The sequence below is a fragment of the Triticum aestivum genome, chromosome 4D, assembly GCF_018294505.1.
Source record: "Triticum aestivum cultivar Chinese Spring chromosome 4D, IWGSC CS RefSeq v2.1, whole genome shotgun sequence".
NCBI lineage: Eukaryota > Viridiplantae > Streptophyta > Magnoliopsida > Poales > Poaceae > Triticum > Triticum aestivum.
In genome coordinates, this window is record NC_057805.1 from 5,765,279 (window position 1) to 5,835,848 (window position 70,570).

At 45.8% G+C, this 70,570-nt stretch overlaps 5 protein-coding genes across 9 annotated transcripts; 2 read left to right on the forward strand and 3 right to left on the reverse strand.

Annotated features, from left to right (window-relative positions):
• Positions 1–7,010: 7,010 nt before the first annotated feature.
• On the reverse strand, positions 7,011–9,333 carry LOC123095606 (protein PHR1-LIKE 3). 5 transcript variants are annotated; one of them, XM_044517132.1, is made up of 8 exons: positions 8,887–9,333; positions 8,283–8,427; positions 7,963–8,048; positions 7,779–7,864; positions 7,587–7,647; positions 7,469–7,501; positions 7,343–7,378; positions 7,011–7,233 (listed from the first exon to the last, which is right to left on the reverse strand). In XM_044517132.1, exons 3-8 carry the CDS (start codon positions 8,017–8,019, stop codon positions 7,195–7,197), a joined length of 312 nt encoding a protein of 103 aa, XP_044373067.1. In that variant the 5' UTR covers positions 8,020–8,048; positions 8,283–8,427; positions 8,887–9,333; the 3' UTR covers positions 7,011–7,194. The 5 variants fall into 5 exon arrangements, with proteins under 5 accessions (XP_044373067.1, XP_044373065.1, XP_044373066.1 ...); XM_044517130.1 differs by having other exon boundaries at positions 8,258–8,427; XM_044517131.1 differs by having other exon boundaries at positions 8,258–8,427; positions 8,842–9,333.
• A 230-nt stretch (positions 9,334–9,563) lies between these two features.
• On the reverse strand, positions 9,564–13,958 carry LOC123095605 (chlorophyll(ide) b reductase NOL, chloroplastic). The gene is made up of 13 exons (XM_044517127.1): positions 13,551–13,958; positions 13,230–13,298; positions 12,834–12,895; positions 12,626–12,712; positions 12,252–12,319; positions 12,099–12,147; positions 11,925–12,010; positions 11,527–11,584; positions 10,946–10,996; positions 10,651–10,701; positions 10,509–10,550; positions 9,909–10,019; positions 9,564–9,807 (listed from the first exon to the last, which is right to left on the reverse strand). Exons 1-13 carry the CDS (start codon positions 13,804–13,806, stop codon positions 9,760–9,762), a joined length of 1,038 nt encoding a protein of 345 aa, XP_044373062.1. The 5' UTR covers positions 13,807–13,958; the 3' UTR covers positions 9,564–9,759.
• Positions 13,959–16,443: 2,485 nt separating this feature from the next.
• LOC123100073 (26S proteasome non-ATPase regulatory subunit 8 homolog A) lies at positions 16,444–19,683 on the forward strand. The gene is made up of 8 exons (XM_044522061.1): positions 16,444–16,475; positions 16,573–16,621; positions 17,629–17,694; positions 17,868–17,946; positions 18,809–18,911; positions 19,031–19,038; positions 19,225–19,325; positions 19,418–19,683. The coding sequence occupies exons 1-8, from the start codon at positions 16,444–16,446 to the stop codon at positions 19,556–19,558; spliced, it is 579 nt and encodes a 192-aa protein (XP_044377996.1). The 3' UTR covers positions 19,559–19,683.
• A 495-nt stretch (positions 19,684–20,178) lies between these two features.
• LOC123095607 (membrin-11) lies at positions 20,179–23,436 on the reverse strand. The gene is made up of 4 exons (XM_044517133.1): positions 22,892–23,436; positions 21,062–21,182; positions 20,818–20,967; positions 20,179–20,679 (listed from the first exon to the last, which is right to left on the reverse strand). Exons 1-4 carry the CDS (start codon positions 23,182–23,184, stop codon positions 20,518–20,520), a joined length of 726 nt encoding a protein of 241 aa, XP_044373068.1. The 5' UTR covers positions 23,185–23,436; the 3' UTR covers positions 20,179–20,517.
• A 1,667-nt stretch (positions 23,437–25,103) lies between these two features.
• On the forward strand, positions 25,104–30,172 carry LOC123095609 (co-chaperone protein p23-2). Its single transcript, XM_044517134.1, has 6 exons — positions 25,104–25,277; positions 27,703–27,883; positions 28,495–28,651; positions 29,114–29,151; positions 29,255–29,291; positions 29,725–30,172. The coding sequence occupies exons 1-6, from the start codon at positions 25,273–25,275 to the stop codon at positions 29,757–29,759; spliced, it is 453 nt and encodes a 150-aa protein (XP_044373069.1). The 5' UTR covers positions 25,104–25,272; the 3' UTR covers positions 29,760–30,172.
• Positions 30,173–70,570: the final 40,398 nt, after the last annotated feature.

The following is a 70,570-nucleotide window of genomic DNA, read 5'->3' on the forward strand; positions in this document are numbered from 1 at the left end:
GCTACGGGAGCAAACTCCAGCACACAGAGGCCGCTCAGCCTCCCGTCACGACCTAGGGTCGGACGAGTTCGTCGTCGGCGAACGGAGAAGTAGATCAGGTTGGGTAGAATTTGAATTGGGCAGTGGAAGGAGAAGAAGACATCGAGAGGAGGAAGAGATGATCCAGTGGCTCTGAATTGATCTATTTCATTTTTCATGCCTATCCACCCGTTGCCTGGCTTGCTTATAACCACAAGTCCAGCACACACCTTACACGACCTGTCGTGGAATTGTCACGGCAGATGTCCTAACGTAAGGACTTAGTCGTGGAGCCATCGCAACTAGGTTAGCTTGAAGGGGTTAAACGGGACAAAGGACACAGAGAATTTATACTGGTTCGGCCCCTTGCGGTGAAGGTAAAGGCCTAATCCAGTTTGGGGTTATATTGCTTGGGCGTCGATTACCAGGGAGCGAATACGCTTGACCTAGCTTTCGATCTCTTCTTTCTTTCTTGCCCTAAACCGCCGCCGGGTCACCCCTTTATATACATAGGCTGATGCCCGGCGGCCTATAGAGTCTCGGCCGGCTCATACACAACGTGTCCGGCTCGGTGACAGAATCTATACTTTCCTTAACATACAAGTTAACATATGGCGGTTTACGCCAGTGGGCCTCAAGTTGCCTTTGGGTCTTGGGCCTTCAGTAAGCCTGCTTCGTGAACCGCCATCTTCAACATCTTCATGGGCCTTGTCATTATGAACCGCCAGTGGTATGACCCGGCCCCTCCTGGGCGGGTCATACCCAATAGTTATATCCCCAACATTAGGCCCCAGGTTGATGTGAGCTTGTTCATATCAATCTTCAACACTTAGAAAAAAAATCGTTCCTCATTTGCTCTTGCAAGATCTTGTAACCCGCCATGACGTCATCTCCTAGTATCGTGGTAACCCGCCGTGACGTCACCTGTCATTAATATCACACATGGCCCAAACCTTAATATACATTCTCTTTTAATGAGCCTCCGAAAATCGAGGCGTCCGTGCTGTCACATATTCATTTTTAGCCTCCTCGATTCCCGCACATGTCATTTATCCTTCCAACCTTATAAATAGGGCCAAGGGTCCCTTTCACTTTTCCCCCTTGCCTTCTTGTCTCCATCTTCTACCTCACGACGCCTCTGCGCCTGAGATCCGCCGCCGTCGTCGACCTTCACCACTGCCTCGACTACGGCCGTTGCATCAACCTGAACTGACCAGAGTCCGTCCGCGCGCTTCCGCTGTTCAGCAGCTCTGGTGAGTTTTCCCCTTTCCTTCCACGGTAGATCCCATTAGGGTTTCCACAAGTTCGTCGCAGTCATCTCCGCCCTTCCTCGTTCTTTACTGTATTTGAGATTCCAATCAAACTTTATACTCGTCCTGCGCGGTGGTAGTTGTAGTACTCATTTTTTATATTAAAACATCTCCTCTGCGTGGTCCTGACATAACCGGGACTAAAGACCCGTTTTCTACTAGTGACTTTTGGCAAATAGCATATTGGCATGAATAACTTTAAAGTCATTCATCATTAATAAACGGTAGTGCATAAGTCGAATATGAAGTGGAATGAGGTAGAATAAGCGTGCACTCTACAAGCTTATCATGGTGGCCACATAATTAAAACTTTTTTCTACACTATCTTCCTTGCAGATGAAGTCTCCGGCATGATCGAGTGATCGTACTCCCTTCAAAGACATGTCGAACTCTATGAACCAAAGTAATATTTAATGATCTAATGATGTGTAATTGCACAATCTGATGCACAAGAAATAACTAAGTTATTATTCTGTTGTTCAGGTTTCGTTGATATTACTAATAAAGGGGAACCTATGGATGCGAAAGAGCGCAAGCGGCAACGTGCTAGGGAACGATACGCGCAGATGGATGCAGAGAAAAGAGATGAAATACTTAAGAAGCGTCGTGATGCCTATCAACAAAAGAAAGCTCGACTATTGGTTCATTCCCAAGAGACACGATCAGGTCCACATACATTGTGAAACATCTTTGTTTACTCTATATCAGTACGTTATTACAGTTTTTGATCTTTTAATTTGAATCTGATGAATGCTATTTTTTGCAAGCTTACTTCAAATATTTCATGTGAAGTGGATAGTTGTATGCTAAATGAAAAGAAATGTGTGTGCTCTTCTTAAGTTCAATTCGGGTACAGATGTACACTACTTCATCTCATAACATCGAGTTAGATAATCCTCAACTAATTTTTGTAATCCAATTAGACGGACTAGTCTACGATTTGTACATGTATTATTGTCCGTGGCAACGCACGGGCATTTTACTAGTTTTACATAAAACAAGAGCAAGTGTTGTAGTGCATTAGCATATAAGTGAATCTTTAGTTAATACACATATGATTTGAATGTACCTGCAACTGCTCCGCAGAAAAAGTGGTATCCACCATCGGCGAGAGGCAACACGGATAGCAGGTTGTTGTCATCACACCTTCACATAGATCAAGTGCATTTCCAGGTATGTGAAGAAAACTGTACCTCCATGTCATCCATAAGCAAATAGTTCACCATCTAAATCATAGGTAAGATAGCCTCAGTTAGGAACAAGTGATGAATATTTTTCCAACGTTTCAGTTCAAGAAGAAAAAAAGTATACCTCCATTTCAGTCACATTCATTGCTGCATCACTGCCCACCACCGCCTCCGTCTAGTCCTGCACATTAGAGCAAGTTACAGAACTTGTGAACAAGCATAATAATCAATCAGTGGGTCAGTTCTAAAATAAATAAATTTGAGAACACAAAGGCATGCAGATCCAATAATCTTATTGCATCAAAGAACCATACACATTATCTCCTGCCCTGCTTGGTGATGCAGTTTAATATCTGATATGTGAGATATGTGCCCCCACCAATGCTAAATTTAGTTTTCACAGGGGCCCAGCGCACCTCAACCAAGTTGAAACCAACATAGGTATAACAGAGATGCAGGCCAAAGTTAACCATGATGCTGAAACAGGAAAAAGTTTCAACTTTCAAGTGCAATAACAGGGGATCACTGCACAGCTACACAGAGGGAAACCACTTTTTTAGCACGCTGTATATGGACCGGTCCGTACACCTTCAGTGAACAAGATGGTAGCTAGGTCTTCCGAGAACAATGCTAGCTACGTTGCAATGCACCTTAGAGCATCTCCAACAGAAGATGCAAATTTGGAGATGTAAAACAGAAGGTGTAAAAATTTACATATCCAAAAAGTGTTTTTTGCATCTTCAAAAAAGGGGCCAACTCCAACAGATGATGCAAAACGGAGATGTAAAAGTGCAACTTCAACAGGTGATGCAAAATGGAGATGTAAAAACCAGTGGACGACGGCCGAATCGGGGCGGCGGCAGTGCGGACGGCGGCGGCGCGACGCGATTCGGGGCGGCAGCAGAGGAGCGGCGGAGGGGTGACGAGGGTGGTGAATCGGTGCGGCGGCGGCTGAGTTTAGTGGGGATTGTTTGGATTTTCAGCAGAACAATATCGACAACCAGACCCTCAAACCCTCCCCAACCGTCAAGGCGCACGCGTCAGCCATCGAGTACGTACTCCCTCCGTTTATTTTTACTTTGCTTATAAGATTTGTCTGGAGTCAAACTTCATAAATTTTTGACCAACTTTATATTAAAAAATATCAACATCTATATATAATATTAGATTTATATAGTACAAAAAATAATTTCATCATGCATCTAATAAGATTAATTTGGTATTGTGCATGTGGAATTTCTTCCAATAAACATGGTCTAAAAAAGAAACGGAAGGAGTACATGCGTACGTAGGGAACGGAGAAGGCCGTGCGTCCAACTCTGATTTGGTTCTACTTTCTTTCAACCCTAAACTCTGAAAACCGACTCGTTTGTCTTTGTGGAGACAAAGACTTTCATTTCACATTCAAAAGAACAGAAAAGAAAAAATGAAGGCCCTTCGCAGGCACGCATGTCGATCGTGCAAAGGATTTTTTTTGTTTAGGGACGAATCTAGATTTAACGCATGCCAGCGAACCTTACCCGTGCATGCAGGTTGGTCTTGTTGGAGTAGAAGACGTGCGTGCGACTGTGTGAGGCCGAGCGAGCCAACGACGAGACGGAGATAGCTAGAGGCGCACGCACGCGTCGGGTTGTGGATCGCAAAAACGTGTACGTGGCCAAAACGGATCGGAGAAGGGCGGTCGAGGAACAGGCATTCCGCTACCTCTACAGTGCCGGCGCCAATCTCCGCCTCGCCGTCATGCTCGTCCAGCACGATCTCTACCATGCGGAGCCGGAGGCACTAGACCCTGAATCCGACAGGACGCAGGCCGCCCTCAAGTGGGCGGCCACCTCAGCAGGTCACCATTCGCCCAACACCTTGGCTCAGGTCATGGCAATCCGGCTCAAAAATGGCGACCTCGACCTCTTCAAGAAGAAGCTCTTCTCAGCCCATGGCACCCCTCTCGCGGTTGAGGATGTCCGAGCAATCCATCGCGTGTTGCACATGATGATGACCCCCATGTGTGTTGCCAACATCAGCCACACCAAAGACGGGATGGTTGTCCATGTCCGTCAGAAGCTCGACGACAGAGGCGATGGCGCCATCTGGTCCGAGACTAAGCACCTGGTCGTCTCTGGTGCAGCAGCTGGCGCCAGGATCACCTCCACCGCCTTCCGCTGGGACGGGACCGCAGTTTCGTCTCTGCAGCTTGGACTGCCTGACAAGTTGCAAGATCGCCTGAGGATAGCAGATGGCCAGAAACACATTCTCAAGACCACGTGCGGTGACGACGCCTGCGATTACCTGCTCTCTCTCAAGATGTACCTGCATGGCACGATTCACAACCTCTATGTCCAGGCGCTCAAGTTGCTGCCCGCACCCTCGGGCTCGCTCATGCGCAACATCCTCATGGCCGGCCACTCCTATGGCCCATGTGACCCTCTCTCCAACATCATCCTGAACTCAATCTGGTATGACACTTGTGGCTCCGTTCTCTCAGTTTCTGACCGCACGACGTTGAATGAGTACAATGACGTCGTGGACCCCCTATCTGTGCTCCGCCTAGTTGTTCGTTCCTTCGAGGGGCTTGCAAAGCTTGCCTTGTTCGCCGACCCCCAATCCTCAATTGCTTGTGCTCTAGAGAAACTCTGCAGTGCAAAATGCGACCTTGTTGACATGTTATCATCTACAAATAAGAGGTCTGAAAAGAACTCCTTCCACGAGGCGGCCATGGCTGCTAGACACCCGCTGCCCCTTCAGCTCGGTGAATTGCACCAGATGCTGCTGCTCGAGCCCGATGGCCGAAGGAAGCTGCTCTCACATATAACCAAGGCGCAAACTAGTGGTGCTGTGTTGTGCGTCGATGACATCAAAGCTCTTATGTCGGCCTTATGGTTCGAGTTTAGAAAAACATCCAGGTCTCAAACTAGTGGCACCGTGCAAGCTCCTGCTCCTGAACTTTGTGTAGAGGCCACCTTGAGGGTGGTATCAAGTGAGAGATCACAGTATGAGGAGCGGAGGAGCTGGTTCCGTTCAAAGATTGAACAGTTGCTCAAGAATTACACTGACCAACATTTTTGGGTAGGCATTGAACTTCCTCTGTTTTCAATCATTAGTTGCTACTTGCGTATGTATATTGGCTTTACCTTGATTTGACCAACAAACACTCTTACTTCTTAATTTCTTGCTTGCTGTAGGGACCAAAGTATGAGCTTGATTTTATATTTGGTGTGGATGAAAGCGACCATGGCCGATACCCCCGCACTGATACGTGCCACCACGTGAACTTCATGGCAGCTTCTGATGAGAATGTTTCGAGGACCCTATTTTACGCCGAGTTCTGGTCCTGGCCCTTACGTAAGCCAAAGTCAGATCCAGAATTCTGCTGCCCTCTGCCCTATGCATATGCGGGTAAGTCCTCTACTTTTCTGCCGCGGCTAGCACGGCTGATTAGCAAGTGATAGCGGCATTTGATTACTAGCTTCTCACGATGCTTGCTTGAATGCACTATTCATCATACATCTGAACTGGCTTATTATCATCTTACTTACTGATCCGGGTTTTATTCTGTCAATAGGACGTTGCTACTATGACATGATTTGCGCAAGGAAGATGGTGTATCCAGATGACGCCAAGTACATCGATGATGATATCACCCATAAGGGAACCCGCAGCGTGGATGGCATGCTAGAGATGGACCTCGTGCACTTCAGCTCCGAGTTGGACGTGGAGCTCGCGCGGAATTTGAACATGTCAGATTCACAGGAAGCGCCGTACGAGCCCAGTTCCAGTTCAGATTCATGGGCGGAGTATGAGTGCAGTCCAGATTCAGATTCAGAGGATGAGTCTGTGTCTTTGGATCATACGAGTGTGTGATGCTATCAGCTGTCAAGTGAAAAAAAAATATATATATATATATATATATATATATATATATATATTTATTTATTTATTTATTTGCTGCTTCCTGCTGTGTGCATGTGTTATCATATCCTTGTTTGGCGTTGTGTTGCTGGATGGGATTGTGTTGGGCTGGGGGCTTTTTAGAGTGGGCAACCAGCTGCAGCGCCGCGTCCACCGCTGGGATCAGGTGGCCATGGTGCATCAGCGGGACGATGAACACGAAGTGCGCCGTCGTGGTGGCCTTGGCGGTGACATCGTCGGAGCTTAGTCCTAGAGCGCGACATCCTACTCCTAGAGCGCGACGGCGAGGCAACGACGGTGTGCCGTCGTGCTAAAAGATGGTCGGGTCTGGGGTTGGGTTGCCACAGATGCAGATACCTGCAGGCGGCAGCCATACTATGATCCTAACCTTCCTGGCATGGTATGGCAAGTGTGTTCCCTCTACTGTTATATGGCCCTGAAATGTACTATTATAAGACTGACCAGGTCTTGCCTTTGGATGATAGTATATGCTTGTCCACTGTCCAGGCCAGGCTATCAGCGATGGTATCAAGGCCAGATCAGAGCGATTGTCAGATGAAAACCGAGAAAACCACAACAGGCATGGCTAAACATACGGCTGCCGACTGTCCGACCGCGAAGCACTTCTTATCAGTTTATTAATATTTGATATGTGGGACATGTGCACACAACAACATTAAATTTATTTATTTTTCACAGGGGCCGGCGCACCCCATCTTACAAGGAACAAAGATGGTAACTAGGTTTTCCGAGAACAATGCTCGACAATACATTCATGCCCGGATCGCATTCATCAGTTCCTTCTCCATCATCTGTATCAAAATTTATTTTTCGGTTTAATTTACATAAAACAAGAGCGAGTGTAGTAGTGCATTAGCACATAAATAAATCTTAGGTAATATGCCTATGCTTTCAATGTACCTGCAACTCATCCGCAGAAAATGCGGTATCCACCATCTGCGAGAGGCAACACAAATAGCAAAGTAGGTTGTTATCACACCTTCACATAGATCAAGTGCATTCCCAGGCATGTGAAGAAAACTGTACCTCCGTGTCATCCATAAGCAAATAGGTCGCCATCTAAATCACAGGTAAGATAGACTCAATTAGGAACAGGTGATGCAGGATTTCCAAAACTTCAGTTGAATAAAAAGAGAATTTATACCTCCATTCCAGTCAGATTCATTGCTGCATCACTGTCCACCACCGTCTCGGCCTCAGATGTCCTGCACATCAGAACAAGTTACAGAACTTATGAACAAGCACAGTAATCAGTCAGTCAGTCAGTTATAGAAAACAAAATAGAGAACACAAAGGGATGCAGATCCAACAATCTCACTACATCAAAGAACCATACACATTATCTCCTGCCTTGCTTGGTGATGCAGTGCCTAGGACATCCCGAGGAGGTTCGGCTCCTAAATTGCACTTCTCCCTGTATCTCTGGCACGGAAGAGCAAAGCCAAGTGTTGAGATCCTGCACGGCGGAACGAAAACCCTCAAAATTAACTGATGAAGAGCTGCAAGAGGGCGGGAGGTACTTGGAGGTGGCTTTTTATGTTCCAGATTGTCAGGCCTGTGACTCCCATAGCTTCCATTCTCTGCTTCACCGCAGTTGGCTTCGCCTCTAAGGAATTGGGACAGTTGAACAGCACAGCATCAGTTTCATCGAGAAATTTCTGATCCAAGGAACAGAAAATGAATCGTTTGGCATCGTATGCCTCTAAGGAGTTGCAGGAGTTGAATAGCACAGCATCAGTTTCATCGAGAAATTTCCGATCCAAGGAAAAGAAAGAATTGTTTGACATTGTCTGCTCAAAGTTCAAGAAACCAAACCATAGGGGCCTCCTTGATACTCTACCGCTTCCACGAAGATCATATGGAGATCATTGGTCCAGTGAAGTAAACTCCTTGTCGGCTGCATTGCCCTGAGAAGGCAGCAGGTCGGTATGCCCGACATGTAAGAAGAGTCACTGTTTTGTGTCGGCTTGCCGTTGGACATCATTCTGCAAATCAAGTTCACCACGTGTCAGTAAAGATCAAGGAAATCAGAAAAGCTTAAATTGTGCAACTCTCTTTAGAACGAAGGCAGTGGAAACTGGCAAAAGGACAATACAGTATGGCTGTGTGCATCAGGATGATGCAGAAGCCGGGGTTATCCCCTTTCCGAAAAAAGAAGGATGCGTGCATCATGATGATGCAGTATGGCTGTGTGTTGAGATTCTGTAACTAAAAGAGACAGAATCAATCGCCATTTGTATATTTCGTTAACGTGGGCATGTGCCCATATAGATACAGAAAATGTTTCCAAATACAAAGTGGAGATCAAGCAGAACATCAATTCTCTGGCATTCTATATTAGAAAAAAGAATGCACTAAAATACCATAAGAGAAACTAAAACAAATTGTGATGCTCATACCAGTATGTGCGAGGAAGCAAAAGGAACCGGGAATGTATGTCATACCTTTAGCGAGAAGAGTGAGTGATAGTGTCCTTCTCTATAAAGCCAGTCACCCTTTTATACAGTTCTTGTAAGAGACTAACATAACTCGTCACAATTCACAGTTGCTTTGTATGGATGGAAAGGTTGGCAGAGAAGTAAAGCTTTCTCAAAAGGGTTGGTAAGGAAGCAACAAGGATGATTATCTAATATGAGCAGACTCTGCCAAATCCACGAATGGTGCACATCACATTAACTTATCAGGAATGTGATAGAGAAGTAAATAACCAGAATGATAATTTAGGTGCAGTAGTAAGTGTTGAGGTTGACTTATCAGGCAATCTGGATGTGTGAGATGTGATCAAAGTCCTATCCTATTACGCCAAACACCAAGCAGCAAGGTAGCAGCATGCCAGCATGAGTGCATGACCATGTCCTGTCGTTGCAATGCCATCCTGCATGCCTTCCAATGAAAAAAATGTTGTACAAACATAATAAATTGATCATAGGTGCTTAATTGCACGACGAACTCGCCCCAACAGATAAGTTAGGCAAGACTACACAAGTTATAGGAAGTAGCAAGGAAAAATGGCTGCAGCCTTAATGTGTTGGTGCATAGATGTATCATGGGCTCCTCTTGCATTGAAAATGCAACATGCAACTAGATCACAAGGTCCATAAATAATCCAGTGAACTGTGAATGATTCAATCAATGACAATAAATTTGATGAGGTTTAATCAAATTACATGTATTGTATATACGAGGAGTACATTATTGTGCTCTCAAGATGCCCTCAGTGATACATCCTATTTTTACAGGAAAATAATGGACTTCTAAAATATGATAACAAGAATATCCCTAGGTTTCTTCTGGGTTGGAAGATGGCAGTAAGAAAACTAATCCTCGGCAACATACTTGTTCCTACGAGCACCAAAAGCAATTCTCTGCAAATAAAATCAGGAAGATTGATTATTACAGTAAATTTGACATTGGGGGACGTCCAAGATTAATAAAAGACCCTCCCCAGGTTTCAGAGAGTTCTTACTGAAAATATTCTGGAGTAGGCTTTCAAGCCTGTGAGAAAGCGAATGTAAGTCGGCTTCATGGATTGGTTGGTAGGAATTTCTCTGATGTTTGGAACAAGGTAATCCGCAACCTATTATAATAGTCAACATGATTATTATATTACCCACATTACCAAACAGATAATATGGTAAAAAAGGTGTACATAAATAACATTAAAGGCTTCGAAAGCTAACTTTGTCAATTTATATTAGATCAACTTTTTTTTTGTTCAGAACTTCAGATCGACACATTTGTTAAGACATGTCTGCCTTGCGACATCATATGAATAACTTCAAGTTACCATTTTTTAACTTTGTTAAAGCAAGCACAAAAGGTTAACAGCCCTTCAACAACGACCAAATCACAAATTTCAGGAACGTATAAACAAGTCTGGAGACCACGTTCAAGCTAAGTGGTCGGACGGTTTTGCAAGCCAAATGGACACAGGCCTAAAGCAGCTAAAAATGATTACTACTGCAGCCAAACAGAAGCTTTAGAGTTTAGCAGAAGAGTCAACATTGTTCTGGAGGAAAAAGACAAATGGCCCTATACAAAAAAGGAACAATGGCATAGCTCTCACCACATCAGGAGTTTCAGCTAATATATTGATGAAAAACTTTGCCTGTAATCAGTAAAATTCATAATTTAGTAACCACGAATTATCTTATCAACAATGGCAAAAAGAGAAAGAACGTCAGAAAGAGATTGTGTTTATCCCTTACTTGCTTTGTGGTAGCACCAGACATAAGAAGATCAGTCGTAACCATGCCAGGCTGCACAAATTAGTTATGTACTTACTGTTAGTGTGTAAGTGTAACTGTGCTTTTCAGAGTTATAAACAGAACTTAGAAACAAAATGTGATCATTTACTTATACGGATATTCCATGGACCAATGCTTTCAACCTTACACAAACTAGTTAGTTAAACCACACCAACTTCTAATTATCTTTATGCGAGAGAATAGTTGGGAACTCTAGAATACAAAAGATAACTGAAGAAAGGGTGGAGCTGTATACCGATAAATTATGCACCACGACATTATTCACTTCATTCATCTGCAACTCAGCCTGCAATAAGAATCATGTTATCTTCTCCACACAGTTTCTAATAATGCTGCAAAGCTGTGACCTGCACCAGTATACTGCCTTGATTTATTTTGCTTGCTCGTACTTTCTGTCTTCTCTTTTGGGTTCTCACAGTTTTTGTGGGGTTTCATCTCTAGCCTACCCCAATTTGCTTGGGACAAAAGGCTTTGTTGTTGTTGTGGAAATAAATGTAAATTTAATAATAGTTCGTGCCACTGAGCCAAGTTCAAGCACACAGCAATAAATCGCCTATTATTTTCTCTATGGATGATTACAGCTTTACAATTTCCCAAATATGAGTTTGTGGGAGCAACTACTTGGGAATTTAACATGACTCTAAATATTGTCAAACAGTAGTTATCTCATTGTACTGTTGAATCTTTGTGCGAGGCTATCGACAATTTCATGAGGTTACAATACAGCAAATAGTTCATTATTTCAGAATGCTTCATTGGACTGCTCAAACAGAAACTAATCATTTCAGGTTAAATCGCCACACATGTTATCTTTACCTGTAGAGACTTTGTAAGGTGCACCACACTTCTCTTCGTTGCACCATAAGCGGCAAACCTGGTGATTATAATAATAATTACTTAAAATTCAAGACTACTAGTTCACCAAAAGATGATTGAGTCTGTCTCCTTAGTATTTCGTTTTGTCCACAACTTTCATTTAATACAAATAACTGATACTGCCATATGGCCATGCAAATTCAGTATGTCAAGTACAATACACACATGTGGAGAAGAACGGAAGGAGATACTTATATCAGCGTCAAAAGAACAGGACATATCGCACTATGTTCAATTCCTCAGGTTCAAACTATATGAGCAGTTAAACGAAATCATGTGACAGCACACTCAGCTGAGTATCCAGAATTACTACATATGAGAACAAACGGAAATGGTACCTTGGGGTTGGCCTTCCATCAGAGCCAGCACCATCAATGTTAAATATGTGACCACCTCGAGGTTGTTTCCACATCATATTTATTGCCTAAGATGGCAAGACGATGAAATGTTGGAATACTTCAGCAGTCAACATACTATACGACAAATATCTAATATTGAGTGGAAAGCAATACCTCACGACAACATAGCATCAATCCAAGAGTGTTAGTGGTGATCACCTCACTGTTAAATCAAAGAAAAAAGTCAATGAACTATTGGCACTCGAAAGTACGACTGAATGAAGGTGTGCATGTTCAAGCCTTGCCAATATAGAGATAGAGAATTACATTAGAGCCTCATCAGAGGTTTCCACCAATGGTTTGTAACTATATGCATTTGAGCCGGCGTTGTTGATCTGCATCAATAGAAATAATTCAGAAGAAATTCCAATTTGTTTGAGCCCTTCAATTTAATGCATGAACTTTAAACAGTTAAGGAAAGCTGAGTATCAATTTCCAAGAACAACAATGTGGATTGCACAGCACATTTCATGCAACAAGCACCGCACTATAAAATATTTCAAATAAGGGAAACTATGCAGTGAGCATCGGTGTCATTTCATAGCGAGTGGTTGTCATAGTTGTACATAAAAAAAAGAAGGAACACGAATAAAAGTGCATGTGCAATGCAAGTGTTTGGTGAGGGAGGGGTGACTATGTACCCAAATATCAATATACTCCAGCTTGTCACGCGCAAAATCCACAAGCGCCTTCACATCCTTGCCTTCTCTAACATCACAGACAGTCCCCTATCATAGCACAAAAAAAGGAGACTATGGAGTTAAACGTGTTGCACTGTACTATTTTGACGATTTTTATGAACAAAACTTGAATGAAAATATAGGGACCAAGTAGCTCAGCAGTAGGTACCCACACATGTTGCTCTCCGAATTCCTTTTTCAAGTCATTTCTTACAGATTCTACCCTTTCAGCTGTAGAGGATAGAGTAGACTGCATGTCAAGGAAAGGCTAAGCTGGTATAAATCGGAACTTGCATGTGTCCATTTCATTCTTTATGGAAGTTGTCTCAACAATATCGAAACATTTGATTTGTTTGTCATTTAGAACAATCATCAAAAGCCTCTTTGAACAGATCAATGATCTAAAAGAGTTGGAACCTACCTAAACGCGGATCATATATATTATTACAATATAAGTGCGGGAACTGCTAAACGCGGATCGATTTGACATGCATCTTAAACATCAATTTGTTTTATGAAACACCTGAAGAAAAGTAACAGTTAAAAGCAGGTGTTTCTTTCTAACCTGATCTTGAGCATATTACAACATTATCACCAGCCTTGAGGAACTTCCTTGCCAGCGCGTATCCTATACCTGTTGAAGAACATGCATCCAGAGGTCACTGAGCAAGCAAGCAAGAGCTAACAGATGTTAACTGAAGCCAATCAATGTAGTTTCCACGGGTGATGTGTTACGCCTCTATCATCCTCTACAATGTACGCCACAGATTGAATCACAAATCAATCCTTGTCCCCAATTTCAAGCTCAGCCATCCGTCCATTGATTGATTCAGCGGAACTCTTGTTCAGAGAAACAAAATCGGTGTAAAACGAACAAAGGCAGCACCTTTGGTGGAACCGGTGATGAGGACGTTGTAAGGAGGCGCCATGGGCTCCCTCCGCGGCGGTCCTCCTCCGCCGCCGCCGGAGAGAGCCTCCGCCCGGAACCACCCCGCGGGTTCCCGGGGCCGGCCCCTCGCCGCCAGCCCGCGCTGCCACGGGCGGCCGGGGAAGAAGGCTGCGTCGGAGGGTGGTGCGCGGGACGGCGCCGGGCCCGCGCGGGCGGCGGCCCGGAGCGGGAGCGAGGCGGTGACGGTGGCCATCCGGGAGGAGGGGACGGAGGTGGCGCCCGGGCGAGCGAGCGAGCGGGCGGGCGACGCGTGTGCGCGCTGCGGTGCTCTGCTCGCCGAGATAACGAGCCGGGGAGAGAGTGGCGTGCCCGACGGCGCGATGGCCCGCACGTCAGCGTCGGCGAGCGGTGCGCCGTCCGCAAACTCTCGGGTTCAGTTGTCGTCTTCCTCGTCTCCTTTTTCATTCTCCGAGGAACAAAGTTTCCAATTTTCTTTGATAAAAATCGGCCGATCACAACGCAGACGATGCTTATCGAAAAATCGGGTTAAAGTTGTGGAGTTTTAAGGTCGACGAAACCATCACAGACCCTCGTTATCCATAAAAATGTCGCTTCTCACTGAAATAAAATAATAATCTGTATTAATGAAAACTCACCGCGTCAACTTTATGATTTTTTTATATGCTTAATGGATGGTGATAAGTGGTATTATCCGCCTAATCATCCAATTACCGGTTGGTTAATGTCGGATTGAAGTAGTACCGGTAGTTGGCATGAAGGGCTATATGTAAAGCTTTTGCCCACGCAAAAATCTACTAGTATAAGAAAAAGTAGCTAAATTCTGAATTCGTTTTTGGTTTTAGCGGGTCGACATCGCAAGGCCAGTGAAGGAGTTTTGCACGAAAAGGTTTGGTTTAATGGACCGTAGTGTGGTGTGGTGTGTATTTGTCGCATTCCGAGTACTGGGTCAGGTAGGTGTTCAATGGGTTTGAGCAAAATAGTTCGATCGATCACGGCCACAAAATTCAATTTAATAAGAAGGTAGGCAGTATCCCTTCGCTCGCATGCAAGGGCACCGGCCGCTAGGGTTTCCTATGCCTCCCGGCGGCGCCGGCGCTAGTTTGTCTTGTCTCTCCTGTGGCCTTGTGACCATGGAGGTGCGGTGGATACCAACCCTTACACGCGGGAGGATTCCGTTTTTCTATATTTTTTAAGCTTTTGTTAAGGTGTGTGTCCTCTTTATAGAGGTTAGGCGACGGTGGCACTCTGAAGATGAAATAAGGTTTTCCCCGCCTAGCTTTCCTTTCGACGATGCTTGTAGCGTCGTCGGAGGACGTGAGAAGGTTTGTGTCTGATGGATCTCGCGGCATTCGATCGGCGTTTGTCTTCGATGGATCCACGTGGATCTAATCTTTATTTGTCTGTTTTCGTGTGTCTACAGGTTGGATCATTCCGATTTATGCTTCTTTTCATCGGTTGCGGTTGTTGTTCTAGTGCACTACTCCAATAGGGCTTTAGCACGACGACATCCTGACTATCTACAAGAACGAAATTTGCCCGACTCGAATGAGGGAGGGGGATGAGGGCGACGCGCCTTCAGCTCGCTCCAGTGCTTGTAGTCGTTGCTAGGTGGTCTAAGGACCTGAATATATTTTTTACTTCTGGTGTTCTTTGTACTACCTTGACAATTGATGAATGAATGTGAAATTTTCCAAAAAAAAGTTTTAGAGAGAAGTATGTTTTTGTCCCTCGAGTGGAAGTTCTCCGTATTGAATCCATCTTTGATCCTTCCATCGTGATTGGTTCCAGATTGCTCCAAAATACATGTAGACACAAGAAAACAAAAAAAATAGTGAAAACCAAATAAAATCATAAATGTGCAATGCTCACTATGAAAAATGCAAAAAAAATCGATAATCGTACATATTAGACACGTATTTAGTTTCAATGGGACATAATATATGAAGAGAACATGCAAATGAGCTATAAAAATGCTTAAACTATAGAGCCATTATCTGCGCCTCCACGCGCTCGATCCCGAGCCTCCTCCGGCACCGTCGACACATGTTGCTCGATGCTCGCGTCAATGTCGGTCGCGAGCCGTCTACGTGGACCAGCCTGTGACGCTTAGGGAGACCCAGGTGAGGGCCTTCCGATCCCCGACCGTGGAGAAGTCGCCTCGGCCCCGGCACGTCCCCATCCGTGGCCGCCACCATAGTCAGTCCCTGCCATCACAATGGCTCCGAGGTCGAGATGCAGCGAGGAGGAGCGAGCCGGCACGGAATTTGTTGGTGTTGTCAACGGTCCCTGTCAAAGGCCGCCATCGCGGCCATCGGAAACCTTCTTCTTCTCTCCTTGCTATGCTCTGCTATCTCTCGCTATTTGAGAAGTCAATGAAGGGGGATGGGGGACAATACGGTGGAGGGAGGGCACCGGATTTGTATGTGAGTAGACGTGTGCGCATGCGCAATGGGCATGTTCCCAACGAACGGGTTGGTTTTCTGACGTGGCAACTTGCAATGGGTAGGTGTTCTATGGGTTTGAGCAAAACAGATCGATCGATCACGGCCACAAAATTCAATTTAACAAGAATATAGGCAATCAAAAGGATTAGGGAGAGCTCGTACCCATTCGCGCGCACGCAAGGGCACCAGCCGCTAGGGTTTTCCGTGCCTCTCGTCGGCGCCGGCGCTAGTCTGCCTTGTCTCTCTTGTGGCCTTAAGACCATGGAGGTGCGGCGGATGCCAGCCCTTGCTGGCAGGAGGGCTTCGTTTTTTTATCTTTTTTTTTAAAGTTTTGATAGGGTTTGTGTCCTCCTTATAGAGGTGAGGCGGCAATGGCATTCTGAAGACGGAGTAAAGGTTCTCCCCGCATAACTCCCATCCTGGCAATGCTTGCAGCGTCGTCGGAGGGCATGAGAAGGTTTGTGTCTGGCGGATCTCATGGGATTCGGTCGCGTTTGTCTTGGGTGGATCCACATGGATTCAATCTTCGTTTGTCTATGTTTGTGTGTCTACAGGTTGGATCCGATCTACGCTTTCTCTTCATCGGTCGTGATTGTTATTCTGGTGCGCTAGTCCAACAGGAATCTGATGGTGTTCGGCAACGATCCCTGTTGCGGCCACCGGAAACCCTCTCCCTGCTCTGCTTTGCTCTCTCTCAATATCTGCAAAGTCCACGAAGGGGGATGGGGGACAACACGATGTGGGAGGAGGGGCACCAGCTTTGTATGTGAGTGGGCGCGGGCGCATTCGCGCTGGGCATGTTCCCAGGTTAGATTCTAAAAGCACATTAAAATTTACATCGAGGACCATGCACCACCGAACGATCACTTACTGTCAGAACGAGTCGCTGCTTCTCTACCGGAGCCGGCTTGATGACAATCAGAAAGTCTTTCGCTCGCATGTCTCTATGGACTAGCAACCCAGAGCCTCCGTCGTCACAATCAGAAGGAGGTGGACTGCAGATTAAACAATCAGAAGGAGGTGGAAACTCTGGCTGGACGCGCCCACCCAGTCGTGCTTGTCGGAAGCGCTCGTGGGCTCATGCGGTTCTGCCTAGTGCCTACTCATGGGCATTGCACTGGTTCGGGCTGCAGGTGGATGAGCGCCATTCAAATGGCGGCCCGTTGAAATAGATATAAGTGGTCACACCAATGTTATCCCTAACAACAGTGACTCCATATCGTACAAATTAAATTTGCTAGCTCTTGCCACATCTAATGCTTATGAGGCAGAGATGATAACCAAAGAAATGCTTTGCCACTTCCCCTAAGCACTGCTGCTCTTCAACAGAAAAACCAAGGAAATGTCTAAATAACTTCATGGGAAAAAACATATGTTTGATCAGATAAATCAAGAAAATTACCACATTAAGCACTTTAACATAAATGTAGCGTATCATCAACTGTGATGTTTCATGGGAAAATTACCGCATTCATACCAGGAAGGTGAACAACCAATGTCTCCACCGAAGGCTCACGACCATGATGTATATTTCATATTGAAAGACTGGTGTAACGATATCCGGTCGATCACTATAAGAGGGACGGCGCGTTGAATATCAAAAAACACAGGGACTCAAGGCGGCCTCCAAGGCCAACAACCTCGACGTCGCCTCGACCCTCCTCTCGCAGCTCAAGGTGCGCCCCGCCCCCTCTCCCCCTCCCCTTCCGCCGGGCGGTCTCGAAAGTTCGCTTCTTTTCTACTCCGGTCTTATTAGTTCCGGTTGGATCGGCGGCGCCGGTGGTTTCGCCGGGGAGGGAGAGGTCGATCCTCCGGTGAATTGTCATCTGAAGCTTCCTCCTTTTTGCAGGTCCTCCTCACCAAGTTCCCCAGCCTCCCCCCGCTGTTCCAGCAGACGCCCAACGCCGTGGAGGAGCTCAAGCTTGCGAGTAAGACAACTTTGCTTCTTCTTTTTTTTGTCCAGCAAATCGCCGTCTAGCATGTTGAATAATGCTTTCTGTCTGTGTGAGCCTGAGTGCGAATTTTTCTTGGTTGGTTACCGTGTTACTACTATGGTGTATGTACTGTAGGTGTATGCGAAGATTGTGTTGGTGAGGGGAATTTTGGGTTCTGTACATAGGTTGTTATTATCATTATGCTTTGTGTCCTGTTGGTCTGTGTTTGGTTGATACGTGATGTTGGTCTGCGATTGCAGTCGTGTTTGATTGTTGTTGCGATATGACTCTGTTCATGTGTGGTCTTTCTGTAAAAGTTGAACTGAAACTTGGTTTAGTTAACCGGCAATTCATGTGTGGTCTTTCTGTAAAAGTTGGTATGTTTAGTTGCTCGATGTAGCTGGCTCGAGGATGTGGTGGGGGATCTTTGCACGCCTAACACTGATTTGTTTTGGTCATGGTTTTACTTTAGGAGTTTCAGTCAAATGGTTGCAGCCATATGAATTTATAGATGGCTTGAATGTGGTTCTATCCTAGGACTGAGTCATGAAGATAATGTGAATTCTTGGGATAGCATTGCTCTTTTTCGACTTGACCTCTGATGCTGCACTGGATGTTTGTATTTGATGATAAGATTTGGTCATTCAGATAGTGTTATGTTATGATTCATGAAGATAATCATTCATATGTTGTTGCCATGCGTGAACTATTCTGTCAATTGACTTAACCTATGCCCTGTGTTCTGGAGGAAAATGCGTGTCTATATTGTTATGGTCCAACAATTTAGAAATATATGCTCTGTTATTCCGATTTATCCTTAATAGAGCAGCCACTAAATCTACCTGAAACATTTCAGGGGAAATTTATGAGCAGGCAGTTATTTTGAGTGTGAAAATGGAAGACCAAGATGCATTTGAAAGGGACTTCTGCCAGCTCAAGCCGTATTACATGGACACATGGTTAGTTCCTTTTTTTTTTTACCACTTTGCAGTTGTTTTCTCTGTCTATGCATTGTGCAGGCTGTCATTTAATACGTGTGTTATTCCCTGTTCTCCTTCATCATCCATTGGGTTTTCAGTTGGCAGAGTCAAAACAAATAAGTATATAAATTATTGGTTTTCTTTGGGCATAATAAGTTGCCAAATGAGTTAAACCAAAATAGGTTTTTGTGTTAGTCTTGCATGAGTTATGTTGTGCCAAGTTTGCTGGTTCAGTTGGGTAGTCGAATATGGAACAGGGGCTGAGTTGGGAATTTATGTTTGCAAGTCGCAGTTAAGTTAAACGAGAAGGGATACGATTACCTGTCAATAAACGACGCGAAGCAGATGTTTATGTTCAGCTCCGACAAGGAACTGCAGCAGTACATCGCAGAGGTAAGTTCCGTACCTTGTGCTCCCCGGCGTGAATTGCGTGAGTTATTATGACTCCCCGTGTGGGATGTAAAGTATCGCCGTGTTGTCAACAGGAGCACCCCGAGTGGGACGTCAAGGGCGGCCGGGTCTTGCTCCAGAAGGCGAAGGAGTCGCAGCCCTGCAAGGAGATCCCGGCGGCGCCGGTCATCAACCAGACCCTCGGCTACGCGAGGGAGCTGGAGAGGATTGTGTGATTTGTTTGCCTCTTTTTTCCTTCATCTTTGGACTGAATTTCCCATGAAGAGGTGGATTGTTGGATTGCCCTGTGACCCGGCTGTACTATTTTGTTAAATCGTTTGTTTCACCCACGGTTTCCAAAGATACACAACTGTGAAATGCCGGCTTAAAATGGCAAAAGGAACAACGTTTGTTATGTTAGTCAATTGATTGTGTAAGAGCAAGTCCAACAGAGGGGCCTGTGCTTTTTTCTCCTCCCCCCGCTGCCGTCGCCTACAGGCAAGGTCGATCGACGGCCACAACATCTTTGGCAGTTGATGCTGCTCGCGCAGAGCCTTTTTCATTCACAATGGTCAGATGATCAGCCAGTTTAGTGGCAGAAGTCATATGAAAAACATCTTGAAAGGAACAACATATATGAAGGAAAGAATGTCCTACATGTTTGCAGCAAACAGGACATGAATGCAATATATTGACAGGGAATTATGCCAAATATCATACAAAAAAAGATATAAGAATCTAATGGAGTACATGGTATTCAACAAGACAGGTTACAGATTTCTGAAAGCACAATAAGAAACACCCGTTTATCCGATAGAAAACTGCAAAAGCGCAAGCTAAAACAGGATGAAAGAGAGGTCATAAACAGCAGCATTAGCATATTTTTTGCATACAAGATGCGCACGCCCACGACCGCATTTTTCACAACAGAAATGTCATGGTAACAAAACATGCCACTGTACTGTGCATACAGAAGAATACATCTGATCTGAGACTTGTCAACATCTTTCCATAATCGCTATACACACAGTATATATGATAGTAATACAAAGAAGATAGATCAGTAACCGGGCGGGCAGAGTTGTGCCTACTACACAAGGAAGGACCAGAGCTAGCAAACTTTAAACTGAACAACAACCCCCCTTCCTTAATTCCTCATGCACTAGTGTGCCCACCTCTAGAGAACATTGAAAAACTAGTGTGTCCATCGCCAAAACGCAACCATCAGCACGACGGTAATGATCATGCCACCGTACGCAATCCGCTTGTCGACTCGGTGCCGCTTTTCGATGAGCTTCAAGACCGAGTTTGACAGGCCAACGGTGTTCAGGACGTCTAGGGCCTTCCTTTGCGCGCTCTGCAATCAAGTGCAAGGAGATATTGTTACTACTAGTACTAGGAGGCAGGCAGGCAGGCACGTGCTTTCACCATGCCGACAAAGGCCAGCAAGATACGTATCTTGTAGGTGGTGTGCAAGTTGAACTGTTTCGTTTACCTTCAGACGATCCCTCTGGTCAGAGTACTTGTGGAGGATGGCCACTCCTGTCTCAAAGGCTTCGTCAAGCATTCGAGAGGAGCTGCGGGCCGATTGCATTGCCTGGGCTTCGTCGTCAAATATTTGAAGGACATGCGACGACTCACCATTCTGCAACAGTAATTTCCAGTTCATTAATGCTGCAACGAAATTATCCTGCAGGAAAAACAGCTGCTCATGCTTTGTTTGCTTAAAGACTACTCACAGCTCTCTCAAATAGCTCCGCCCTTTCCTTGGCTTCCAAAATCCGCTTTCGTTGCCGCAATGAGTGCTTGTCGAGGGTTTCCTTCAATGAATCAACCTCTTCAGATAGCTGCTCCACTTTTCTGCCAGGACAGCATCAAACAATGTTAAAAACTTGGAACAGCAACCTACATAACTCCTATCCAGCTCTTCCTTTCAATTGTGCACTGTCGAAATCATATATGTAACAAGAAAAAAATTTAGAGGAGAATGCATACCCTAGAGCAATTCTCGAGAGTTGCTCTAGCAGCCACAAATATCACTTTTATACAGAATTCCATTTCTAAAAAACAGATAAAAGGAAATATAGCATTCTCGACAGATGAACCTAGCATGGGCGTCTAACTATCTCAGTATGACACATGGCTTGAACTTCCGTATTGACCACACATGTAGAGTGACAAGAGCTTCAGTTCTAAGCTGGTGAATTCCAAAGAAAGATTAACATGAGAAGAAAATACGTGTATTTAGTAGTTTAGTACTTCTGCAACTGTGAATCCTTACAATAAAGGAAAGGGTATTAGAGAAAATGCCATCTTAAGAGGAAGAAAACAATCCAATCTAATGTGTATCTCCTACAGATAATGTAGGTAAAGCACTCCCTCTCACATGCATTTCAAGATAGCACTATTTGGTACAAGCTGAGGGCAAAATCAAGGTTCAAAGATGTATTACCCTATATACCTGGCTGTAGGATTGCCACAGCACCCAGAAGGTGGATGGATAGATCAATTAATCAATGACTACTGATAAGTTAAAAAAGCAACAAATTAGATTGCAACTTTCTGTATGCTATGTTGGTTATGCCAATTCCTCTGAAGAAAGGCTAGTTTTCAATATGAACTATCAAGTTCCTACATCAAAATATTCCTGCTTGCTGACTAAATCCTGAAGTGTAATGATACTCAGAGTTATTTATTGCTTGTGTATGGTGGGTACTTGAATTAAAACAATATGACCCTGGTTAAGTCTACAAAGAATTGTACATGACAACATACAAAGCAGAACTAACATCATGAAAGGCTGAATTAGGAATTCTTATTTGAGGGTGTCTATGTGGAGGCCACGGTGGTTCTGGCACTGGCATCCCTAATCAGTCACAGTGCACCTATAATTTGCCAATGCAAGATTGCTAAAAAGTATCTACATGAAATACAATTAAAAAAACCCTCTGCCTCGTATATAGCATGCGCTCGTAGTTCAATGAGTGCTTATCATTGCCTATTCTTGGCGTCTTGCCCCTCTGAACTACCAAGAAGGGCGCAACTAAAATTTGCAAAGAGTTCTTTTTGCGACGGGAACTGTTTGTTATGAATCTAGTGCCAATGGATCTGTCTACCAACAACAGGCAGATTCAGTGGCAAGAAAACTGATAGTGGTCAAGCTAAAAAAGTTCAAACAGGCATACTGAACAACCTAATTTCCACTTCCTCAAAGCATAATTGAAGCCTACAATACCAAGTTAGGCACGTCGAACAACCTAACTTACAGCTCCTGAAAAGCATAATGGAGGCCTAACTACCAAGTACTAGCACACAAGTTGAAAACATGGCACAGATTACACGTGCTCCTCAGTCCTCACCATTAACGCCAAATCCCTGCTCAAGTAACAATAACGACAGAATGCATACGCTAGAGCTGTGATCTACGCCCGCCGCACCAACAACTCATCGGCAGTCGGAAATCTCTCTCCGCCTCATCGCTGATTCGCGCGGCATACAGGAGGAACTCGTGACGGAGCAGATGAATGGGGGCTAAGTAAGGCCCTAAGAAGAGGAGGAGTGCCGCTCACCTCTTCCAGAGGTCGCGCTGGCCCTTGGCGGGGATGGAGCGCCAGAGGCGGTCCATCTGCGCGCAGAGGCCCTGGATCTGCGCCACCTCCCTGCGCACGGCCTCGGCGCCCGCCGGGTCCGGCGCGCCGACGAGCGGCGCCGAGGCGGAGTAGGAGGAGGAGGCGGGCGCCGAGGCGAGCCGCTCGACGCGGGCCACGCCGTCGCGGGCCGACAGCAGCAGCCGCCGCGCGCTCTGGTACATCTCCGACAGCGTCGCGCCGCCCCCGCCCCCCGCCCCGCCGGAGAAATCCATCGCCGCCGCGGTCGAGATCGATCGATCGGTCGAGGATTGTCTCCGGTGTCTCGGATCGGCTTGGGAGGGCCGCGATTTCCTTCGGGCCGAGAGGGAGACGTTGTGACGTGGCTGGTGGCGGGCGCTGGCCGCTTGATTAGGCACGGACGGCGTGATCGATGCCGTGTGGGACCGCCCTCGCCGTGCAGCCTACCTTCCACCCCAAGGCTCCACACGAGTTGGCTTAGAAATTTCGTTGGCTTACACACACCATCTCTTCTCTTCCCCGGGGGAACAGTGAGTTCTATTTCATAGTGTCGAAAGACGTCTTGTATTTTGATACGTCCAGAACGATCAAGCTTGGTCAGATCGTGAGCAACGCTATTTTCGATTGTGCTCCGTTTTTAAGAAACTAACTCTCGCACTCCAACGAATATCTTAACCTCGTTGCTCAGATGTCTATAAGATGAACGATCGAGCGATTGGTCCGACGGGGCATTGATCACCATGCAACTATCGGATTGCACCGCGATAGGGCGGGGCGGACCATCTGATGGTGTAATCTAGAAATGTCGCTAGGTCGGTCTCATGGCCCAGGAGGCCAAGGTATAGCCTGGCTCCCTTTATCCCGCGTGAAGCTCGCCTTCTAGAATATCATCATCTTGACGTACAAGTTAGGGACGCCCCAGGGCTCTATGCCGATTAGTAAACTGTCTAACCTTAGGTCTCGCCCCCTTTGTAAGGCGACACATATGGACTAGTGACTATTTCTGGTATCGCCATCTAGCTCGTTGCCCACTCCCGTGATGTTCTTCGTGGCGAGCTGACAAGCTGGGAGCCACCTCTTCCCACCGACCAGTTCTATCGGGGCGGATACGTGTTACGAGGTTGGCTCGGCGAGGTGCCCAACCAATGGATTTTGTCCTCCCAGTTCGCCTCCGTCTTGGTGATGTTTCATCCAGCGCACCTCGAGGCCTGAGGAGGTTTGTACATGAGTGGACCGTCCTGCGCGGTGCCACCATGTGCGGTGACGACATCATGTGAGGATGGATGCTGGTATTCCGAGATCAAGGGATGTGATATTAAAAGTGTTGGGTCTAGTGTTCTGCATCGACTTTGTCGATGGCAAGCGCGGGTCTAGAAAGGTACATGGACGAACCCCGGGCGACGCGCCACCTTGATAATGGCACCAAGGACTATGTTGTCATATCCTTTCTATTCATTGCACATCCTAGTAATGTGTCTGATATCGTTTCAAATGTGAGTAGGTATGAAGTTAAGAACTTGTACTATATTTGTACCGCTGAGGAAAACATTAATATTGAGTTGAGCTAACACAGACACATTTGTTTACTCATTAGCAGAACACATGTACTGCTTTGTTAGTAAGAGAAAGGTGAAATCTTTTGGGAGCGACAGTCGAGTGATTTTTTTGGGCCCAAGTGATATTTTCTGGCCGTCAGATCTTCATCCAACGGTCATGATCACATCGCCAATGTTCATATTGTTCCTTCTACGCCGCCTCCCGGCCCAGCCCCATCTGCCGGCCACCGCCCCCTCCCTGATCTCCCTCCACCGCCGCCCAAGGCCATCCCTCTAAGCCCTCCTCCCCCACTTCATGTTTCGGCACAAGCAGCCACCACATCCCCATCCCACATCTATTAACCTGCTTCCTCGTCTCCGCTTGAGACGCCACAGCTCGCCGCCGTTTGCGATCTCGCCCCTCGTCTCCGAGGAGGCCATGGCTCGGCCTTTGCCGTCACTGTCTCAGCTCGGTGCCGTTCGCAACGTCGTCGCCCGGCTCTGGCCTCGAGCTCCGCCATGCCCCTCCTCCTTCCTTCACACGTGAAATCGACTTACACAAAAAGAAAAATTAAAAAATTCAAATGACTTGCATGTAGCCCGTGCGAAATTGTTTCAAAGTGTAGGGGGGGCATTTCGGGACACATCTTTGGCCCCAAAATAAAGCTGCAAACACCAAAGCGACGGGGAAACAGTGTGCTGCTCTCCTCCTCATCATCGTCCTCTCCTCTCCCCTGCCGCCGCCGCGCCCCGCAAACCCTACCCCTCCTCCTCGCTCCCCGGCCCGCCGCCCGCCGCCGCGTCGCCATGAGGTACCCCTCCATCCTCCCCCCTCAACCCGAATCACGCGCCGGTGTTTTCCCCCCTTCGACGTCGCCCCCGCGCGATGCGGCGCGGCGCGGGGCGGGGGCGGTTCGTTTCGCTCCAGCAGCTTTCGTCCTCTGCCCTAAATCGGGACGGAGTCCCACCGCTTCTTAGTCCGTCAAATCCGCGCCGAATCCCCTTGGAGTCACGGGCTGTAGGGCGTTTACGATTTTTTTGGGGGCTTGGTTGACCGTGTACATACATACATGATACATGTGGAGTAGATCGATCGGGTGTTGGAAGTGGCCGTAGGGTCGGAGGCCGTCCACGGGCTCCTCCGCCAGCGCTAGGTGTTTGTCTGGGGGCGTTGTATTCAGCGAGCATTGGTCGTGGAAGCGCCTGCAACGGATTCAGCGCACATCCATTTCTCTTGTGCTCTGGCCACCGCACTGTTTAGCCGTTTCAGTACACAAACAAGCTGTTTCATCCATGTTGAAAAGGATGCCTGTCATCTGTTGCTGCACGCTGTTACATTGAAATGGTTGTAAATTTCAGTGTAGCATGTGGCCGGGCGTCTGCTGAACATGCCGGAGGTGCGCCTAGTAGGATATTAATCTGGTTATCGTTAAGTAGTTTGATCGCCTTTCGCTTGCACTCCCACAGCGTTCCTCATCTTTTTTAGTAAACATGGGCGAAATGTTTAGACTAGGTGTGCATTATATCACATGGTCTACCTTGATGATCTGACTATGGCACTATTTGAGCCTTGCCTGTTAGTATGAGTTGCATTTTCAGTTATGTTCTTGTTAGACTGATGCACCTTGTTGTGACAGCCAATCTGTTATTTCCTTGTTCGACCCGATGTTGGAAGTGGCCGTAGGATCGGTGGCTGTCCATGGGTTCCTCCGCTAGCGCTAGGTGTTGTCTGGGGGGCGTCATATTCAGCAAGCATTGGTCGTGGAAGCGCTTGAAACGTGTTCCTGTCTGCTCAAATAGGATCCGCATTGCCTTGCTTGCTAGATCGCTCGTCCAGTGTCTCTTGTGCTCTGGTCACTGCACTGTCTAGTTGTTTTGATGCAAAAACATGCCGTTCCATTGATGTTGAAATAGTTGTCTGCCAGTCTACTGCTGCACACTGTTACATTGAAATAGTTGCCAGTTTTAGTGTTGGATGTGGGCGCGTCTGTCGAACACGCCGGGGGTGCGCCTAGGATATTAATCTGGTTATTTGTTAAGTAGTATGATCACCTAGGTTATATCACATGGGCTACCTTGATGATTTGACTATAGCACTATTTGAGCCTTGCCTGTTAGTATGAGTTACATTTTCAATTATGTTCTTGATATACTGATGCACTTTGTTGTGACAGCCAATCTGTTATTTCTGACTAAGAAATGTTCAGCCAAATCACCTCTTTATAATATAATTACACTGAAGCATGCAAAAAGAAGATAATGCGCCTCTCATGGATGATCGGAGGCCGTCCATGGGTTCCTCTGCTAGCGCTAGGTGTTGTCTGGGGGGCGTCATATTCAGGAAGCATTGGTCGTGGAAGCGCCTGAAACGGGTTCCTGGCTGCTCAAATAGGATCCGCATTGCCTTGCTAGATCGCTTGCCCAGTGTGCTCTTGTGCTCTGGTCACTGCACTGTCTAGTTGTTTCGATGCAAAAACATGCCGTTTCATTGATGTTGAAATAGTTGTCTGCCAGTAGTCTACTGCTGCGCACTGTTACATTGAAATAGTTGCCAGTTTTAGTGTTGAATGTGGGCGTCTGTTGAACACGCCGGGGGTGTGCCTAGGATATATATTAATCTGGTTATTTATTAAGTAGTTTGATCGCCTTTCGCTTGCAGTACCCCAATGTTTCTCATCTTTTCCAGTAACAGGGGGAAATGGTTAGACTAGGCGTGCATTATATCACAGTGTACCCTGATGATTTGACTAGCACTATTTGAGCCTTACCTGTTAGTATGAGCTACATTTTCAGTTACGTACTTTTTAGACTGATGCATTTTGTTGCGACAGCCACTCTGTTATTTCTCACTAAGAAATGTTCAGCCAGATTACCTCTTTATAATATATATCACACTGAAGTATGCAAAAAAGAAGATAGTACGCCTCCCATGCTACTTATTTTTGGGCATTGTTTATGTTTTTCTACTGTTTATGTTTTTCTACTTATTTTTAGACTGATGCACTCTGTTGCGACAGCCAATCTGTTATTTCCGACTAAGAAATGTTCAGCCAAATCACCTCTTTAGAATGTATTGCACTGAAGTATGCAAAACAGAAGATAGTACGCCTCCCGCGCTACTTATTTTTGGGCATTGTTTATTTTTTTACTGTAAGTTAGTGACCAGGTGCACACTTTTCTAAAAAAAAATTGGGTGCTGTGGCACAACATGATGCATTTTCTATGGCATGCATGCAGTCGTCAACCTGAGGTGCTCTGGGCTCAACGCTCGGAAAAGGTTTACCTGACTATCTCAGTCCCAGACGCAGAAGATGTTGTGATCAAGACTGAACCTCAGGGAATCTTTAGCTTCTCAGCTGTTGCTCATGGGGAATCTTTTAGCTTGAATTTGGAGCTATTTGATTCCGTACTGCCTGAGGTAAGTATTTGTGGCCATCAGTTCTGCATTGTAATGCAGGGCTGGTTTCAGTTGATGTTAATTTCGGTTCAGTTTTTGCCTCTGGGTTTTTGCTTGGATACATGTTAGGAAGCTACTTAATGGACATATATAATACTTAGAATGTTGCCACTCATCTTTCAGTCTTTGTTAACAGAGCCAATCATAGGATCTTGAATCCACATATAGATGTTAACTTCTGGGTTCTTGCTTGGATAAATGTTAGAAAGCTACCAAATGGACATATATAATACTAGGAACGTTGCCACTCGTCTTTCAGTCTTTGTTAACAGAGCCAATTATGGGAACTTGAATCCACATATAGATGATCTACTTAGTAATATTTATATGCATGCCATACTATGTTTGAAGGCACTCACCAATCCATGTTGTAAAGTGTCACCTGTGGCATCAATTAGTAATGGCAAATGAAAGACATTAAAAGAAGCTCAACAAATTATCATTGAAGTGGACCTTTATATTTTGAGCTACTAGCTGCTGAATAATTTGTTGTGCAATCTTGATGATGATGATCGTCACTTTATTTTGTTAACTGTTAGTGAAGTTAACTTTTTTTCTTTACTTGTCTGCAGGGAAGCAAAACAAAGACAAAGGTGGGTTCGCGAAACATAATCTGTTCGATCCAGAAAGATAAGAAATGTTGGTGGAAGCGCTTGCTGAAGTCAGAGGCAAAACATCCATACATCAAAGTTGACTGGAACAAATGGTGCGATGAGGATGAAGAGTCTGGTATGTGCTAATGATAATATGCTATAAATGAACAATATAGACATTCTTCTTGTACCAACTCGTGGAGTTCATCATATAAAACGGATTTAAAAAGAAAGTGAGATGTACTTAAGTAGATCACATTTGGTCGTTGTCTGCGTCTAGTATTATGTTTTACACAAAATCAGGGTCCATTACATTTTGTCATATGGGTGAGGTGGGACATACCATTCTTCCTGAAGGTCACATGTATGCCATTCCCAGTTTCCTCAGATTGCAATGTATTATGTGACAAGCAATTTGCTGATATGCTAACTAAGTTTATACTCTTTTGAAGTTGGTTTAATGATCATAAGTACTCTTGCTATTTAATCTGTGATCCCATCATGTAGCTGCTATGAAGCTCTACTTTCTTCACTTTTATCTGCATTTTAGTTCATTATGCATTATGCTTTGGTCAATCTAACACATAATCCCTTTCAGAGAATTCGGGTTCAGACGATGACTTTGATGGTGGTGAGGTATGAACCACGATCAACCTCTTTGTGCCCCCTCATTTTCTTGCTTGGTTTATGTTTAACCCTCAGTGTGGAGTTACTTATCGTTATCCTCACGCCGTCGCAGGAAAATGACGAAAGCGATGCTGATGATGGAATGCTGTGTGAGTGCCCATCTTGTACTTGAATGCCACATGCGCCTGGCCTTTACGTTATGCTGCTTTTGATAATCAAATTTCAACCTGATCAATTTACCATTATGAACACAACTTCCTGCATACAAACCTACATATATGCTTTGGAGGAGCATGAGCTAATCTGTAGTTGTGTGGCATCATGATAGGATTTTCGTTAGACTTCATTTTGTAGAAACTGATTCTGCACAGTAGAAGAGTTCCTTTGTTGTCTTTAACTTGAACTGTTGACCATTCACGCACTTGACACAATTAGTTTCTGCCGACAGTCAAATTTCATTTGCGTAGACTAAGTAGTGGTTGTAGCATCCCCTGAACACAACAAGTCTTAAAAAAATGTCGCAATCAGAGAACGTACATTTGTGCTCCTTGTAACTAACCCGGCGGCTTTGTTTGGCTGCAGATCTCCCTGACCTTGAGAAGCTGAGAGGGAAATGAGCAGGCAGGATATATGAAGGAAGTAGGTTGTGCTGCTGTAGCAAGTAGGCAATCGTTAACGCTATATAGCAAGTAACCGTTAGCGCTAGAAACCTGGGATGGTGGTACCAGACTTGTGACATGGTGCCATGTCTTCTTATCTACCGATTACTACTCTTTGGTCGTCGCTGAGCTAGGGTTCTGAAATCTGAATCTAGTAGCCATGAGTTGTGGTTTGTGGCCGACTTGGTTATCGGTGTTATGTGGCAAGAAGATGTCGGACATGTATGCTGAGCACCTCCCGGTTTCTCTTTGACATGATGGCAGGATCATACTCATGTGCACTTGAAGAATTAGCGGTCCTTCTTTTTTCAGGTCTGTGGAGGATAGATGCTGGCTATGGATTGCCTAATGGAAACATGATATTTCGATGATTTTTACAGTTTGTGGTTGGGTCCTGGGTGCCAATACACCCGAATCAATTTTTTCTTCTTCTGAATTTTCTTGGAAACAAACATGGCCTGGTGTTACACTTGTGCGAGAAGTTTTGTGGACGATTGACTTTTGGGTTATTTTGGGCAAAAGAAAACAAAATCAACACTGTATAAAAGTCACTGGCCTTGAAGTCAATCCGAGTCATTGGTTGGTGAAACTTTTTATACAAGTACTATAATACTATCATGTTAAAAAACCATTTTTTGCAATTTTTAAATAATTTTTTAATCTAGGTTCATTGGGACCCAAGATCCACTAGTATTTCCGCGGCGCAGTACAGACGCTACAAACATACTCCCTCTGTTCCTAAATATAAGTCCTTGTAGAGATTTTATTATGAACTACATACAGAGCAAAATGAATGAATCCACACTTTAAAATTCATCTACATACATACGTATGTAGTCCATAGTGAAATCTCTCCAAAGACTTATACTATTTAGGAACGGAGGGAGGGAGTACTAGCAAACTTTATGAGAGCAGAGGTTTTGGGGGCTTGCGGCTGTGGGTGAGTGCTTTTCATCGTGCACGCAGCACGCATGTCGACATGGAATCCGATTCGATTCTACTCCCCAGTAGTAATAATTGTGTCAAAACGAATCCGATCTGAAAAAACGAAAAGAAGGGAAACAAAGGAGAAAATAGGTAGGGAATATGGAGAGGTAGTGGAGCGCAATTTGCATCTCGACGAGTTTGTACGGGGGCGACGATGATAGGATGGGAGCATCATGGGCGTGGCCTCTGCTCGGCCGCACGGTCATCACTATACCTATTGTAGGAGCATCTTCAACGGCGCACACACACACACACACAAAAAGCATCCATTCGATCAAAAAACTGCTTTTTTGGGATAAAAAAAAAGGCTTCAACAACAGACCGAGCCTGCATTTCGACCAGTTTTTTTAGGCTATAGCCTATTGCCGTAAGATTGAGAAATATGAGTCATCTGAAATGGCGCGCTCCAAGCCGAGCCGCCGCTTCGCCCGCCAAAAAAAAACCTAGCCGCCAGTTGATGGACTTTCACTGCCGCCCGCGACATCTCATCTCGTCTCCGTGGTGGCCAATTCTGGTCGCCCCGAGTCCTGCCGCAACCCTGAAGACCGTTGCTGAGCTCCCGCGCGCCGCCGCCTAGTTTTAGCACTCCACCACCGGATCCGCCCACACTGCCATCACTGAGCTCCCGCCGTTGTTCCTGATAACCGTGCCACCGTCCCTGAAATTGCCCATCGCATGAGCTCCCGCTCGTCCTCGCCGTCGGATCCGCCTCCCGACCTCCCCGCCGCGGCGGTAAATATCTCCGAACTATGCACACGTTGCCGGATTTAATGCTACATATTTTTGTTTAAACGTTTAATTTTGGATGTTTGTTGTCCCTCACGAACTCATACCAACTGGCTTCTAGGACGCAAAAACTGAGAAGGAAACAAAAATTATACATAAACGCATACATAAATGGATAAGGATTAGGCAATGGTTGACTAACATTTATACACAGGCTAGGGCACACCCGGCGAAAATATATATACTTGCACGTCCAATGAAGTAATACAAAATAAATTGTCTCTGGGCGTTGTTGATTCTGGTTCATACGAGTGCATGATAAACCACCAACGCTTAAAAAAATTTAGACATTTACGTGTCCTGGCAATAGAGTTTAGTTTATCTCAATTACGATGGAGAATCCTGCATATATCGCAACAGAACAGGAATTTAGAACATTTATACAACGAGGACTTCATGGTTACCACACACGATAAAAGTATACACAGAAGCATGCATGCCTGGATGTTGAACGAAGTATACCACATTTTTACTGTCTGAAGTCAGTAACTCAAAATAAGCACCGCGTGTATGATATTTTTATTATTAGTATGATAATCTAAATGTAAGGTTGTTCACCCGATTAGTTCACTAGGATTCACGCGCCACAAGTTTCAAACTAGGGCCCTGAAAAAGTGACATGTTTCGCTGTAATTAGGCTGGCAAGTAGAGGATATGTTTGATGATGACAAAAATGATGATTAATAAACAGTAGAATTTTTGCTAGTATATATAATCTACGCTACCTCCTCGCCTATGCAAATTGGGAACGCGTTCTTCAATAGCAGCCACTTCTGAACGCAATAAGGGTGGTAGTAGTGCTTGCAGTCGAGGATCGTCGGGGTCTTGCCCTCGACGAAGTCCTCCAAACATATCTCACAATCGCGCCTGTCGGGCTGCCCCTGCTCCAGGTTCAGCGCTGTGTAGTTCATGGTCACAGCGATGCGATCTTCTCTGCATCCGCACCCCGCGCCGACGGTGGGTGCTCGATCTGCTGCTGCACGCGCCTCGTTGCCTTGCGCCGCCGTATGTAGCAAAAGACGACGAGGCAGACAACGATTGCTAAAACTATCCCTACGACTACCCAAAGCATGTCGCCCACCGACGCTCCTCCCGCCCGCTGGGAAGAGGGACCGGGGACGACGTCGATGCCCCTCGCCATAATGCATGAAAAAAGTATACAATAGAGCACTTTGGAGAAAAGTCTGAAGGAATTTTTTTAGGGCCTGAATGAGAGGGAAAATAGTATATATAATCTACGCTACCTCCTCGCCTCTGCAAGTTGGCCATGCGTTTTTCAATCGCAACCACTTCTGAACACAATGAGGGTGGTAGTAGTGCTCGCAGTCGAGGAGCGTCAGGGTCTCGCCCTCGACGAAGTCCTCCAAACAGATCTCACAATCGTGCCTGTCGGGCTGCCCCTGCTCCAGGTTCGGCGCCACGTAGTTCATGGTCCTCAGCGATGCGATCTTCTGTGCATCCGCACCCCGCGCCGGTGGTGGGTGCTCGATCTGCTACCGCGCACGCCTCGCTGCGTTGCGCACCTGTATGTAGAAAAAGACGTCGATTGCTAAAACTATCCCTACAACTACCCAGAGCATGTCGCCCACCGACGCTCCTTGCTACAACTTGCAGTTGCGGAGCTATGTTGAGGCGGAGGAGGGGGGGCAGTGCCCCCCTCCCCCCAGCTTTGGAGAAAAGTCTAAAGGAATTTTTTACGGGCCTGAATGAGAGGGAAAATAGTATATATAATCTACGCTACCTCCTCGCCTCTGCAAGTTGGGCATGCAATTTTCAATCGCAGCCACTTCTGAACACAATGAGGGTGGTAGTAGTGCTCGCAGTCGAGGAGCGTCAGGGTCTCGCCCTCGACAAAGTCCTCCAAACAGATCTCACAATCGCGCCTGTCGGGCTGCCCCTGCTCCAGGTTCAGCGCTGCGTAGTTCATGGTCCTCAGCGATGCGATCTTCTGTGCATCCGCACCCCGCGCCAGCAGTGGGTGCTCGATCTGCTGCTGCGCGCGCCTCTCTGCCTTGCACCGCCGTATGTAGAAAAAGACAACGAGGCAGACCACGATTGGTAAAACTATCCCTACAACTACCGAGAGCATGTCGCCCACTGACGCTCCTCCCGCCTGCTGGGAAGAGGGACCGGGGACGACGTCGATACCCCTCGCCATAATGCATGCGAAAAAGTATGCAAGAGAGCGGTGGCGGAGCTATGTTGAGGCGGCAGGGGGGACCCCACCCCGCCCCCTCCCCCAGCTTTGGAGAAAAGTCTGAAGGAATATTTTTTACGGGCGTGGATGAGAGGGAAAATAGTGTTTTGCCCCCTAGATCTTTGTCATTTACCTTTGTGATGCGGAGCATCCCTCGACCATCACCATGGACGGCTCACCACCACCGTAAGGACGGAGAGGACCGATGATGACAGCTCGCACACGCGCAATCGAAACCATGGTTAATTCTTTCCGCTTCGAACTTCATTCGGTTTCACATGAGTGTCGGGTTTTACCTCAAATGGATTTGTTGTGCCTTCTTAGGTACCAAGGACATGACCATGAAGAAGCCAGGAGGGAGACCCGAACATCTACGGAGAAAGAGGAGGAAGAAGGACTCGGAACGCACGAAGCCTCGGGAAGGGCCAAGCCCCCTGGACACCCCGGGTGCCCGGCCGCGTCGACCCCGGGTGCCCGGTCCCCGCCTGGGCGCCGCCCCAACCTGCCCCGGGTGCCCGGCCCCAAGGCCCCGGTGTGTTGGGGAACGTAGTAATTTCAAAAAATTTCCTACGCACACGCAAGATCATGGTGATGCATAGCAACGATAGGGGAGAGTGTTGTCCATGTACCCTCGTAGACCGACAGCGGAAGCGTTATCACAACGCGGTTGATGTAGTCGTACGTCTTCACGATCCGACCGATCAAGTACCGAACGTACGGCACCTCCGAGTTCTACACACGTTCAGCTCGATGACGTCCCTCGAACTCCGATCCAGCCGAGTGTTGAGGGAGAGTTTCGTCAGCACGACGGCGTGGTGACGATGATGATGTTCCACCGACGCAGGGCTTCGCCTAAGCTCCGCAACGGTATTATCGAGGTGTAATATGGTGGAGGGGCACCGCACACGGCTAAGAGATCTCAAGGATCAATTGTTGTCTCTGGGTGCCCCCCTGCCCCCGTATATAAAGGAGCAAGGGGGAGGCAGCCGGCCAAGGGGAGAGGCGCGCCATAGGGGGGAGTCCTACTCCCACCGGGAGTAGGACTCCTCCTTTCCTTGTGGGAGTAGGAGAAGGGAAGGGGGAAGGAGAAAGAAGGAAGGGTGCGCCCCCCTTCCCTAGTCCAATTCGGACCAGACCATGGGGAGGGGTGCGGCCACCTTTTGAGGCCTTTCTCTCCTTTCCCGTATGGCCCATTAAGGCCCAATACGAATTCCCGTAACTCTCCGGTACTCCGAAAAATAACCGAATCACTCGGAACCTTTCCGAAGTCCGAATATAGTCGTCCAATATATCGATCTTTACGTCTCGATCATTTCGAGACTCCTCGTCATATCCCCGATCTCATCCGGGACTCCGAACTCCTTCGGTACATCAAAACTCAATAAAACTGCCATCGTAACGTTAAGCGTGCGGACCCTACGGGTTCGAGAACTATGTAGACATGACCGAGACACGTCTCCGGTCAATAACCAATAGCGGGACCTGGATGCCCATATTGGCTCCCACATATTCTACGAAGATCTTTATCGGTCAGACCGCATAACAACATACGTTGTTCCCTTTGTCACCGGTATGTTACTTGCCCGAGATTTGATCGTCGGTATCTCGATACCTAGTTCAATCTCGTTACCGGCAAGTCTCTTTACTCGTTCCGTAACACATCATCCCGCAACTAACTCATTAATCACAATGCTTGCAAGGCTTATAGTGATGTGCATTACCGAGTGGGCCCAGAGATACCTCTCCGACAATTGGAGTGACAAATCCTACTATCAAAATACGCCAACCCAACAAGTACCTTTGGAGACACCTGTAGAGCACCTTTATAATCACCCATTTACGTTGTGACGTTTGGTAGCACACAAAGTGTTCCTCCGGTAAACGGGAGTTGCATAATCTCATAGTCAGAGGAACATGTATAAGTCATGAAGAAAGCAATAGCAACATACTAAACGATCGGGTGCTAAGCTAACGGAATGGGTCAAGTCAATCATGTCATTCTCCTAATGAGGTGACCCCGTTAATCAAATGACAACTCATGTCTATGGCTAGGAAACATAACCATCTTTGATTAACGAGCTAGTCAAGTAGAGGCATACTAGTGACACTCTGTTTGTCTATGTATTCACACATGTATTATGTTTCCGGTTAATACAATTCTAGCATGAATAATAAACATTTATCATGATATAAGGAAATATATAATACTTTATTATTGCCTCTAGGGCATATTTCCTTCAGTCTCCCACTTGCACTAGAGTCAATAATCTAGTTCACATCGCCATGTGATTTAACATCAATAATTCACATCACCATGTGATTAACACCCAAAGTTCACATTGTCATGTGACCAACACTCAAAGGGTTTACTAGAGTCAATAATCTAGTTCACATCGCTATGTGATTAACACCCAAAGAGTACTAAGGTGTGATCATGTTTTGATTGTGAGATAATTTTAGTCAACGGGTCTGTCACATTCAGATCCATAAGTATTTTGCAAAATGCTCTGCACGGAGCTACTCTAGCTAATTGCTCCCACTTTCAATATGTATCTAGACCTAGACTTAGAGTCATCTAGATTTAGTGCCAAAACTTGCATCGACGTAACCCTTTACGACGAACCTTTGTCACTTCCATAATCGAGAAACATATCCTTATTCCACTAAGGATAATTTTGACCACTGTCCAGTGATCTACTCCTAGATCACTATTATACTCCCTTGACAAAATTAGTGTAGGGTATACAATAGATCTGGTACACAGCATGGCATACTTTATAGAACCTATGGCTAAGGCATAGGGAATGACTTTCATTCTCTTTCTATCTTTTGCCGTGGTCGGGCTTTGAGTCTTTACTCAATTTCACACCTTGTAACACAGGCAAGAACTCTTTCTTTGACTGTTCTATTTTGAACTACTTCAAAATCTTGTTAAGGTATGTACTCATTGAAAAATGTATCAAGCGTCTTCATCTATCTCTATAGATCTTGATGCTCAATATGTAAGCAGCTTCACCAAGGTCTATCTTTGAAAAACTCCTTTCAAACACTCCTTTATGCTTTGCAGAATAATTCTACATTATTTCTGATTAACAATATGTCATTCACATATACTTATCAGAAATGCTGTAGTGCTCCCACTCACTTTCTTGTAAATACAGGCTTCACCGCAAGTCTGTATACAACTATATCCTTTGATCAACTTATCAAAGCATATATTCCAACTCCGAGATGCTTGCACCAGTCCATAGATGGATCGCTGGAGCTTGCATATTTTGTTAGCACCTTTAGGATTGACAAAACCTTCTGATTGCATCATATACAACTCTTCTTTAATAAGTCCATTAAGGAATGCAGTTTTGTTTATCCATTTGCCATATTTCATAAAATGCGGCAATTGCTAACATGATTCAGACAGACTTAAGCATAGATACGAGTGAGAAACTCTCATCGTAGTCAACACCTTGAACTTGTCGAAAAACCTTTTTGCGACAATTCTAGCTTTGTATATAGTAACACTACTATCAGCGTCCGTCTTCCTCTTGGCGATCCATTTATTCTCAATTGCTTGCCGATCATCGGGCAAGTCAACCAAAGTCCACACTTTGTTCTCATACATGGATCTCATCTCAGATTTCATGGCCTCAAGCCATTTTGCGGAATCTGGGCTCACCATCGCTTCCTCATAGTTCGTAGGTTCGTCATGGTCAAATAACATGACCTCCAGAACAGGATTACCGTACCACTCTGGTGTGGATCTCACTCTGGTTTACCTACGAGGTTTGGTAGTAACTTGATCTGAAGTTACATGATCATCATCATTAACTTCCTCACTAATTGGTGTAGAAGTCACAGGAACAGATTTCTGTGATGAACTACTTTCCAATAAGGGAGCAGGTACAGTTACCTCATCAAGTTCTACTTTCCTCCCACTCACTTCTTTCGAGAGAAACTCCTTCTCTAGAAAGGATCCATTTTTAGCAACGAATGTCTTGCCTTCGGATCTGTGATAGAAGGTGTACCCAACTGTCTCCTTTGGGTATCCTATGAAGACACATTTCTCCGATTCGGGTTTGAGCTTATCAGGATAAAACTTTTTCACATAAGCATCGCAACCCCAAAATTTTAAGAAACGACAACTTTGGTTTCTTGCTAAACCTCTGTTCATAAGGCGTCATTTCAACGGATTTTGATGGTGCCCTATTTAACGTGAATGCAGCTGTCTCTAATGCATAACCCCAAAACGATAGTGGTAGATCGGTAAGATACATCATATATCGCACCATATCTAATAAAGCACGATTACGACGTTCGGACACACCATTACACCGTGGTGTTCCAGGTGGCGTGAGTAGTGAAACTATTTCACATTGTTTTAACTGAAGGCCAACTCGTAACTCAAATACTCTTCTCCACGATCAGATCGTAGAAACTTTATTTTCTTCTTACGATGATTTTCCGCTTCACTCTGAAATTATATGAACTTTTCAAATGTTTCAGACTTCTGTTTCATTAAGTAGATATACCCATATCCGCTCAAATCATCTGTGAAGGTCAGAAAATAATGATACCTGCTACGAGCCTCAATATTCATCGGGCCACATACATCTGTATGTATGATTTCCAACAAATCTGTTGCTCTCTCCATAGTACCGGAGAACGGCGTTTTAGTCATCTTGCCCATGAGGCACGGTTCGCAAGCATCAAGTGATTCATAATCAAGTGATTCCAAAATCCCATCAGTATGGAGTTTCTTCATGCGCTTTACACCAATATGACCTAAACGGCAGTGCCACAAATAAGTTGCACTATCATTATTAACTTTGCATCTTTTGGCTTCAATATTATGATTATGTGTATCACTACGATCGAGATCCAACAAACCATTTTCGTTGGTGTGTATGACCATAGAAGGTTTTTATTCATGTAAACAGAACAACAATTGTTCTCTAACTTAAATGAATAACCGAATTGCAAAAAACATGATCAAATCATATTCATGCTCAACGCAAACACCAAATAACACTTATTTAGGTTCAACACTAATCTCGAAAGTATAGGGAGTGTGCGATGATGATCATATCAATCTTGGAACTACTTCCAACATACATCGTCACCTCGCCTTTTACTAGTCTCTGTTTATTCTGCAACTCCCGTTTTCGAGTTACTACTCTTTAGCAACTGAACCAGTATCAAATACTGAGGGGTTGCTATAAACACTAGTAAGTACACATCAATAACATGTATATCCAATATACCTTTGTTCACTTTGCCATCCTTCTTATCCACCAAATACTTGGGGCAGTTTCGCCTCCAGTGACCAGTCCCTTTGCAGTAGAAGCACTTAGTCTCAGGCTTAGGTACAGACTTGGGCTTCTTCACTTGAGCAGCAACTTGCTTGCCGTTCTTTTTGAAGTTTCCCTTCTATCCCTTTGCCCATTTCTTGAAACTAGTGGTCTTGTTAACCATCAACACTTGATGTTTTTCTTGATTTCTACCTTCGTCGATTTCAGCATCACGAAGAGCTCGGGAATTACTTTCGTCATCCCTTGCATATTATAGTTCATCACGAAGTTCTACTAACTTGGTGATGGTGACTAGAGAATTCTGTCAATCACTATTTTATCTGGAAGATTAACTCCCACTTGATTCAAGCGATTGTACTACCCAGACAATCTGAGCACATGCTCACTAGTTGAGCGATTCTCCTCCATCTTTTAGCTATAGAACTTGTTGGAGACTTCATATCTCTCAACTCGGGTATTTGCTTGAAATATTAACTTCAACTCCTGGAACATCTCATATGGTCCATGACGTTCAAAACGTCTTTGAAGTCCCGATTCTAAGCCGTTAAGCATGGTGCACTAAACTATCAAGTAGTCATCATATTGAGCTAGCCAAACGTTCATAACGTCTGCATCTGCTCCTGCAATAGGTCTGTCACCTAGCGGTGCATCAAGGACATAATTTTTCTGTGCAGCAATGAGGATAATCCTCAGACCACGGATCCAATCCGCATCTTTGCTACTAACATCTTTCAACATAATTTTTCTCTAGGAACATATCAAAAATAAACAGGGAAGCAACAACGCGAGCTATTGATCTACAACATAATTTGCAAAATATACTATCAGGACTAAGTTCATGATAAATTCAAGTTCAATTAATCATATTACTTAAGAACTCCCACTTAGATAGATATCCCTCTAATCATCTAAGTGATTACGTGATCCAAATCAACTAAACCATGTCCGATCATCACGTGAGATGGAGTAGTTTCAATGGTGAACATCACTATGTTGATCATATCTACTATATGATTCACGCTCGTGTTGGGAATCGTAGCATAATTTAAAATTTTCCTACGCTCACCAAGATGCATCTATGGAGTCTACTAGCAACGAGGGGAAAGGAGTGGATCTACATACCCTTGTAGATCGCGAGCGGAAGCGTTCCAATGAACGTGGATGACGGAGTCGTACTCGCCGTGATCCAAATCACCGATGACCGAGTGCCGAACGGACGGCACCTCCGCGTTCAACACACGTACGGTGCAGCAACGTCTCCTCCTTCTTGATCCAGCAAGGGGGAAGGAGAGGTTGATGGAGATCCAACAGCACGACGGCGTGGTGGTGGATGTAGCGGGTCTCCGGCAGGGCTTCGCCGAGCTTCTGCGAGAGAGAGAGAGGTGTTGCAGGGGAGGAGGGAGGCGCCCAAGGCTTAGATGTTGCTGCCCTCCCTTCCCCCCACTATATATAGGGCCAAGGGAGAGGGGGGGGCGCAGCCTTGCCCCTTCCTTCAAGGAAGGGTGCGGCCAGGGGGGAGTCCTTCCCCCCCAAGGCACCTCGGAGGTGCCTTCCCCCTTTAGGACTCTCCCTTGTTTCTTATCTCTTGCGCATGGGCCTCTTGGGGCTGGTGCCCTTGGCCCATATAGGCCAAGGCGCACCCCTTACAGCCCATGTGGCCCCCCGGGGCTGGTGGACCCCCTTGGTGGACCCCCGGACCCCTTTCGGCACTCCCGGTACAATACCGATAAAGCGCGAAACTTTTCCGGCGACCAAAATAAGACTTCCCATATATAAATCTTTACCTCCGGACCATTCCGGAACCTCTCGTGACGTCCGGGATCTCATCCGGGACTCCGAACAACTTTTGGGTTTCCGCATACATATATCTCTACAACCCTAGCGTCACCGGACCTTAAGTGTGTAGACCCTACGGGTTCGGGAGACATGCAGACATGACCGAGACGCCTCTCCGGTCAATAACCAACAGCGGGATCTGGATACCCATGTTGGCTCCCACATGTTCCACGATGATATCATCGGATGAACCACGGTGTCGAGGATTCAATCAATCCGTATGCAATTCCCTTTGTCAATCGGTATGTTACTTGCCCGAGATTCGATCATCGGTATCCCAATACCTTGTTCAATCTCGTTACCGGCAAGTCTCTTTACTCGTACCGCAATGCATGATCCCGTGACTAACGCCTTAGTCACATTGAGCTCATTATGATGATGCATTACCGAGTGGGCCCAGAGATACCTCTCCGTTTACACGGAGTGACAAATCCCAGTCTCGATCCGTGCCAACCCAACAAACACTTTCGGAGATACCCGTAATGCACCTTTATAGTCACCCAGTTACGTTGTGACGTTTGGCACACCCAAAGCACTCATACGGTATCCGGGAGTTGCACGATCTCATGGTCTAAGGAAAAGATACTTGACATTGGAAAAGCTCTAGCAAACGAAACTACACGATCTTTTATGCTATGCTTAAGTTGGGTCTTGTCCATCACATCATTCTCCTAATGATGTGATCCCGTTATCAATGACATCCTATGTCCATAGTCAGGAAACCATGACTATCTGTTGATCAACGAGCTAATCAACTAGAGGCTTACTAGGGACAGGTTGTGGTCTATGTATTCACACATGTATTACGATTTCCGGACAATACAATTATAGCATGAATAAAAGACTATTATCATGAACACAGAAATATAATAATAACCATTTATTATTGCCTCTAGGGCATATTTCCAACAGCTCGACCTTTCGGTCTCCGTGTTCCGAGGCCATATCTGTTATATGCTAGGCTCGTTAAGTTTAACCTGAGTATTCCGCGTGTGCAACTGTTTTGCACCCGTTGTATTTGAACGTAGAGTCTATCACACCCGATCATCACGTGGTGTCTCAGCACGAAGAACTTTCGCAACGGTGCATACTCAGGGAGAACACTTATACTTTGATAATTTAGTGAAGGATCATCTTATAATGCTACTGTCAAACAAAGCAAGATAAGATGCATAAAGGATTAACATCACATGCAATCAATATAAGTGATATGATATGGCCATCATCATCTTGTGCTTGTGATCTCCATCTCCGAAGCACCGTCATGGTCACCATCGTCACCGGCGCGACACCTTGATCTCCATCGTAGCATCGTTGTCGTCTCGCCAACTTATTGCTTTTACGACTATCGCTACCGCTTAGTGATAAAGTAAAACTATTACATGGCGATTGCATCTCATACAATAAAGCGACAACCATATGGCTCCTGCCAGTTGCCGGTAACTCGGTTACAAAACATGATCATCTCATACAACACATTATATCACATCATGTCTTGACCATATCACATCACAACATGCCCTGCAAAAACAAGTTAGACGTCCTCTACTTTGTTGTTGCATATTTTACGTGGCTGCTACGGGCTTAGAAAGAACCGTTCTTACCTACGCATCAAAACCACAACGATAGTTTGTCAAGTTGGTGCTGTTTTAACCTTCGCAAGGACCGGGCGTAGCCACACTCGGTTCAACTAAAGTGAGAGAGACAGACACCCGCCAGTCACCTTTAAGCAACGAGTGCTCCGAACGGTGAAACCAGTCTCGCGTAAGCGTACGCGTAATGTCGGTCCGGGCCGCTTCATCTCACAATACCGCTGAACCAAAGCATGACATGCTGGTAAGCAGTATGACTTATATCGCCCACAACTCACTTGTGTTCTACTCGTGCATAGCATCAACGCATAAAACCAGGCTCGGATGCCACTGTTGGGGAACGTAGTAATTTCAAAAAATTTCCTACGCACATGCAAGATCATGGTGATGCATAGCAACGAGAGGGGAGAGTGTTGTCCACGTACCCTCGTAGACCGACAGCGGAAGCGTTATCACAACGCGGTTGATGTAGTCGTACGTCTTCACGATCCGACCGATCAAGTACCGAACGTACGGCACCTCCGAGTTCTACACACGTTCAGCTCGATGACGTCCCTCGAACTCCGATCCAGCCGAGTGTTGAGGGAGAGTTTCGTCAGCACGACGGCGTGGTGACGATGATGATGTTCCACCGACGCAGGGCTTCGCCTAAGCTCCGCAACGATATTATCGAGGTGTAATATGGTGGAGGGGGGCACCGCACACGGCTAAGAGATCTCAAGGATCAATTGTTGTCTCTGGGGTGCCCCCCTGCCCCCGTATATAAAGGAGCAAGGGGGAGGCAGCCGGCCAAGGGGAGAGGCGCGCCATAGGGGGGAGTCCTACTCCCACCGGGAGTAGGACTCCTCCTTTCCTTGTGGGAGTAGGAGAAGGGAAGGGGGAAGGAGAAAGAAGGAAGGGTGCGCCCCCCTTCCCTAGTCCAATTCGGACCAGACCATGGGGAGGGGTGCGGCCACCTTTTGAGGCCTTTCTCTCCTTTCCCGTATGGCCCATTAAGGCCCAATACGAATTCCCGTAACTCTCCGGTACTGCAAAAAATAACCGAATCACTCGGAACCTTTCCGAAGTCCGAATATAGTCGTCCAATATATCGATCTTTACGTCTCGATCATTTCGAGACTCCTCGTCATATCCCCGATCTCATCCGGGACTCCGAACTCCTTCGGTACATCAAAACTCAATAAAACTGTCATCGTAACGTTAAGCGTGCGGACCCTACGGGTTCGAGAACTATGTAGACATGACCGAGACACGTCTCCGGTCAATAACCAATAGCGGGACCTGGATGCCCATATTGGCTCCCACATATTCTACGAAGATCTTTATCGGTCAGACCGCATAACAACATACGTTGTTCCCTTTGTCACCGGTATGTTACTTGCCCGAGATTTGATCGTCGGTATCTCGATACCTAGTTCAATCTCGTTACCGGCAAGTCTCTTTACTCCTTCCGTAACACATCATCCCGCAACTAACTCATTAGTCACAATGCTTGCAAGGCTTATAGTGATGTGCATTACCGAGTGGGCCCAGAGATACCTCTCCGACAATTGGAGTGACAAATCCTAATATCGAAATACGCCAACCCAACAAGTACCTTTGGAGACACCTGTAGAGCACCTTTATAATCACCCATTTACGTTGTGACGTTTGGTAGCACACAAAGTGTTCCTCCGGTAAACGGGAGTTGCATAATCTCATAGTCAGAGGAACATGTATAAGTCATGAAGAAAGCAATAGCAACATACTAAATGATCGAGTACTAAGCTAACGGAATGGGTCAAGTCAATCATGTCATTCTCCTAATGAGGTGATCCCGTTAATCAAATGACAACTCATGTCTATGGCTAGGAAACATAACCATCTTTGATTAACGAGCTAGTCAAGTAGAGGCATACTAGTGACACTCTGTTTGTCTATGTATTCACACATGTATTATGTTTCCGGTTAATACAATTCTAGCATGAATAATAAACATTTATCATGATATAAGGAAATATATAATACTTTATTATTGCCTCCAGGGCATATTTCCTTCACGGTGCCCGGCCGATCGCCCAGCTGCTGCCTGGGCCGCACCCCGGGTGCCCGACCCCATGGCCCCGGCCGCCTACCTGGGCCGGTCCAGCTCGCCCCGGGTGCCCGGGCTCTCATCCCCCGGGTGCCCGCCCCCCTGCAGCCGGTCTTCGGCCCCCCGGGTGCCCGGGCCACTACCCCCGGGTGCCCGGGCCACTACCCCCGGGTGGCCGGCCTCCCCCACCTAGCGCTGACTTGGGCCGCCCCGGGTGCCCGGCCCTCCTACAGTCGCAGCCCGGTGCGTCCCTGACCACCCCGGGTGCCCGGGCCTCACACCCCCGGGAGCCCGGACACCTCCAGCTGTGCCTGCGTGCACTATGGGCATAATGACCCTTGTACCCCTCTTTCCCTCATATTTCGTCCCTAGGCTATAAGTACTCTCCCCCTATCTCATTTAGAGGATAGCAAAGTACATGTGAGATATTCAGAGAGCTTTGCTCATCTTCCTCCTCTTGGAGATTATGTCCTCCTAAGGGAGAAGATCCTCTTGTGGATATCAAGACCCCATCTAGGGAAGGATCCCCATCATAGGATCATCAAGACTTCTCTCCTCATAGGATTGGGATGAACTAGTACCTTGTATATTTCCTTTGTTGTCCTTGGATTCATTGTGACCTCTTGTGTGTTGTTGGATCTAGCATATGTGTGATTGGATCTAGTCAATTTGAGTGTTTCCCCTCTCTTGTGTTCTTCGTGTTCTTGGGGATTTCCCCTTCAATTCGTGAAAGATCTCCACATAGGGTTCCACCCTACAACATCTTGGTATCATGAGCCAAGGTTTCTCACGAAATTGGAGCCCCCCTTCTTGTTCTCTAGGCTAATTTTGTTGTGTTCTTCCCCAATTTCAAAAATTCCCCACCAAAAATAGCCCCAATTTTTTTTGTATTTGTTGGTTTGACGAGGTTTTGTTGGATTTGATCCATGGATTTGCTTGGTTTCAAGTGGATCTAGCCTTCCTCCATCCATCTCCACCTTTCCCTCCACGAAATCCACCAATTTCTTCCATTTTCCCATGAATTTCCGCCCAAATCCGTGACATCCGGGCACCCGGACCTCAAACCCCGGGCACCCGGACCCCCCACGCAACCCCGCTGACCCCCCCGGTGCCCGCACCCCGAGCCCCGGGCACCCGCACCCCCGGGCTGTTTTCCCCGGACCATCCCGGGTGCCCGCACCTTCCACCCCCGGGCACCCGCACCTCCCAGTTTCAGCTCACCGACCAAAACCGTTTCGGCCATAACTTTCACTCCTGGAGTCCGATTTTGACCTTCTTTAGCTCGTTGAGTAGCTATTGACATCCCCCATCCATCTAGATAGGTTCCAACACCATTTGACTCCATCATAAATTCCGGCATTTTGGCATCTTTGCCTAGGCCATCCACCATATCATCCGCAAAACCACCATAGCTTTCCGCAATCTAACCTATTTTTGATCCTTATAGCATGTGTGGTTGCTTGAGTGGTGACTTGAGTCTCCTAAGGTGTTTCGGCTACTTAGGGACGGTTGCTTCGTCATCAACCACCACCACCATTTCCGCATTGTTAACTCCGGAACCACCTACGCATTCCGCTACCACCATTTGACATTTTCCTTTGAGATTTTGAGTTTGCGGTTTTTTTCCGTTTCCTAGGGTGTTTCAGCTAACTAGGAATGGTTCGACATCGACAACACCGCCGCTCACCTTCGACAAGGATACGACATTGACCACTTCGCCATTTTGACAACCTAACCGTAAGCAAGAACTGTAACCTCTATATCATCTTGGTATCGTGGTATCCCATCACTGTACATTCTTGCCATTACATTGTTAACCCCTTAGCCCATTTTGCGTCACTTGCCTATCGAGACTAACCTTTGAGTATTGCCGGCAACGTTACTTGTGCACATTAGTGATTCGTACCTTCCATTGCATACATACCATATCATATTGGTATCATCTTGGTATCATCATATCATCCCTTGTGTCACAAGATTGTTCCCGCATATACACAATTGATATCTTGGTTTGTGCATTTCGCATAGTGGCCATATCAAAAAAAGAGAGAAGGGAATAAGCTTTTAAGCAAAAGAAAAAAGCTTTTAAGCAAAAAGAGAGCAAAGAAGCTTGTAAGCAAGAGCCATAGCATCATACCACATTGCACATAAGATTGTCATATCCAATCATCTTGGATCATCTTGAGAAGAACACCAGGGACATCATACACATAGCATACTTGGGATAGAAAGCTCATACATTTTGCATCTTATAGGTTGTGCACAAGTGTCGTATCCGCCTATTGAGCAATCGTGCGAGCGTCTCTCTTGAGTTGTGCAACACGAGCGTTTTCCGTGGATTCCACATTTTGTGCTCATTCCTTGGTTGCACGACCCCATTTATCTATCCATGTGTGTGTTTCCGCGTGCCACATATTGCTATTGGTCTACTTGTTTCACTTGCGAATTTGTGAATCTTTTCCAACATTATTGACTCTTGCTAACATTTTGCATCAAATTTTTGTGCCACTATCCTCACCGAGCTTCACCATAAGCCTTACTTGTGTAGGTGTGAGAATTGACAAGATCCGGTACCAATTGTGCTATTTCCTTGATACATTATTGAGTGATCATTGATCCATCTTCAATATTGGATAAGGTACATTGGTCTAGTTATGTTGAGGCGGGGAGGGGGGGGGCGTGGCCTCCTCCCCCCAGCTTTGGAGAAAAGTCCGAAGGAATTTTTTTAGGGCCTGAATGAGAGGGAAGATAGTATATATAATCTACGCTACCTCCTCGCCTCTGCAAGTTGGGCATGCATTTTTCAATCGCAACCTATGAACACAATGAGGGTGGTAGTATGCTCGCAGTCGAGGAGCGCCAGGGTCTCGCCCTCGACGAAGTCCTCCAAACAGATCTCACAATCGCGCCTGTCGGGCTGCCCCTGCTCCAGGTTCGGCGTTGCGTAGTTCATGGTCCTCAGCGATGCGATCTTCTGTGCATCCGCACCCTGCGCAGGTGGTGGGTGCTCGATCTGCTGTTGCGCATGCCTCGCTGCCTTGCGCCGCTGTATGTAGAAAAAGACGACGATTGTTAAAACTATCCCTACGACTACCCAGAGCATGTCGCCCACCGACGCTCCTCGCTACAACTTGCAGTTGCGAAGCTATGTTGAGGCGGGGGGGGGGGGAGGGCAGTGCCCCCCTCCCCCCAACTTTGAAGAAAAGTTTGAAGGAATTTTTTTGGGCCTGAATGAGAGGGAAAATAGTATATATATAATCTACGCTACCTCCTCGCCTCTGCAAGTTGGGCATGCGTTTTTCAATCGCAGCCACTTCTAAACACAATGAGGGTGGTAGCAGTGTTCGCAGTCGAGGAGCGTCAGAGTCTCGCCCTCGACGAAGTCCTCCAAACAGATCTCACAATCGCGCCTGTCGGGCTGCCCCTGCTCCAGGTTCGGCGCTGCGTAGTTCATGGTCCTCAGCGATGCGATCTTCTGTGCATCCGCACCCGGCGCCAGCGGTCGGTGCTCGATCTGCTGCTGCGCGCGCCTCTCTGCCTTGTACCGCCGTATGTAGAAAAAGACGACGAGGCAGACCACGATTACTAAAACTATCCCTACAACTACCCAGAGCATGTCGCCCACTGATGCTCCTCCCGCCCGCTGGGAAGAGGGACCGGGGACGACGTTGATACCCCTCGCCGTAATGCATGCGAAAAAGTATACAAGAGAGCGGTGGCGGAGCTATGTTGAGGCGGCGGTCGGGGGGGGGGGGGGACCCCACCCCACCCCCTCGCCAGCTTTGGAGAAAAGTCCGAAGGAATTTTTTTTACGGGCGTGGATGAGAGGGAAAATAGTGTTTTGCCCCCTGGATCTTTGTCATTTAACTTTGGCCCCCCAATGGTTTTCTTCCAGCTCCACCACTGCCCCCGCCGAATCGTCATGTTTCACGTGGTTTTGAAAATACGAGTATATCCAGTTTTAGGCCTGCTGTAAAAGCAGACAATATTTTGGCTACCTAAAACTCTAATGTTCACAGCCAAAGTTGTTTTTAGGTAGCCAAATTTTTGGTCTAGTACAGTTGAAGATGCTCGAATCTGGGCTAGGTGTGCTTGTGAATGTGAATGCTTTAATATGATGGTTGGACACGTCGGTGAAGCTGGGTCAGCTCCATGCGCCCTTCACCACGGACGGGGACGCCCCGCTTGGCAGGTAGGCAAGCCTCCAAGCTGGTCCAATAGAGAGCGACACAAGTAGATGAACAACAAGGACGGACGGACGGTGACCAGTTGCTGCACGATGGCCTGTTTGGATACTCTAACTCGGTTAGAGGTTAGAGTTAGATTCTAACCCTGAACTAACTCTGAACTAACTCTAACCAAAGAGATGTTTGGATGACAGGGTTAGATTGACAATAAATGCCATTTCTCAATCATTTGACTACTTTAGGCGAGCCCTGACTGAGAGCTGTGCTGGCGGCAGACGGGGACGCGCCCGGCAAGGAGCCGCGCTGGCTTATCACGCAACCCATCGGCCGAATCCGCCGTCCCAACGCAAGGAGCCGCGACTGCTTACCGGCGGGCGGACGGGCCGCGGGGAGACGAGGGGGTTGGAACGGGAGGATAGGGCGGGGCTGCTTACCGGCGGTGGACGGGAGTGCGGATACGGCGAGGCGCCTTCACGGGCAGTGCGAGAGGGAGGGAGGGAAAGGACGAGAAGCTTCAAGGAAGTGGGGAGGGATCTGCTGCGAGAAGAGCGGGAGAAAAAAAAAAATTTAGTGGTCCCTAGAAGAACTAACACAAATAAGCACCTCTTGAGAATGTTTTTGGATTAGTTGAGTCTAAACTAACCCAAACTAACTCTAACTATGGAATCCAAACAGGGCCGATGAGTCGAGGCGAGAACGTGGCCTGCACGAGACCCTACCCTACTGGCCGGCCGGCACGCGGCACGACTCCCGAACTAGCCCAGGCAACTTGTTGTGCCGACAACGCCGTCCAAGTTTACTACTCCTACATGGAGCTATCCAGCTGCCGACATGACCGACCTCCCCTTGTATCATCACAACCAAGATAGAGAGATACTGCTACTTGGACCGTGCAAAGCGCTAGGCGTCCCCCAGACTCGTGCATGCAGTTCTTCGGTTTCCACTAATACTCACTCCGTCTCAAAATAAGTGCTTTAACCTTAGTACAACTTCATAGTAAAGTTAGTATAAAGTTAGGACACTTATTTTAGGACGGAGGGAGTAGTAAAAAATGAACACTTTTTTTTCGAGGGAATGCCATCATGGCTGGCTACTTTAGCGCATTGGTAAAACTGTTACATCGTTTGCAAGGGCCCCCCTGCTAGGAAATCTTCGGGGCTCGTCAACCCGATTACAAGAAGAATTATCATCAGAAACAAATTTAGCTGAAAGACGGGCTGCTCCATCCGCTCCACGGAAACAACGAATAAAATGAACGCCGCAAGTCATCCCAGCCATCATGAAGCAATGGATGCCAATTTGCCTGACGGCGGCAACAAGAGCCGATGGTCACAAGGTATTCCCATCAAACTACTAATACCGTGGTGCACTGCAATTAAAATTAGCACAATTTTCCCTCAAGTGAAGTAACATGAATCCCGACGGTTCCTTGTTACGTTGCTCGCCTCAGTTTTCATGTCAATTGACTCGTATGTTCTTCCACCACCGTGCAAGAATCTCCGCTGATTGAGCTTGAAGGAATGTATCATCTTATGTTGTTTGACACACGAGGGCATGGTTAGTTCCCGAGGCCTCCCATTTCAAGATAGTGTAATCCATTGGATAGAGCATTTGGACAACGAGATGGCAACGGAAGAGATGTCATATCCTTCAAAGCTAGCTAGTCGTGCAATTGAAGCAGATGAAGGAGAGGCAGATGGTATTATATATCCATAAGAGTAGAGGCTCAATTATTCCACCAAGATTGTATGCAGTGTCGAATTGAATGTGGTGGGTGAAATTGTGGTCGCGCATCTATGAAGTCCGCACATCACATGTGAGTGCTGAAAAACGAACTCAAATCATGAAAGACAAGTAATGTTGGGACAATAAATGACATATCGTTTGATCCATTCCATTTTATGGAAGATATACATAATCATCGAAAGTGATTGATAAGATGATCTGGCAATAACGTGGCCTGCACGAGAACGTGACTGGTGGCACCCTACCTAGGCGGTCGGCACGTGGCACGACTCCGGAACTAGCGGAGGCAACGTGTTGTGCCAACAACGCCATCCAAGTTTACTAACGGCGGGCCACGACTTGGCTGGTCCGCCCATAGGCCAGCCGCCGACACGTACCTCCCCCTCTCTTCTCGTCCCCGTCGCATCAGGTCCAAGATAGAGAGAGAGAGAGAGAGAGAGAGATACTGCTACTTGGACCGTGCAAAGCGCTAGGCGTTCCCCAAACGCTACCCGCTTGTCGCATGCAATTCTTTGGTTTCTACTAATGTAAAAAGAACTGAAAAAGGATTACTTGTCATAACAAGAGCCAATGATCACATGGTATTCCCGTCAAATTACTAATATCGTGGTCCATCACATTTAAATTGGTACAATTTTTCCTCAAGAAAGGTGCCACCTATCCTGACTGTTCCTTGATACGTTGTTCGTCTCAACACTCATGCTAATTGACTCGAATATCTCTCCATTGAATCGGGACACTCTCATCTGGCTAAGCATGATGCCAAACACCATCTTATGTTGTTTGACACATAAAGGCATGGTTAGTACCCGTGGCATCTCATTTCAAGGTACTGTGATGCATTGGATTGAGCATTGGACAACGAGATGACAGCGAAAGAGATGGCATATCCTCCAAAGCTAGCTAGCCATGTAGTTGAAGTAGATGAAGGAGAGGCGCATGATGTCCATGAGAGTAGAGGCTTATTCCACGAAGTTATGTATGTAGTGTCGAATTGAAAGTGGTGGGTGAAATTATGACCCCGTATCTATGAAGTCTGCACAACACGCAGAGTGTTGAAAAATGAAATCAAATCAAGAAAGATACCAATAGCCTGATCTCACAACTAAAATTGACACCATTTCTCCTGAAGAGAAGCTGCATGTATCCCGATGTTCTTCGAAATGCTTCTCGTCTCAGTATGCATGCTAATTGACCTAGACATCCTTCCACTGAAGTGCGACATTCTTGTCTTACTGAGCTATTAGGCGAGCAAGGTCTTGTGTTGTGTGACAACCAAGGGCATGTTTAGTTCATGAGGCCTCTCATTTCAAGATAGTGTAATCCATTGGATAGATATTGGACAACGAGATGACAGTAGAAGAGATGGCATATCCTTAGCTAGTCGTATAGTTGAAGCAGATGAAAGAGGCGAATGATATTATATATCCATTAGAGTAGAGGATTATTCCATGAAGATATGTATGTAGTGTCGAACTGAATATGGTGGGTGAAATTGTGACCATGTATCTATGAAGTCCGCACATCGCACGTGAGTGTTGAAAAACAAACTCAAATCATGAAAGATGACTAATGTTGGGACAATAAATGACACATCGTCTGATTCCATCCATTTTATAGAAGATATATACATAATAATTGACAGTGATTGAAAAGATGATCTGGCGAGAACCCCCTCTCCTTTTATTACTCTCTTGATCTTTTGCATTCGTTAGCTGATCATTTCTACATAACTTGTTCAGTGTTCACAACAAGAGCCACTGATCACATGGAACTCCCATGAAATTACTAATACCGCGGTCCATCACATTTAAAATTAGCATCATTTTTCCTCAAGAAAAGTGGCAGGTATCTTGGCTGTTGTTCGATGAGTTGCTCGTCTATATATTCATGCCAATTGACTAAGGCATGCCTCCATTGCAGTGCAACGTGCTTGTCTGGTTGAGCTATTTGCAAAGCAATATCGTCTTATGTTGTTTGACACAGAAGGGCTCCGTTTGTTCCCGAGACCTCTCATTTCAAGACAATGCAAATGCATGGGACAACAAGACGACAACGGAAGAGAGATATCATATCTTTCAAAGCTAGCTAGTCATGTAGTTGAAGCAGATGGAGGAGAGGCAGGTGGTATTATATATATACATCGTCATAGTAGAGGCTTATTCTGTGGGTTGAGCATTGGACGATGAGATGACAACGGAAGAGAGATATCACATCCTTCAAAGCTAGCTAATTGTGTAGTTGAAGCAGATGAAGGAGAGGCAGATGCTATTATATATCCATGAGAGTAGAGGCTTGCTCTGTGAAGATATGTATGTAGTGTCGAATTAAATGTGGTGCGTGAAATTGTGATCATGTATCTATCAAGTATGCACAACATCATCAGAGTGTTGAAAAATGAACCCAAATCAAGAAAGATAGCTAATGTTGGACAATAAATACATATAGTTTGATTCCTTCCATTTTATAGAGGATAAATATAATCATTCGAAAGTGATTGAAAAGATGATCCAGCGAAAATCCTCTCTCTTTTTATTGCTATCTTGGTCTTTTGCAGTCGTTAGCTAAGCATGTCTACCGAACATCTCCAATGCATGTCCACTCCCCATTCTTTTCTGCATTCCTTCTAGATCACTGAAGGGGTTGTGTAGGATGTTTTGCATGCATGAAAGTAATCTAAAATAGCCAAGGTCAGCAAAGATACATCTACTATTTCGAAAAATTCAAAACAACATGTAGCTAATAATATATGCCTGATTCACATTGTAATTTAACATTCGTTTTGTACAAACGAGGGTTTCTAAATTAGACTCCACTTGGTATATGGTTCGGCAAAAGAATCGAGATCAAAAGTTACCAACATTAATATGTGAGTCACCAGACAATAGTATTTATCATCTTAAACGCGATATTACACTCCACTATGTTATGAGCCAACAATTCACGAGTTGCAAGTAGTCATGCACTTTACAACCAGACCACTTGAACAACCAGTTACCTATGTCGGTGTCGTGGTAAAAACTATAACATCGATGGTCAGGTGTGTATAGTGCCATCGTGGTAACCAGTAACTTGAACCTACAAATTTGGCAATTAACTACCCCTGACTCCAAAACCAGGGCGTAGTTTGACCATTCAAATTCATGCTTCGACAGTAAATATCTTGTACAATATTTAGTCAATGGTTACAAAATCATAATCTTGCGGAAGTGCTTTTGAGGATGAATTTAACGATTGATGAGGTTATCTCCCACCACGTAGACCCATGGTGACCTGAAACCCAACAGAGGCCATGGATGCCCAAGCCCACGTCCAACATGTTTCAGGATAACATAAGCACATAAAGGTTTTAGTCACTCGATATGGGTTACCCGCATGGAGATTTCCGTCACTCGGCTCAGATTGAAAAGGGAGTATCCTCACTCGGACGGACCTCACTCGGATCAAAGCAACCCAATGGCTAGAAGCATTAATTGAGAGCTACCGCTACTTGGACCGTGCAAAATGCTAGGCATCCCCCATACGCTACTCGCTCGGGCATGCGATTCTTTGGTTTGTACTAACAGTAAAAAAGAGAGGATTACTTGTCACAACAAGATCCAATGATCATATGGTATTCCCATCAAATTATTAATAACATGGCCCATCACAATTGAAAGTAGCACCGTTTTCCCTCAAGAAAAGTACCAGGTGTCCTTGCCGTACCTCAGTATGTTATTCGTATCATTATTCATGTTAATTTGACTCGTGCATTCTTTCGTCACAGTGCAACTCGGTCTGAGTGAGCATAGTGCAAAGTATCATCTTATGTTGTTTTACACAGAAGGGCATGGTTAGTTCCCGATGCCTCTCATTTCAAGATGGTGTGATGTGTTGAACACTGGAGGACTCAGATGGCAGAGGGAGAGATATCATATCCTTCAAAGCTAGCTAGTTGTGTAGTTGAAGCGGATGGCGGAGATGCTAATGATATTATATACTCATGAGAGTAGAGGCTTATTCCATGAAGATATGTATGTAGTGTCGAATTGAATGTGGTGTGTGAAATTGTGATCCCATATCTATAAAGTCTGCACAACACATAGAGTGTTAAAAAATGAACTCAAATCAAGAAATATAGCTAATGTTGGGACAAGAAATACATGTCGTTTGATTCCTTCCATTTTCAAGAAGATATACTTAATCATTTGAACTGATTGAAAAGATGATCCGATGAGAAGTCTATCTCTTTTTGTTACTCTCTCAGTCTTTTGTATTCATTAGCTGATCATTTCTACCGAACATCTCCAATGTAAGTCAATTCCCCATTCCTTTTTGCATTCTTTTCACCCCACCGAAGGGGTTGTGTAGGACGTTTTGCACGCATGAAAGTAATCCAAATAGCGAAGGTCAGCAAAGATACATCTGCTATTTTGAAAACTCAAAATGTTATGTAGCTAATAATATACACCCCCTTATTCACATTGTATTTTTACCATTCGTTTTGTATAGATTAGACCCCACTTTGTATGTTTGGCAAAAGAATCAAAAGTTACCAACATTAATATGTGAGTTATCAGGCAGTATATTCAGATATTCATGAAGTATTTATCATCTTAAACATTATACTCACTTTAGTATGTTTTGAGCCAAGCTGTCCACAAGTAGGGTGCAGAGGACATCCGCCACCTACTATCCGTGTGCACACATGCACTAGACCTATGGAACCGTCTTGGGGTGATTCAGATTGTTGATCAAGCATTCAAGCTCCGACTGTAAACAGATTGAGTTCGACAATCTTCGAACACATCCTCTCTCTTCTAGATGAACATCTGGTTATACACCCAAGGTTGAATTTGAAGCAAGTGATAGCAGCCGGAGGCTGGTACTTGTGGTGGATCGAGAGATAAATTACTCACAATGATTCGATCCCGCCAGGAGACAAAGGGGCCGCGACTTGGCCGGTCCGCCCATTCGCCAGCTGCCGACATGTGACCTCCCTCCCCCCTATCTCAGCACTATGGTTGATGTCTCCGACCAGGGTTTAACGTCCCACTCTCGGGGTTTTCTCCTATAAAGCAAAGCGCACGGGGGGGGGGGGTGGCTTCTAATTCCCCTCCCCGTCTCGTTTTTTATTCCCGTCCCCGTCGCATCGCATCCAAGATAGAGAGAGATACTGCCACTTGGACCGTGCAAAACGGTAGGTGTCCCCCAAACGCTACTCGCTTGCGCATGTAAATCTTTGGTTTCTACTAAAGTAATAGCAAAAAGAAGGAAATATTTTTTTGAGGGAATGTCATCATGGCTACTATATTGAGTTATTACCAAAAGAAAATTCAGCTAAAAGATGGGCTACTCCATTCGTTCCATGAAAACGGTGCATAAAATGAACACCAAGAATCATGCCAGCCTTGATGAAGCAGTACTGATTTGGCAAGAGTCAACGGTCACATGGTATTCTCGTCAAATTACTAATACCGTGGTCCACCACAATAAAAATTGGCACCATTTCTCGTCAAGAGAAGTGACATTTATCCTGACTGTTCCTCGATACGTTGCTTGTCTCGATTTTCATGGCAATTGACTCGTACGTTCTTCCATCACTGTGCAAGAATCTCATATGACTAAGCTTGCTATATAGTATCATCTTATGTTTTTTGACAAACAAGGGCATGGTTAGTTCCCGAGGCCTCTCATTTCAAGACAGTGTAAATGCATTGGATTGAGCATTTGAAAACAAGATGACAACGGGGGAGAGATATCATCATGTCCTTCAACGCTAGCTAGTCATGCAATTGAAGCAGATGAAGGAGAGGCGGATGATATTATATATCCATGAGAGTAGAGGCTTATTCGACAAAGATATGTATGTAGTGTCGAACTGAATGTGGTGGGTGAAATTGTGATCACGTATATATGAAGTCTGTGGAACACGCAGAGTGTTGAAAAACGAACTCAAATCGGCTAATGTTGGGACAATAATGACATGATTCCTTCCATTACAGAAGATATACATAATAATCGACAATGATTGAAAAGATGATCTGGTGAGAACCCCCTCTCTTTTTATTGCTCTCCCGGTCTTTTGCAGTCATTAGCTGAGCATGTCTACCAAACACCTCCAATGTATGTGTGCCCCCAATTCCTTTCCACGTTCTTTTTGCCGAAGGGGTTGTGTAGGACGTTTTGCATGAATGAAAGTGATCCGAAGCAAAGATTCATCTACTATTTCAAAAATTCAAAACGTTATGTAGCTAATAATATATGCCTTATTCACATTATTATTTTTACCGTTCATTTTGTATAGATGAGGGTTTCAAATTAGACCCCACTTTGCTATGTTTTGACGAAATAATCAAGATCAAAAGTTACCAACATTATATGCGATTCATCAAACAGTATATTCACAAAATATTTATCAACTTCAACAATATATCTCACTTAAATATGTTAGGAGCCAATAATTCACGAGTTACTAGGTTATCCACAAGTCGTCATCAATTTTACGACTATAAAATATTTTTTAAAGCGGGTACCTATCTCGACATTGTGGTAAAAACTACAACATGGATGGTGGGGTGTCAGTATCAATGCCATGGTGGTAACTAGTAACTTGAACCTAAATGATTAGGTGACTAAATTAATGCTATTATGGTATTTTTAACTTGGGTAGCCGATTAACTACTCCCTTTTACTCCAAAAAGAAGACGTAGTTTGACCATTCAAATTCATGATTTGACCATACTTGGGTAACTGATGACTAAGGGCTTGTTCGGAGTCTCACCGCTCCAGAACTCCACTCCCGGAGCGAGGGTAGCTTCAACTGAAAATAGAGGAGCGGGGAAACACCAGCTCCGCAGATCCTCGTATTTCTTGAAGCCGGCGGACTACCGAACATGGTCTAACTACACAATTCTTTGGTTTCTAGTAACAATAATGGGTTCTTCTTATCTTAAAGGCTGTGTATAGACCTAGCCTTGGTAACACTCCAAATTTTGCACTCACATATTGTGATTGTTTTCTACTATAACAACGATCAATAGCGGGGATTTGTGATGACTCGTCAATATTCAAGTTCCACAACACTACATTGTGTGACTAGGAGCATGCATGTGTGTGCGTCCGTGTCTTGCGTTTGAGTGCGTCTATATTTATTCTAGTCATAGTCGCGGCCGTCCCCAAACTTCGCCGTCGCTAGATTCCACCGTCATAGTCGCCGTGCCCGCCGAGCTCCTCCCTGCCGTCCAATCGTCAAGTTTCACCTGGTTCTGAAAATAGTTTTTTGATTGATTTTTACTAATTATCTAAAAATAACGGAAAAACTAACGCCCACACGTGTGGGCGTTTGCACATCGCCCACACGCCTCCATCACCACTTATTTTGCCACGTATGAACATATGACATCAGCAAAAATCTTTTTGGTTTTCGGCTTAAAAATGTTTTATCTCCTAATTAAAAAAGTGAACTAAAAATCTGTTTTCATCATTAAATCCGTCTCGACGAGATCTTCAAAACTAAACCCCATGTTGATATGTTTCGACGAATTTTTTTTGCCCAAAAGTTGCCATAATGTTTACACTGTAGTTGTCATAGTGCTTAAACTAAAGTTGCCATGTGGCAATTTTAGTTTGTAGATCATGGCAATTTTAGTTTTTCGATGATGGCAATTCCAGTACTTTGACCATGAAAATATTTTTTTGTATGAACCATGACAATTTTAAGTGCATGTATCATGGCAATTTTAATTTATGCTGCATGGCAAGTCTAGTTTCTTAATTTCCCATTTTATAATATGTCAAAATTTACTTTTAAATGTAGAGAAAATAGCTGAAACATATCATGACAACTTCAGTGTAAACATCATGGCAATTCATGTGCAGTCGACACGGCAACTTTTAACAAAAAAAATAAATTTCGTCGAAATATATTGATATGAGATCTAGTTTTGAAGATCTCGTCGCGAGGGATTTAATGGTGAAAACAGATGTTCAATCGAATTTTTCATTTAAGAGATAAAACATTTTAATCCAAAAAAAATTCCACCTGCACGCATGCGGTGACATGGCGTAGTCTGTGTGCTATAGGACGTGTGGACGGGTTTGGCTCTCATCACACGTGTGGGCGTTAGCGTTATCCAAAAATAATTATATTTGACAACTTTTTGGCTACCTAAAACCTTGTCTCTCCACACCTAAAACTGTTGTTAGGTAGCCAAATTTTTGGTCTGTTATCGGAGACGCTCTAATCTCAGCCGGGTAGCCCGTATCTTATCGGAGACGCTCTAATCTCAGCCAAATTGCATGCGCTGTTCACCACAAACAAACGGCGACGCCCAAGCCCAATAGGACGGACGGTGACGCCGACCACCAGTAGCTGCAGGAACGAGAACGTGGCCTGCACGAGAACGTGACGGTGGCGCTGGCGCCCCACCCTACCGGCCGGCCGGCCGGCACGCGGCACGACTCCCGACCCGAACTAGCCCAAGCAACTTCGCTGCCGACAACGCCGTCCAAGTCTACTCCTATCCTACATGGCGCGGCGTGGATGGCCCATCTGCCAGCTGCCGACACGACCGACCTCCCCCGCTCCTCCTCCCGTCCCTGTATCCTCATCACATCACATCCAAGATAGAGAGAGATACTGCCACTTGGACCGAGCAAAAGGCTAGGCGTCCCCCAAACGCTACTCGCTCGCGCATGCAATTCTTTGGTTCCTACTAAACTAATACTCCCTTTGTTTTTATTTACTCCGCATATTGGAATTGACTGAAATCAAACTTTGTAAAATTTCAACAAATTTATAGAAAAGAATATAAATATTTAACATAACAAATCTATATGATCTGGAAGTACATTCAACAATGATCTAATGCTATTGATTTGTTATTGTATATGTTAATATTTTTTCTATAAACTTTGTCAAAGTTTGCAAAGCTTGACTTTGACCAAAGCTTATACAGAGTAAATAAAAACAGAGGGAATAGTAATTTTTTTTGATTACTTATCACAACAAGAGTCAATGAGCACATGGTACTCCCAAAGGGATTACCAATACCGTGGTCCATCACATTTGAAATTGGCACCGTTTCCCCTCAAGAAAAGCCGCAGGTATCTTGACTGTGCTTCCATGTGTTGCTCGTCTCGATTTTCATGTCAACCGACTCGTTCATTCTTTCATTCCGGTGCAACACCCTCTGCCGGCTGAGTGTGACACCTGGTTTTTGCCTTCTCCCTTTTTCCGGACTTTCAATTGCATTTGCTTTGGATTTGAAGTTTCAAATCAATTCATATGGACTTGAACACTTGGGCTTACCCTTGATTTTCACCCAAGTGACCTCTCCACCTCTAACTCACTTTTCATTCTCTGAAAAACTTTCACAAAAGCCCAAGGAATATTTGTCATAAAAGAAAAATATTCATTTTCTTCCCTGGAAATCATTTCAGAGGAGTATGTTCCAAAGCAACCCTCATTTTCTTTGCCCACAAAAATCTGAGAAAATTCCCAAATATCTTTTGAACCCTAGTGCACCTTCCTGAGCAAAAATATTTCATAACGTTTTGTAATATTTTTGCTACAAAAAATCATTTCTGTTCTGGACAGAATGATCACTTTCTACAGCAAGTACCATTTTTCTTGATCCATTAAGGCTGATTTTTCTTGAGCATCATTACCCTCCTAAAACTACTAACTACCAAAAATCAGCCCTAAACCCTCTCTGGTTTGACCACAGTCAAGCTCACAAGTTTCTGTCCAGAAACTTGCCAACAAGAGAGCCACTCCCACAGTGCACCTGTGACCAAGCCAACTATGCAAAACGACCAAAACCACTAAGGACTAACTGACGGACATGAATTTATGGCAAGTGGTGGCTCTATGCCAGAGTTCACGCGGTGACCACGAGCGTGCATGATGCCAACGTGCTAGTCGACGCGCTCTGGATGCCGCCGAACGCTCTGTTCATCGCGTGCTCGCTTCCCCGGCTGCCGCACCTTGCCAAACCACGCCGCCATCACCGTCTCGACGTCCTTAACTCCCTCCTGGCGCTCGCCGACGCCGGAGCTCGCTGCAGCGAGCACGGGAACGGCGCGGCCAAGGCAACAGTGCGCCCGTGCCCCTGTGCTCGTCGCGTACCGCGCTCCTGTGCTCGTCGCCGCTCGTCTACAGCCTCCGCGTGATCCCCGGCATCTTCCCCCTCTCACTGATGCCATTCGTCGCCGGGCAACGCTCCAGAGAGCTCCGGCGAGCTATCGATCCCCGCCTCGGCCTCGGCTATAAATAGCCCCTCCTGAGCTCATTTCCCTCCTCACTCACACACTCAGCACCTCACCACGACCCCGTAGGAAGCCGCAGCCCGGCCGGGCAGGCCTCTGGCCGCCGTCCCCATCCCGAGCTCGCCGGCGATCCCCGTCCTAGGCCCCTCCCTCTCCAGAGCCTCTCGCGCTCCCTCGACTCCTCAGGCGTGCTCGTGGTGATCCACTAGAGCGAGCTGGTGCTGTTGGAGTTGTTGGACCGGCCTCACCTCACCGGAATCATCAACTCCGACGAGCCCCGCCCGCTGCCGCCGTTGGAGAGCTCCGTTCCGACCCTGTCCGGCCAACTCTAGCTACGCTACGGGTACAGGCAGGTGCGCCTCGACCTCCTCTCCAATCCTATCCCTTTGGATCGGGCCAAGGGGCCCTCTTCGCCGGCGTGCGCTCCGGCGGAGCCTCGCCGTGCTCTGTCTCTCTCCCCCTCCCCCTCCGACCTGACCAGCAGGGCCCGCTCTCAGCCACTCAGGCCGCGCCCGAAGCGGTATGAGTGGTGGCGCCCGGGCGTTTTACGCCTTCGACGTACCCCCCTGGATTTTCTTTTTAATTCAAATTTAGTTTAAATTTGACCTGAACTTTGACCAGCTCTAACTCCTATTGTACAAGTCCAAATGATTTGATTCTTTTTGCATTCTGTTCTTACTGGAAAACTCTAGCAGCACACCCAAGATGGGATTATTCCTTGCTGCCTAGAATTTCTGGTAATTTTCAGAAGTGTTTTGACATTTTCTTTTTGGTCATTTGAATTATTTTCAGAAGGTGAAGCTTGTCTTGAAGGCATCCAGAAGGAGTGTGAAGCTCCTCTGTACTAAGGCAAGCCACAACAACATTATCATGGTGTCTTTGCAATATTCATGATTTTCTACTTGAATATATATATTATTCCTTGCATATAGTGGTAAAATAAATAATGCTTGTGTTATTTAGTTTTGTCATGATAAGAAGGCTTAGTTAACAGAAGTGAATGTTTGAACTAGTGAGTGTAGCTTGAATAGTTGATCTAAGTAGATTGTCATGACTATGGTGATATGATTTATCGGTCTTATTTTTGCTATATTCATGCTAAGAAAATTTTTGTTTGATTTATGCCAACTAAAGTAATGAGTATAAATACCAAGTAAGGAAGAACCAGAAATGTTGAAAGTTAAGTTTGAGCAAGTAGAACTTGGTTGAAGTTGATCTGTTGTGAGTTGTGATGCATGATATATGGTTGCATAAGCATGGCATATTTTGACTCGAGCATTTTATTTCAAGTTAAACCTGATGATAAATGAACTTGAACATAAAGTTGGTCGGGTCATGGTGCCACTGAATCGGGCTAACGAGTGCAACCACATTTGCCTTTATGGGGAGGCCGGTAGTCGTCCGTTGTCATGCCTGTTGTCGGTGCCTCCAACGAGGGAAGGTTATGGGCATGTGTTACCCTGGCCCGGTAAGCAGACATAACCTTATGGACCCGTGTTGTTATGGTACCGAGTCCCCGTTTGGGACAGTTTGTTTGCCACGACGGTGGTAGTTTTGCCTTTGGTAGGCTGGGTCACCCAGGACTAAGCCCAGTGGGGAGTTGGTCGGAGTGGCCGTAAGAGTGTCATGGCAATGGGAGAGTTCTGTCGGAATGCCGTTGGTCCACCCGAATGGGAGTGTGGCCATGGATTCTGTGGTGTGGGTAAAGTGCGCTACCTCTGCAGAGTGTATTAATCTATCGATAGCCGTGCCCGCGGATAAGGGCCCAGTTCGTAAGTAAGTTACACCATGGATCAACTGTTTTTAAACAATCTTGCACACTAATCAACTTGCATTGCACTGGTTGGATGATGATGAAGTCAGTGAGGCTGACGGTTGTGGTATCATTTGTGATCCGGGAATGATCACGTTTTGGTTACGAGGTAACCAGTTGGACCAAGCATGGTTCCGTTCGTGTTTCGTCGTGAGCACTGTTTCGGTTGCGAGGCAACCGGTTGGTAAGAGAGTCCGTGTGACTCGATGCACAAGTTTGGTTTCACTGCATGAGTAGTATGTTGTTGTTTGCATTTAACTTGGATTAAATGTCATGATGTTGTTTGTCATTATGGTTCTGTTTGCTGTGAGCTTGCAAGTACATTCAATGTATTGATCTGGCGTGTTATGCCAGATTTCAGGAAAGTCTAACTGGATCGGAGAGCTGCCATGTCTAGACTGTGTCCCTGTGCTATGGAGTCCCGCTACGTCGTTGTTCCGCTGTCGTGCTCGAGGCCCCTTTATGTCTACTAAATAATGTACATATTGTTCAGCCGCACCGAGTGTGCCGCTTGGCCTCACAACTTGTTGTAATGTCACTCTATGCTTCCGCTAGTTTCAATAAAGCGGTGATTTCTGTACCAAGATGTTGTGTGTTGCCAGAAGACATGATCTCTGGGTTGGCAATACAGGGTAAACCGGTCGTTCTGAGCCGGGGTGCCACAACGCTTGGTATCAGAGCCGCGCTGACTGTAGGACACGCTTGACTACCGACGTGTTAGCTGGACGTTAGCTGGAGTAAAAGTTGAGTGCTGGTAGTGTTTGTAGCTGATTGTTGCATCGCATGAACTCGTTTCATTTTTATTCCTAACCCACTAATGGTTGTGAGTGTAGATGGCTCCGGTGCCGTATCCATGTCAGTTGCAGCTGATGCCGTACACCTCGCCGCATCTCCTTTGTGGAGTGTGGCGTCGACTGTACCCTCACGGTGATGACCCAGCATATCGGGTGTACCGGGAGCGTCTAGCCGACTCCGTGTATGAGTATCATGCTGTGGTTACTCTGCGCACCAGTTCGTCAACAGGCTCTTACACTCGTACCTCTCGGAGCGCTTATGCATCCACCGCAGCTCAGGTTGTCCAGTATGCAGCATTCGAGATTCTTGTTGAGTTACGCTACACAGAGGCTCCGATGCAGAACCATCCAGGTTTTCATTTTTACCCATCTTTACACGATGATGGTCGTGTTCATTTTCATTCCGTTGATCCGGCGTCTGATAGTGACACTAGCCACCTTTCTCGATATATCACTGCTAGTTATCTTCTGATTCACGAGTTGGCTCGAGAGCTGAATCGTGCTTGTTCTGCTTTAGCCGCCGCGAGATCCTACCCTACTCCACCTTCTATGGGATTTACTCCTTATATTGTGCCCAGTTCTAGCTCGCCTATTTCTCCAGTTACTCCCCCGAGTAGCTCGGGCACCTCTACAGTGAACCCACACAGTGCTCCTGCTGAGTGGGCGTCTCTTCTTGCTACCCCCGCAGCTCCCATGATCCCTTCTCATCACGCGCCTACCCCTGAGGGAGAGCCCTTGAGGCAGCGTCGTCGCGTTACATTTAACCCGGAGGTCTTGGTTGGCGTCCTCAGTTCAGGATCTGGGTCTGACTCAGGAGAGGATCCGGTAGCACCGACAGAGTCTTAGAGCATCTGAGTATCCGCAGTGGTCATGTGATGTACGGATGTAGTTGTATGTGTTATGGTGTATCGTTGCATGTATGCGAGTAGTCGCACCAGTCATGATGTTTATCTTTCATGTATGAGTCTATGCATAATTATGTTGAAACTTTTTAATCGATCGTTGTGTTTCTTGTTTTATTCGTTTCGCTCTGTCGGGTTTGTCATTGCTTTCTTCCCACGTCTGAATGGTTCTCATCGCGGTTGCTCTTATTGGAAAAAATAAACAGTAGGATGACGCGGGGAGGCAGCAGCTCACAGGCTTGTGAGGATGTCCCTGTTCGTCGCTCAGCAAGGCAGGCAGGACACTCCCCCGAGCCGTATCCGCAGCCACCGCCTCCACCGCCAAATCCACCCTCCACTGAACAAATTATGCGCATGTTTGAGGAAAGGAGGAACAATGATCTAATTGAGTTGTTAAGAAGTGTGCAGGCTATGGTTGGGCAAAATGGAAATCAAAATGGCCATCACTCCAAGCTGTCAGATTTTCAAAGGACTAAGCCTCCCAGTTTCAGTCAAGTGGTTGACCCTTTGGAAGCAGACGATTGGTTACGCACCATTGAAAAGAAACCTGAAATCGCTCGCACTGAAGAGGCTGACAAGGTTCCGTTTGCTACTTACTATCTTGAAGGGGCCGCTGCCATATGGTGGGATAATGCTAAAGCCCTGTGGCCCGCGGAAGAAGAAATCACGTGGACTCAATTCAAGGATCGATTTCTCAAGTATCATATTCCAGCTGGTGTCATGAAGATCAAGCAACGGGAATTTCTTGGTCTCACTCAAGGCAACTCAGTAAGTGAATATTTGTACAAGTTCAACCATCTGGCCCGTTATTCTCTTTATGATGTGGCCACGGAAGAAAGGAAGATTGACAGGTTCCTTAGCGGATTAAATCAACACCTCAGGAGTGTTCTCTGCATGCTCGATTTTCCAGATTTTCAGTCTTTGGTAAATAAGGCCCTCATCGCAGAAAGAGAATACAAGCCTGTGCAAGACAACCGACCCGCAAATAATGACAACAAGCGCAAATTTGAGCCAAAGAAGGACGAACAACCTATACAGAAGACCCGTACATGGCAACAGACTCAAGTGGAGTACAAACCCAATTGGCAGCAGAATGTGAACAAGACCACTACTCAAGTCAAGAATGTCGTGACCAACCCGGTACACGAGGAGCGCCAGCGCAATAATGCCTGCTTTAACTGTGGACAGACCGGACATTATGCCAGGCAGTGTCCCAAGAAGTCAAATGCCCCGTTCCGACCGCAAGTCAATCATATGGGGCCATATCATACCCAGCAGATCGTCCAAGGGCAAGTGCATCACCTCTCCACAGACGAGGCTCAGGAAAACCTCGAAGTCGTCATTGGTATGTTCTCTGTTAATAGCATACCCGCAATAATTTTATTCGACTCTGGGGCTTCCCACTCTTTTGTTTCTCGAAGTTTTGTTGCCCAAAACAAATTTCCTTGCTCGCTTTTGGGGAAAAGTATGTTGGTTCAGTCCCCGGGATTTGTGCTCAAAAGCAATTTGGTCTGCCAAAATTTGGAAATTGATATCAAGGGGGTCCGTTTTCCGACCGCTTTGATAGTAATCGAGTCTGCCAAGTTGGATGTTATTTTGGGAATGAATTGGTTGATTCAATATCAAGTATGCATAAACTGTGCGACCCGAGAAGTCACCTTGGCAAATCAGGAAGGGCAGACTACAAAATTCTATGCTCGCAGGAGTATACCCAAGAAAGAAATGGTCTTCACCGCTGTGGCAAATGAGTTGGGATTAATTCCTGTGGTCAGTGAGTTTCCCGATGTATTCCCAGAAGAATTGCCAGGCATGCCATCGGACCGCGAGCTTGAGTTTGCAATTGACCTTGTGCCTGGAACTGCACCGTTGTACAAAAAGTATTATCGGATGCCTTCCTCCGAACTCGTGGAATTAAAGAAGTAGTTGGATGAAAGGATATATCCGCCCCAGTTCGTCACCATGGGGATCACCTGCAATATTTGTAGACAAGAAAGACGGTGGTCTCAGGATGTGCGTTGACTATCGTCAGTTGAACGATGTCACCATCAAGAACAAATACCTGCTACCAAGGATTGATGACTTGTTCAATCAGCTCAGTGGTGCAAAAGTATTTTCCAAGGTTGATTTAAGGACCGGATATCATCAACTAAAAATCAAGAAGGAAGATATTCCTAAGACCGCGTTCACTACTCGGTACGGTCTCTATGAATATACGGTGATGCCCTTCGGCCTCACAAATGCCCCCGCTTTCTTCATGCATATGATGAATAAAGTGTTCATGGATTTCCTGGACAAGTTTGTGGTGGTTTTCATCGACGATATTCTCATATGCTCCAAGAGTAACGAAGAACATGCGGAACATCTCCGAGAAGTCTTACAGAGACTCCGTGACCATCAGCTGTATGCAAAATTCAGCAAGTGTGAATTTTGGCTCAAACAAGTCGGATTTCTGGGGCATGTTATTTCAGCAGAAGGTATCGCAGTGGATCCTGGCAAAGTGAAGGATGTGCTTGATTGGGAAGCACCCACGACCGTAACCCAAGTCCGGAGTTTCCTTGGATTAGCCGGGTACTACCGTCGGTTCATCAAAGGATTCTCCAAAATTGCCAAGCCAATGACAGAACTTCTCAAGAAAGACAAGAAGTTTGAATGGACTGAGGATTGCGAGCAGAGTTTTAACGAGCTAAAAACCAGATTGACATCAGCACCAGTCTTGACTCCCCCAAACATTTACCGCAGCTTTGATGTGTATTGCGACGCATCCAGACTGGGCATTGGGTGTGTACTTATGCAAGACGGCAAGGTGGTAGCTTACACATCTCGCCAGGTACGACCTCATGAAGGAAACTATCCTACACATGATTTGGAACTAGCTGCTGTTGTGCACTCCCTAAAAATTTTGAGACATTACTTTATTGGAAAAAGATGTCAAATATTCACCGACCACAACAGTCTCAAATATATATTCACTCAGCCCGACTTAAATCTTCGACAGCGAAGATGGCTCGAGTTGGTCAAAGACTATGATGTGGAGATAAATTACCATCCGGGAAAGGCCAACGTAGTTGCTGATGCCCTCAATCGCAAGCCTGCCAACTTGAATGCCATGATGGAGTCTTTGCCTCCAGAACTTCAATAGGAGATCGCACAGCTCAACTTGGTCATTATAAATGCCGGCCTTGCGAATATTTTGTAAGTAACCCCTATGCTAGAAGAGGAGATTCGCATAGCACAGGCTGAAGACAAGAGTCTGCAAGTATATATCAAAAATCCGCAAGTAGGCAAAACTCAGGATTTCTCAAGGGACGCACTGGGTACACTCATGTTCCAAGGAAGGATATGCGTACCTGAGCTAGCAGATTTGAGGAAGAAAATTTTGGCAGAAGCACACGAATCCTCATACTCAATACACCCAGGCTGTTGGGGAACATAGTAATTTCAAAAAAATTCCTACGCACACGCAAGATCATGGTGATGCATAGCAACGAGAGGGGAGAGTGTTGTCCACGTACCCTCGTAGACCGAAAGTGGAAGCGTTAGCACAACACGGTTCATGTAGTCGTACGTCTTCACGATCCGACCGATCAAGTACCGAATGCACGACACCTCCGAGTTCAGCACACGTTCAGCCCGATGACGTCCCTCGAACTCCGATCTAGCCGAGTGTTGAGGGAGAGTTTCGTCAGCACGACGGCGTGGTGACGATGATGATGTTCTACCGACACAGGGCTTCGCCTAAGCACCGCTACAGTATTTATCGAGGTGGACTATGGTGGAGGGGGGCACCGCACACGGCTAAAAGATCAAACGATCAATTGTTGTGTCCTTGGGGTGCCCCCCTGCCCCCGTATATAAAGGAGCAAGGGGGGAAGGTGCGGCCGGCCAGGGAGGAGGCGCGCCAGGAGGAGTCCTACTCCCACCGGGGGTAGGACTCCCTCCCTTCCTTGTTGGACTAGGAGAGGAGAGGGAAGGAGAGAGGGGGAAAGGAAAGGGGGGGGGGGGCGCCGCCCCCCTCCTTGTCCAATTCGGACTTGGGGGGGGGGGGGGGGGGGGGCGCGCGGCTGCCCCTTGGCCGCCTCTCCTCTTCCACCAATTGGGCCCATGAGGCCCAATAGCCTCCGGGGGGGTTCCGGTAACCCCTCGGTACTCCGGTATATATCCGATAACCCCCGGAACCATTCCGGTGTCCGAATATAGCCATCCAATATATCAATCTTCATGTCTCGACCATTTCGAGACTCCTCGTCATGTCCGTGATCACATCCGGGACTCCGAACAACCTTCGGTACATCAAAACATATAAACTCATAATATAACTGTCATCGAAACGTTAAGCGTGCGGACCCGACGGGTTCGAGAACTATGTAGACATGACCAAGACACGTCTCTGGTCAATAACCAATAGCGGAACCTGGATGCTCATATTGGCTCCCACATATTCTACGAAGATCTTTATCGGTTAAACCGCATAACAACATACGTTGTTCCCTTTGTCATCGGTATGTTACTTGCCCGAGATTCGATCGTCGGTATCTCAATACCTAGTTCAATCTCGTTACCGGCAAGTCTCTTTACTCGTTCCGTAATACATCATCCCGCAACTAACTCATTAGTCACAATGCTTGCAAGGCTTATAGTGATGTGCATTACTGAGTGGGCCCAGAGATACCTCTCCGACAATCGAAGTGACAAATCCTAATCTCGAAATACGCCAACCCAACAAGTACCTTCGGAGACACCTGTAGAGCACCTTTATAATCACCCAGTTACGTTGTGACGTTTGGTAGCACACAAAGTGTTCCTCCGGTAAACGGGAGTTGCATAATCTCATAGTCATAGGAACATGTATAAGTCATGAAGAAAGCAATAGCAGAATACTAAACGATCAAGTGCTAAGCTAACGGAATGGTTCAAGTAAATCACATCATTCTCCTAATGATGTGATCCCGTTAATCAAATGACAACTCATGTCTATGGCTAGGAAACATAACTATCTTTGATCAACGAGCTAGTCAAGTAGAGGCATACTAGTGACACTCTGTTTGTCTATGTATTCACACAAGTATTATGTTTCCGGTTAATACAATTCTAGCATGAATAATAAACATTTATCATGAAATAAGGAAATAAATAATAACTTTATTATTGCCTCTAGGTCATATTTCCTTTAGTCTCCCACTTGCACTAGAGTCAATAATCTAGATCACATCGCCATGTGATTTAACATCAATAGTTCACATCACCATGTGACCAACACCCAAAGGGTTTACTAGAGTCAATAATCTAGTTCACATCGCTATGTGATTAACACCCAAAGAGTACTAAGGCGTGATCATGTTTTGCTTGTGAGAGAAGTTTAGTCAACGGGTCTGCCATATTCAGATCCGTATGTATTTTGCAAATTTCTATGTCTACAATGCTCTGCACGGAGCTACTTTAGCTAATTGCTCCCACTTTCAATATGTATCCAAATGAAGACTTAGTGTCATCTGGATCAGTGCCAAAACTTGTATCGACGTAACCCTTTTACGACAAACCTTTTGTCACCTCCATAATCGAGAAACATATCCTTATTCCACTAAGGATAATTTTGACCGCTGTCCAGTGATCTACTCCTAGATCACTATTGTACTCCCTTGCCAAAATCAGTGCAGGGTATACAATAGATCTGGTACATATCATGGCATACTTTATAGAACCTATGGCTGAGGCATAGGGAATGACTTTCATTCTCTTTCTATCTTCTGCCGTGGTCGGGCTTTGAGTCTTACTCAATTTCACACCTTGTAACACAGGCAAGAACTCTTTCTCTGACTGTTCCATTTTGAACTATTTTAAAATCTTGTCAAGGTATGTACTCGTTGAAAAAAAAACTTATCAAGTGTCTTGATCTATCTCTATAGATCTTGATGCTCAATATGTAAGCAGCTTCACCGAGGTCTTTCTTTGAAAAACTGCTTTCAAACACTCCTTTATGCTTTGCAGAATAATTCTACATTATTTCTGATCAACGGTATGTCATTCACATATACTTATCAGAAATGCTGTAGTGCTCCCACTCACTTTCTTGTAAATACAGGCTTCACCGCAAGTCTGTATAAAACTATATGCTTTGATCAACTCATCAAAGCGTACATTCCAACTCCGAGATGTTTGCACCAGTCCATAGATGGATCGCTGGAGCTTGCACATTTCGTTAGCACCTTTAGGATCGACAAAACCTTCTGGTTGCATCATATACAACTCTTCTTTAAGAAATCCATTAAGGAACGTAGTTTTGACATCCATTTGCCAGATTTCA

What these genes read in the sequence shown, in the direction of transcription:
- LOC123095605 (XM_044517127.1), bottom strand. Translation starts at nt 13,806, where the DNA reads ATGGCCACCGTCACCGCCTCGCTCCCGCTCCGGGCCGCCGCCCGCGCG. An exon ending in TGGAGTATATTGATATTTGG is followed by an intron (nt 12,320 to 12,625) that starts GTACATAGTCAC and finishes CTATTGATGCAG; the next exon opens with ATCAACAACGCCGGCTCAAA. An exon ending in ACCTTACAAAGTCTCTACAG is followed by an intron (nt 10,997 to 11,526) that starts GTAAAGATAACA and finishes TTCTTATTGCAG; the next exon opens with GCTGAGTTGCAGATGAATGA.
- LOC123095607 (XM_044517133.1), bottom strand. Translation starts at nt 23,184, where the DNA reads ATGGATTTCTCCGGCGGGGCGGGGGGCGGGGGCGGCGCGACGCTGTCG. An exon ending in CGGAGCTATTTGAGAGAGCT is followed by an intron (nt 20,968 to 21,061) that starts GTGAGTAGTCTT and finishes TTACTGTTGCAG; the next exon opens with AATGGTGAGTCGTCGCATGT. An exon ending in ACCAGAGGGATCGTCTGAAG is followed by an intron (nt 20,680 to 20,817) that starts GTAAACGAAACA and finishes ACTTGATTGCAG; the next exon opens with AGCGCGCAAAGGAAGGCCCT.
- LOC123095609 (XM_044517134.1), top strand. An exon ending in TTGATTCCGTACTGCCTGAG is followed by an intron (nt 27,884 to 28,494) that starts GTAAGTATTTGT and finishes ACTTGTCTGCAG; the next exon opens with GGAAGCAAAACAAAGACAAA. An exon ending in ATGACTTTGATGGTGGTGAG is followed by an intron (nt 29,152 to 29,254) that starts GTATGAACCACG and finishes ACGCCGTCGCAG; the next exon opens with GAAAATGACGAAAGCGATGC.
- LOC123100073 (XM_044522061.1), top strand. Translation starts at nt 16,444, where the DNA reads ATGCTTGCAGCGTCGTCGGAGGGCATGAGAAG. An exon ending in CCCTCCTCTCGCAGCTCAAG is followed by an intron (nt 17,695 to 17,867) that starts GTGCGCCCCGCC and finishes TCCTTTTTGCAG; the next exon opens with GTCCTCCTCACCAAGTTCCC. An exon ending in TGCAGCAGTACATCGCAGAG is followed by an intron (nt 19,326 to 19,417) that starts GTAAGTTCCGTA and finishes TGTTGTCAACAG; the next exon opens with GAGCACCCCGAGTGGGACGT.
- LOC123095606 (XM_044517128.1), bottom strand. Translation starts at nt 8,614, where the DNA reads ATGATGCACGCATCCTTCTTTTTTCGGAAAGGGGATAACCCCGGCTTC. An exon ending in CTGATGCACACAGCCATACT is followed by an intron (nt 8,428 to 8,537) that starts GTATTGTCCTTT and finishes CTTGATTTGCAG; the next exon opens with AATGATGTCCAACGGCAAGC. An exon ending in ACATAAAAAGCCACCTCCAA is followed by an intron (nt 7,865 to 7,962) that starts GTACCTCCCGCC and finishes CTTCCGTGCCAG; the next exon opens with AGATACAGGGAGAAGTGCAA.